The sequence below is a fragment of the Amaranthus tricolor genome, chromosome 10 (assembly GCF_026212465.1).
Source record: "Amaranthus tricolor cultivar Red isolate AtriRed21 chromosome 10, ASM2621246v1, whole genome shotgun sequence".
NCBI lineage: Eukaryota > Viridiplantae > Streptophyta > Magnoliopsida > Caryophyllales > Amaranthaceae > Amaranthus > Amaranthus tricolor.
In genome coordinates, this window is record NC_080056.1 from 19,984,763 (window position 1) to 20,056,851 (window position 72,089).

The 72,089-nt window shown below is 34.9% G+C and overlaps 1 protein-coding gene and 1 pseudogene across 1 annotated transcript; one reads left to right on the top strand and one right to left on the bottom strand.

The window, feature by feature from the left end:
* Positions 1-22,664: 22,664 nt before the first annotated feature.
* On the top strand, positions 22,665-32,569 carry LOC130825387 (major allergen Pru ar 1-like; annotated as a pseudogene).
* Positions 32,570-46,528: 13,959 nt separating this feature from the next.
* On the bottom strand, positions 46,529-49,592 carry LOC130825386 (protein YLS7-like). The gene is made up of 3 exons (XM_057690588.1): positions 49,090-49,592; positions 48,095-48,369; positions 46,529-47,555 (listed from the first exon to the last, which is right to left on the bottom strand). The coding sequence occupies exons 1-3, from the start codon at positions 49,400-49,402 to the stop codon at positions 46,752-46,754; spliced, it is 1,392 nt and encodes a 463-aa protein (XP_057546571.1). The 5' UTR covers positions 49,403-49,592; the 3' UTR covers positions 46,529-46,751.
* Between the last annotated feature and the right edge of the window lie 22,497 nt (positions 49,593-72,089).

The window sequence follows — 72,089 nt, forward strand, 5'->3', positions numbered from 1 at the left end:
TTGGGTATCAACTTGAATTTAATTAGAGTATATGAGTTTAATTATTAATTGGGTTCTTGCTAGTGTTGATGTATTGGTTATTTGGGTTATTTGGTTTCTAGTATGAAATTTAATATTTGGATATTGAAATTTCAAGTTCATAATCTGAACATTCTGTTTTGGCTATTTTGGGGATAGTTTTGATTGTTTTTGGGTTCTTATGTCTTCTTGAGATTTGTAGAGCTTCGAGTCGCAATCACGTAGGCACTTGAATCGCCCCAAGATGAGTTCGTATGAGAGAGTTATGTTCAAAACAGTGACATACCAGCAGGCTGTCAGGAAAATCAATACTGAACCTTCTGTTTTGGGCTATTTTGGTATATTTTTGATTGTTTTTGGGTTCTGGTGTCTATGAGATTTGTAGAGCTTCGAGTCGCGATCACGTAGGCACTTGAATCGCCCCAAGATGAGTTCGTATGAGAGAGTTATGTTCAAAACAGTGACATACCCGCAGGCTGTCATGAAAATCAATACTGAACCTTCTGTTTTGGCTATTTTGGGATAATTTTGATTGTTTTTTGGTTCTGGTGTCTGCATGATATTTGTAGAGCTTTGAGTCGCGATCACGTAGGCACTTGAATCGCCCCAAGATGAGTTCGTATGAGAGAGTTATGATCAAATTACTAACAAGTGTCCTGTTATGGTACTAAAATGGAATTTATTATGTGGGATTAGGAAGTATAAAATAAATTGGAGGTTTAAGGTTATTTATTGAGTAATTGAGATTAACTTAGGTTTATTGTTTTCCCTTTATGGATTGGCATTGTTGGGTTATGGATCTTAATTGAATAATATGAGTGTTTGGTTCAAGTATAAATTTGGGAACATATGAATTGATTGGTATTGTAATTATTGATTGTTATTCATGGCGTAGAAAGGTAATCTACAAGCAAACTACTATCCTATCTTTTAAATTTAATTCAAGTATTTCAAAGTTCAAGTTATGTTTTATAAGGTCTGTTGTTACTGGTATTGATATTTGAGCAAAATCGTATAATTTTTGGTGTTCGAAACTTTGGACTTTAACTTTGTTTTGACCTTACTTCTAGTTCTTGGTCAAAATTATGTTTTGTATGTTCACAATTTTATAAATATGAGCTTTTCAATAGTGTATTATGAAAATGAGGTATGATTGTTGATTTCAAAGAAAATCAATTGAATTATTGTTTTGTTTTATATTGAAATGTACGACATTGAAAAATGTCCGTTTTTGGGAATTGGCAACGGATATTTATATCCGGATTATTGTGAAATCCTATAGCTTGATAATAGGTAATGGTTATTCGAATCGGTCTCGAGCCCCCGATCCCGTTTCGTTCTTGCAAGAACCGTATTTTCGGTGATGACGATCACCCGTGTTCTCAGGATTTAGATCAAGCCTACTTTCTGACGGTCCATATATTCCCACGTTTTAAGTGTTGTTAAATTATTGATTTAATAAGAGTTTTGAATAAATACGTTTGGTACATAAAGTTTTGTTTGTTTTGCAAATGATATCATATTTGTCATTTGCCGTATTGTTTCGCTATTGACTTGTAAAGTAATAGCCGCATTTTGATTTACGCTATTAACTTGTAAAGTTATAGCCGTGTTTTGATCCGTTATGAACTAAAGGTTCATAGCCGTATTTATGTCGATACCAAATAGTCTTTTGAAAGACTTTTTGATTTGGATAAAATAATGTTTATAAATGATTACCAAGTGAACAAGGAATTTGATTTGGAAATGTTTGTTAATGACTTGTATACAAATGTAGTAGTTTGTTGGATTACTCAACAATGCAATTGTTAACCGTTTTTTTTATAGGGTCTATCTCTTACAGGGGGTAGATCCACTTTCAGGTTGCCATCTTGAGTGCAGATGGATGTGCTGCTCATTTATGTGTCATGTGTTGCGATAGCGAGGACATCATTTTCGAAAGGTCAACTTATAATGATATTTTGACAAATCATGTCTTTTAAATAAAAAAATAGATATTCTATAATGTATTAACTTAGTTTATAACTGGGTTGTAAGTAATTGTATTACAGTTATGTAAAGTTTTTAAATACTCTGATATTAATTGCTGTGGCTATCGAGCCACAGGTCGGATTCAGCCTAGACTTTTATAAGTCTTCCGCTGTGCTTTGTGTAGACAATATTATTATATTGTTTACGCTGGTTTGGGCTGTTTCACCACTCCTACCTTAAATAATCATTACCTTATGCAAAATTACTTGGTTCACAACCTAATTATCACAAACTTCGCAGCTTTGATTGCTTATGCTACCCTTGGCTAAAACCCTACACCATACATGAGCTTGATCCTAAATCCAAACCATGTATCTTTATCGGGTATTTTCCTACTCAAAGTGTTGATTGTTGTTTAGAGATGCACACAAAACGCATCTACACCTCTAGACGTGTCCACTTTATTGAAGACAAATTCCCTTTCCTTGAAATAGCCAAATACCACTATCCTTAAATGATTTAAACGATGAATTCTGTCTCTAGATATTATGTCTCCTATTGCTACACCCTTACCAACTGCAAACCAAACAAGCCCATCACCTTCTACAGTTGCTTATCCTTTCCCCATTCGTCCATCCATCACACCTACAACCCTTATACAAGGAACCAGCCCAAAACTGATATTCGCTTCACTTATGCTAGAAGGCCCAAGAAGAAGTTGCCAGAAGAAGGCTGAAGCTGCCAAAAGATCGCTAAGCTGGAAGGTTGTTTTTAGTTTTGGGGTAGAGGGTAATAAAGTAGATCTAGAGAAAAGTTGTTATTAGTTTATTATCCTTGTTGCCTTGTTGAAGGTATACTTAAGTTAGTTTGTTATGAATTTTTCTATTAATAAAGGATGGGGGTAAAGGAGAAGGTATCCAGTGATTAATTAACAAGTTGTTATTTGGAGAGCACCTTCCTCTTAAAAGAAGGCTTCCATTGTATTGTTGAGTATTCTGCGTAATATTAGTAATACATTTCCTATTGCCCATAAATCAAACCCACAGCTCCAGTATTACTGTGAGACATCTAATCCCTAGCAAATTGGTATCAGAGCAGTAACGTTCCAAACTCGAGAAATAGATGGCCCGTTTAAATCACGGACAACGGCTGGACTTGTTGGAGCAAGAGGTGGCTGGACTGCCGGCGCGCGTGGCTCAGGAGATAAACACGACATTAGCAGCATTCAAAACAGATCTCAATTCCCAGCTGGCTGCTGGTCAGGAGAAAATCCGATTAGATCTTTGCTTTTCATTGATGAACGGTTCACCCTCTACATGGGATAATCCATTTTCATCTCAGCCTCAACTGGATAATGGAGAAGGTGGCTACCAAGGGGGGCAATCGCATTGGAAATTAAGAAAACTCGACCTACCTCTGTTTGACGGTACAAACCCGGATGGTTGGATTCTCAGAGCTAAGCGTTTTTTTTCATTTTTATCGGCTGGGGGAAGAGTATAAATTGGAGGCAGCCATTGTTGCACTGGACGGAGATGCCTTGCTATGGTATCAATGGGAACGCCGCTGCCAATCGGTGCTTTCGTGGGACGCGTTGAAGAAATTAGTTCTCCGGCATTTCAGAACAACCGCCATCAGCACGTTACACGAGCAATGGCTTGCTCATGAGCAGATTGGAACGGTGACGGATTACCAACGACGTTTCATTGAGCTCTTAGCTCCGATAGAAGGTTTCCCAGAAGAAATCGCGAAAGGGCAATATATCAAAGGATTAACGGAAGAGATCCAAATTGAGGTTCGGATCTTAGATCCGAATTGAGGTTTGGATCTTAGATCCGATTACTTTGGACCAAGCTATGGAGCTGTCCATGCAAATTGAGGAAAAGTGGAGAATAGGCCCAAGGCGCACACAAATTTCTAATTTGCATACGTGGCGTACCCCTTACCCAAACCCACGTGCCTACCCAAATTCAGCAACCCAAAACAATTTCCCTTCACAACTACAAAAATTCCGGTGAGATAAGGCGGCTCTCCGAGAAGGAACTTCAACAGAAGAGGGAGCTAGGGTTATGTTTTCGTTGTGATGAGAAGTGGTCGATTAATCACCGATGTCAGGGGCGTGGGTTGAGCGTCTTACTCACAGAAGAGGAGGAGGAGGTGACGAAAGTGGGTGAGTTCTCTGTGGCGGAGATAAGTCCGGGCGAAACCAATACAACCTACCCAAACCTAAACCTGACCCCAGAAGTCTCCCTGAGTTCCGTAATGGGACTAACTAGTCCCAAAACGATGCGTCTGGCCGAGATAATGAATGAGAGAACCGTAGTGGTGATGGTTGACCCTGGAGCAACCCATAATTTTGTCTCCGAGGTCACGATCGAGAAGCTTGGTCTTCACCCAATCGAATCCAGAAGTTTCGGGGTAACCTTAGGCACTGGTGAAACGGTACAAGGGGAAGGGGTGTGTACAGGTGTCGTGCTAGAACTTCAGGGAATCAAGATCGTTGAAGATTTCCTGATTCTTCCTTTGGGCAGCTCGGATGTAATCCTGGGCATTCAATGGTTGGAGAAATTGGGCACCATCATAACCAACTGGAAAACACAGACATTGAATTTCCAGTTAGATGATACAACGATCACTTTGAAAGGTGACCCTCTTTTGGGTCGTACGGGAATTTCTCTTAAAGCCATGATCAAAACTTTGCAGAAGGAAGGGCAGGGGTATCTACTGGAATTGAATCAGTTGGAGGGAGAAGGGGAAGCTGAGCCAACCATCCCTAAAGCTTTCATTTCATTGATACAAGAATTTCAACACGTGTTTCACCTACCTGAGGGGTTACCTCTATAACGACGTATTGAACACGCCATAGTACTGCGTAGTGGGGCTAATCCAGTTAGCGTTAGACCCTATAAATACCCGCAAACTCTGAAGGATGAGATTGAGAAGCTGGTTGCGGATATGCTTAGGGCAGGGGTGATTCAAACTTCAACCAGTGCTTACTCTAGCCCGGTTTTATTGGTGAAAAAGAAAGATGGTTCTTGGCGTATTTGCGTAGATTACAGGGCCCTAAACAAAGAAACAGTTCCGGATAAATTTCCAATACCCGTCATTGATGAACTACTTGATGAATTGGGTGGATCGGCAATTTTCACCAAACTGGATTTAAAATCTGGTTACCACCAGATTCGAGTGAAGTCTGAGGATATTTATAAGACAGCCTTCCATACCCATGAGGGTCATTACGAGTTCCTGGTAACGCCCTTTGGGCTAATCAACACTCCGGCTACATTTCAGTCCCTTATGAACGAAGTATTCAAGCCTTTCCTGCGTAAATTCGTATTAGTGTTTTTCAATGATATCCTGGTCTATAGTCCTTGCATTAAGACTCACAAGGGGCATTTACACAAAGTTCTGCAGGTTTTTTCCGACCACCAGCTCTATGCCAATTTCAAAAAATGTGAAGTGGGGAAGGAAAGGGTGGCCTATCTTGGTCATGTTATTTCAACAGCAGGAGTGGAAGTTGACTCTTCCAAGATATAGGCTATGTTGGATTGGCCTCCACCTGCGAACTTGAAGCAGCTCAGGGGCTTCCTTGGCTTAACAGGATACTATCGCAAGTTTATCCGGGGCTATGCTCAAATTGCTCTTCCCTTGACTGATCAACTACGCAAGGAGAATTTCGGGTGGACTGATGCCGCCACTTCAGCCTTTAATACCCTAAAAACGGCCATGGTAAATGCTCTTATCTTGGCAGCACCTGATTTTTCTCTTTCCTTTGTGGTTGAAACAGATGCTTTCGGGCATGGTTTAGAAGATGCCTTACTACAAGCTGAGCATCCAATTGCATACTACAACAAGATTTTGGGCATTCGAAATAGGGGTAAACCCATATACGAAAAAGAGCTGATGGCCATTGTTTTTGCAGTGGAAAAATAGAGGCACTATTTGTTGGGTCGTCACTTCGTTGTACGCACAGATCAATGGAGTCTTAAGTTCCTCTTGGAACAGAGAGAGGTGGGTCAAGCATACCAAAGATAGGTTAGTAAGCTACTGGGGTATACCTTTGACATTCACTACAAGCCGGGTCCTACAAACAAAGTGGCAGATGCTCTGTCACGCCAACAAAGCCCTGAGCTTACATATAGTACTCTGGTAGCTTCGTGTGGGTTACAATGGGATTATGTACAGGCTTTCATCGCAAAGGATGCTGCGTTGCAACGATTAGTGTCTCAGTTTCAAAAGGGAGAAGGGACACCAAAGTGGTTTTCTCTGGAACATGGTGTTTTGAAATATAAGGGGAGGATAGTGATCCCAAAACATTGTGAGCTAACCTTTAAGTTGCTCAAAGAGTACCATGACTCCCTGGTGGGAGGGCACGCTGGTGACCCCAATACTTACCAGCGTTTGGCCGAGAAAAGGTCTTGGTTCGGGATGAGAAAGGACGTGACAAAGTATGTGCAGCACTGTCACGTCTGTCAACAAAACAAGCTATCCACCTTGTCTCCTTTAGGACTCCTCCAACCATTACCAATTCCAGATAGGGTCTGGGAGGACATATCTATGGACTTTATTGAGAAACTACCAAAGTCCTTAGGGTGGGATACTATATTCGTGGTAGTGGACAGACTAACCAAGTATAGGCAATTCATTCCACTCAAACATCCTTTTACTGCTCAAGGCGTCGCGCAAAAATTCATATCTATGGTAGTGAAGTTACATGGAGTACCCAGTTCCATTGTATCAGATCGGGACAAGGTTTTTCTGAGCATCTTTTGGTTGGAGTTGTTCAAACTACAAGGCACTCAACTTATGCGTAGCACGGCTTACCACCCCCAAACAGATGGCCAAAAGGAGGTTGTCAATAAGAGAGTGAAATCTTATTTGAGATGCTTTGTGAATGGTAAACCTCACACATGGGCTTGTTGGTTACTCTGGGCTAAATACTGGTATAATACTTCCTTCCTTACCGCCACCAATTACACTCCTTTCAAGGCCTTATATGGCTGAGATCCCCCTCATTTGATTAAATTCTCTGCTGGCAGCACAACTGCGTCGTCAGTGGAAACACAATTGCAATAACGCGATGTAATTTTGAATGATTTGAAGTTTCACTTGGTACAAGGCCAAGTATACATGCAACACCATGAGAATAAGAGGAGACGTGAGGGAAATTTTCAGGAAGGGGATCTAGTTTACTTGAAGCTACAACCGTATCGGCAGTAGTCCTTGGTGAAGCGTTCCAAAGAGAAGCTTTCCCCTCGTTTCTTTGGACCTTATCTTGTGATACAGCGGAATGGCAAAGTTGCCTATAAGTTGCAACATCCCCCAGGGTCAAAAATTCACCCCGTTTTTCATATTTCTCAGCTCAAGAGGGCTTTAGGGGCAGGGCATAAACCTACCAGTCTTCCTGCACAATTATCTACTGATTTGGTGTTAGTGGTGGAACCTTGGGCAGTGCTTGGGGTGCGTAATTCTCAGGCCAACATGGAAGTATTGATTCACTGGAAGGGCTTGCAGGACTTTGAAGGTACTTGGTAGTATTTTGAGGAAGTCAATATCAGATTCCCTAGCTTCCACCGTGAGGACAAGGTGAAACTTTGGGTGGGGGGTATTGCAAGGAACCAGCCCAAAACTGATATTCGCTTCACTTATGCTAGAAGGCCCAAGAAGAAGTTGCCAGAAGAAGGCTGAAGCTGCCAAAAGATCGCTGAGCTGGAAGGTTGTTTTCAGTTTTGGGGTAGAGGGTAATAAAGTAAATCTACAGAAAAGTTGTTATTAGTTTGTTATCCTGGCTGCCTTGTTGAAGGTATACTTAAGTTAGTTTGTTATGAATTTTGCTATTTAATAGAGGATGGGGGAAAAGGGGAAGGTATTCAGTGATCAATTAACAAGTTGTTATTTGGAGAGCACCTTCCTCTCAAAAGAAGGCCTCCACTGTATTGTTGAGTATTCTGCGTAATATTAGTAATAAATTTCCTACTGCCCATAAATCAAACCCACAGCTCCAGTATTACTGTGAGACATCTAATCCCTAGCACCTCAATACACCATGTATTAACCCAACTACTAATTCCACTGTCTCGTCACATGTTGTTCCTTCCATAACAGCTGCTGCCTCCCACACTTTTCCTGTCCAAAATTCATCTATTCATCCTATAACCACACGTCTAAAATTGTGGTATCTCCAAACCCATCACTAAACTTAACCTTAGTGCTTCTATATCCTCTGATGACCTTCCCAAGAATATAACTCAAGCTTTAAAAAATTTCGTATGGCGCAAAGCTATGGAGCATGAAATAGAAGCTCTCACAAATAATTCTACTTGGGATCTAGTTCCTACTAACTCCTCTTAAAACCTAGTTGGGTGTAAGTGGGTGTTTAGGATTAAAAGAAAATCAACATGGAACTATTACTCAACATAATGCTCGTCTTGTTGCACGAGGCTTTCATCAACGTTCGGGTCTTGATTATGGTGACACCTTCAGTCCAATAGTCAAACCTGTAACCATTTGTCTGATCCTCTATTGCTCTGACCAACAAATGGTCTTTACGCCAATTGGACATTAACAATGCCTTTTTACAAGGCACTCTTCAAGAAGCTGTCTATACTATTCAACCACCAGGCTTTGTCGATCCCAATAAACCAACCCATATTTGAAAACTTCACAAAGCCCTCTATGACTTAAAATAAGCCCCTCGTGATTGGTATAATGAGCATAAAACACATCTTCTCTATGAAATTGCTCAACACCATATCTGATTATCTTCATTCAAAACACTACAATCATATATCTTCTTGTGTATGTTGATATCATCATCAACGGGGATTGTAGGGATGCTAGACTCTAACTCTCAATGTAGGAAGGTTATATAAAAGGTTTGGTGTTAGAGAACTAAACTAATGACAAGAAACGAAATGTGATGAAAACAATAAATAGACTAAGCGGGGATCGATTAACTACACCTTAGAAACTTACTCTCAAGTGTTCGTAGTTTAAAAGGAGGAAACTCAATCACTCGTTGGCGTCGCGTCGAAACGCAAGATAACGAGAGGAAGTTGGTAACCCAACAAGTCACACGAACGACCTATAATTGCCTTATGTCTCACAAGGAGTGGCAGGACAGGATTCATATCGAATTTCATAGACCAAAAAATGTGATTCTCAACTCGACCTCTATTCAAATAACACGATTTCGATTTTCGTGGGTTTCGCTAATTAACACCCATAAAAAAACTACTCACACATATTTGAGTTAAATAAATCAATAACAATGAAGAAAGTAATTAAATCAAACATCATTAATGAAAAGCAATAAACAGTTAAACTAGAAACCAAGAGAAAGTAAGACTTACAATGTGATAGAAGGAATGAATGTTGAAACCCAAAAGCAATAGATGAAAGTGATAAATGAAGCTTTAAATCTTTTCTAGAGTTTGAAAAATTATACAATAAAGAGTACTAAAACTTAAGATGAACTCTCGAAGAGAGTCATCCCATATACAATCTGAAAATAGGGTTTATATAGAGCTAAAAGGGATGGACAAAAAAATTCCCCAAAAGACCTACAAAATTGGGTATAAAAAATATCTGCTTCTCGTGGGAACGCGGCCCAGCAGTCTGTCGCAGCAGCCACACGCAATTGGCCCGAATAAGTTCTGCCTTGCGGTCGAATCTCAATCCCTTCGACCGCATGCAGCGTCATTCGCTAATTCCAGCAGCCTTTTAATGTAGCAGCATTTGGCTTCCACCGAATTAACCATATTGGAGTTGACCACATTTTATGAATGCTGCCTAACATTCTTTTGTAGATGCGCGCCTAACTTTGTACTATGATTTTGTCATGTTGCCTAACTTTTATATATATATATATATATATATATATATATATATATATATATATATATATATATATATATATATATATATATATATATATATATATATATATATATATATATATATATATATATATATATATATATATATATAGCCTCTGCGAATGTCTCGAAATGCTCCAAACTTTAACGAGGCCTCTGCAAATGTCTCGAAATTTGAGTCGAAGTCTCGAACACATGTAATTTGACCTCAATTTCTTAGAAAACACCTAAAATCATCACAAAACAACCCGAAGACAATAACAAGGTAAAATCACGCGTAATGTGTTTAATATCAATTAAAAATCGCGAGACTCAACACTAAAATGGGGTTGAAAACGTGCCCGAAAACAAGCACATCAAATACCTATAAACTAAATCCAACATGGATGAGTCCAAACCCGTAGCCACTCCTCTTCCTACTCAGCCTTCACGCAGTATTCATGGTGCTTTTATTGACAACCCCACTGAATATCGTGCTCTTCTTGGCAGTCAATATCTTAGCCTTACCCGTCTCGACATTTCCTTCACTGTTAACAAACTTGCCAAATATATACAACGTCCTACTCATGATCACCTTAAATTGCTCCATTGTTTGCTTCGGTATCTCAATGGTGCATTAAACATAGGTCTTATTATTCATGGCAAGTCTCCACCCTCTCTTCATGCCAACTACGATGGTGATTGAGCACGTGATAAAGACGACTACATCTCCTTATAGTAGAGTATAGATGAAAGTCTAAAATTTAAATATACCCAGCTAATAGCTATTAATACCAAACATTACCAATTAATGAATTATACCATACAAAGGACTTTATTTTAAAAATGTATTTTAAATATAGTATTGATATTATTATAGTAGAGTATATAATGTTATTTAAAATCATATTATACTAATTATTTCTAAGTAAAATGACCATTGGCAAGCTTCTTAGTATCTTGTCATTTGTAATTATTTGATTGGGAGATAAATCTAAATAGACAATAATCTTTCCATATTAGAATAATAACTTAATGGCATGTTAAAAAAAGAATGTTTCAAATATATTATATATCATTAATCATTAATTTGCATGAATAATTTGTATATTTTTTATTTCAAATACTAATATGTGAACTAAATTAATTTCAAAAATAATATTTATTAAGTATGTCTAATTAATTGTACAAAGTCATTTAATTATTATCACAAAAAAAAGTCATTTAAGTATGTGCCTAATTAAAAGAATTAGCTCTAGATTAATAATAAAAATAATAAAAATAAATAATAATAATAATAATAATAATAATAATAATAATAATAATAATAATAATAATAATAATAATAATAATAATAATAATAATAATAGTAATAGTAATATAAAAATAAAAATAAAAGAAATAAAAAAAAAATAATATAAATTATAATAAAAATAAAAATAAAAATATTAATAATAATAATAATAATAATAATAATAATAATAATAATAATAATAATAATAATAACAATAATAATAATAATAATAATAATAATAATAATAATATTATTATTATTATTATTTTTATTATTATTATTATTGTTAGTTTTTAAAAAAAAAAAAATTTTAATACATCACGTGACTTGCACGTGATGGTCAACGTCAGTTTCAACGGTCAAACACTAAGAAACCGTTAATAGGTAGTCTTTCGCAAAGAATACTTTAAATAATGGAGTTTTTTGCAAAAAAATTTACAAAAGGTAGTTTTTTGCAAAGAAGGGTATAGAAAAGGTAGTTTTAAATAATTTTCTCATATATATATATATATATATATATATATATATATATATATGTGAATTTATAATTGAACAAAATAAAAAAGAATTACACTAAATTGAAAATGTAACATTCAATAACTTAGAGTGTACAAATAACTAAAAAATAAAGTTTGCTTGTCCATTAAATAAAAAATTTAGGATTTGATCATAGTTTTTAGGGTCATTATTCTCATATGATTAGGTTCGTCATTTTAATAGTCCAATATGAATTCACTTTATTTTATTTTTAGTTTATCTTAACTTTCTATATATTATTCAAATATACACTAATTACAATAAAAATATTAACCAATTAATTTTAGCAAGTTTTAATAACTTTTCTAAATAATTATATTAGTATTACTCCAATCTAAAAGCAATACTATATGACAAGTCTTTAAATAAAATTATAAATTTCTTAGCTTTAAAATTATTATATTAGTATTACTCTAGCCTAATAGAAGCACCAAATCAATCAAAATAAATTTGCGTGACTTTTTGTCAATATTAGTTATTGATAAATAATTATTAAAAATAAAAAAGAAATTTTGATATACTAGTTTTGTAAGATATTTTCTGTAAATAAAAAAGATTTTTTAAATCAAATATTTGATTGTCACCGGTAATATTAGGTATATGTGGTTTTTCTCATATGCTTAACTTATTTACTTACACAAATATTTATAATATACCCAATTATTTGATAATTTATAACTATCTTAGCTTTAAAATTAAACTGATAAGGATTATTATAATAGTGGATCAGGTATTCGACCCATAGTTTTTAAAAAAATTCTCTTTTTGACCCAATATTTAGTGATATCCTAATAAAGGCACCAAATCAATCAAAACAAATGTGCGTGACTTTTTATCAATATTAGTTATAAATAATAAATGATTATTAAAATAAAAAGAAATTTTGATATATTAGGTTTGTGAGATATTTTCTGTAAATCAAAAACATTTTGTAAATCAAATATCTAATTATTACCGGCAATATTAGGTATATGTAGTTTTTTCTCATATGTTGAATTTATTTACTTACACAAAAATTTACATTATACCCGATTGTTTGAAAATTGTTCTATCATATCAAAAAAATTGGTACTTAATAAGGTCGATCAAAATATTCATTATCTTTTAGTTGTTTAAAATTTTTCAAATTACAACCTAATCTATCCAATATTTTAAAGGATATTTTTAACACATGGTCATCAAACTTCATAAGTTCAATTTACAAGTCGTAAATAATCATGAATTACATTTGAACACAAATTTTCATAAATTTTAGATTTTACAAAAACTGTGCATATTGCACGGGTATCTATCTGGTAGCTATTAATACCAAATATTACCATTTAATGAATTATATGATGATCTACAATACTCATATAAGATAATTTAGAATCTTATAATCTATAATTTATTTATTTTTTTAATATTGGAGTGTACATTTATTTGTTTTTTTTTTTGTTTTATCATTCATCAATTTAATAATTTATTTATAATCTTTAATTTAAAATATACTCAAGCAAAATCAAGTTTGATTGTTAATATTAATAATTTGAATTATTGATTAGTTATAGTGCATATCCAAATAGGGCACCCAAAAGAAATGAAAGGAGTATACTTTTTGGATATTAGTTATTAATTTTGAAGTAATTAATTTTGGAATTTCCTATACTCTTCCTTTTGTAGTAAAGCATAAAAGGGGTATTAGTTGTAAAATATTTTAAGCTTCTACAATGATTAAATTAGGAGTGCGTATGTAATTTTGATCATTTGGAAAGTCTTTTTTTTTTTTTTTTTTTTTTTTTTTTTGGTTTAATTTCATTTGCATAAGTATTAAAGCATTGAAATAAAATTAGGTATTATTATTAATTGAAGCAAGTTTCAGTTTCCTCAAATAAATTTCTTGATTTGATTCTCCTTTTTCTTATACTTATAATCTAAAGTAATATGTTTCTTTCATCGAATAAAGATCAATTAGGAGTATTCGATATATATTCCTCTCATGTAATCATGTTAACTTCATGGAAATTCTAATTACTAATATTAATATATCAAAATTATATTTGTAACGACTATATATAATAGAAAACTCAATTGAAAAACTAACTTCAGCTTTGGTGAAGAATAAAGCTCATAATTAACATGGACTGAATTTAATTATATAACTTGGTCCGTAGACTTTTGTCTTTCAAGTGCCAGTCTTCATTAACTTCTTACTTAGAAACTTTCAAAAGAATAATAAACACAAACGTGTAGATCACGATATAGCTTGATATTAACTTCACCTTTGGTGTAAGAATAAACCGATTCTTTTCCCAAAATATTGTAATTTATGAAAATAATTCCCACTTTACATCAAAGTGAAAAATAATTCTCTATCTACCGTCCACGTCAGACAGATTTTTCAAAAACAAAAATATTCAGAGCAAACCGTAGATGGCGATTTGGTAATTTTACCAAACCGCTATCTGAGATAGCGGTTTGCTTTATTTTATAATTTAAAAAAAGCAACAAAAATGCTGAAAATGTAGGGCACAAGTTTTGATCCCACACCCTCATAGCTTAGCAACTTAAGTGCTAATCACTAAAGCAAAGGAACTTCTATGAAGGAATAATACCTACGCACTAATTTAACTTTGTATTTTGAGATGAGGTAAATCTCAAAACTATTACACGAAGCAAAAATAATTATACTAAAGTAAACTGTCATTTAAGATGGCGGTTTGGTGTTTTCATAACCAACTAAAACCGCCACCTTAGATGGCGGTTTAGTAATATTGTTGTCAAGGAACCAATTCAACCAAAAGCTTAAGCTTATGGTTGAAGCCCCAGGATATGTTATATACTCTAACACGCTCCCTCACACGAGAGCCCTTTGGGCTAGAAGTGTGGATGCAACACATGTTCTCCTCATACATGGTGCTCAATATTCCACTCTGAATGAGGGGTGGTTGAGATTCGAACCCGTGACCTTTTGTCACATTGGCTTCTGATACCATGTCAAGGAACCAACTCAACCAAAAGCTTAAGCTAATGGTTGAAGCCCCAGGATATGTTATATACTCTAACACGCCCCCTCACACGAGAGCCCTTTGGCTAGAAGTGTGGATGCAACACATGTTCTCCTCATACATGGTGCTCAATATTCCACTTTGAATGAGGGGTGGTTGAGATTCGAACCCGTGACCTTTTGTCACATTGGCTTCTGATACCATGTCAAGGAACCAACTCAACCAAAAGCTTAAGCTGATGGATGAGGCTCCAGGATATGTTATATACTCTAACAATTGTAACTTTTCTTAAAAGTACTGTTTTAAATAAAACGCCAAGTGAGGTAGCGTTTTATATTAGATGTTACACCAAAACCGCTGTTTTAAGTGGCGGTTCTAGCAAAAGAAAGGAAAAAAAAAATTTCTCTCACCAGTCCTACGTGGACGGTAGATAGGGAATTATTTTTCCCTTTAATATAAAGTGGAAGTTATTTTTCTAAATTAAAATATTTTAGAAAAAGATTCCAATAAACCTCATTCATCAACTTGGATTTACCAACTTTTAATACGGAAAAATCAATTTCATTGGCAATCCCATATTAAGTGTGATTAGACTTTAAAGTAAACAAGCACAGATTTCCCAAGACTGCTCTCGTTGGCTTATTTTTTGTAACGAATAGGCGTTGTAAGTAAATGAGCTTTTAAATGAAATTAATAAATAGATATATATTTGCAATCTTATTTATATTGATCGACTTCAGGTACGCCAATAGAACTTTACCCAAATTAACTCCAATCACTTAATTAATCACAATCGTCTTGTTCAGTCTGAAACGACCCAAATCTAATGATATACCTAAAGCTTCATAAGTAAAGCGAACAATACTCAATATCTCGGCTTTGAAAACGACTGAAATTATCTTGTAAATGACTTTGTTTAATTTATAAAAGCTTGTTTAGAAATAAAATTGCTAATTCAATAACTTTTTTGTATTAAAATAATACTCCCTCTTATTTAGCTAAAAAGTCCTATTAGACTTTTTACGAATTTTAAGATAGGTTAAAACTGGACCCTATGAATAGGAAAGAGAGTGATGTAATTGGTTTTTAATGAATTGATTAAGAGATTAATAATTCCATCCAAAATTTGAAGATACTTGTATGTTTTTACAAATGGTGAATATTTTTCACCTCCAAAAGTCTTTAATTTTGTTTTTCAATTCATAACGAAAATTACATGGTTTGGGTCCATAATCGAAAATACACACTTCCTACAAATACATTACATAATTAGTCTGACTAATAAAGAAAATTACATAGTTCGACTACTTAATCTCAGATAGCCTTCTCAATTCTTCAACAAGTTCGGTGTAGTTGCAGTCTTTGTTGATCATATGGGTGCGGATTTTTTTTCCAATCATTGACTTCAGATTTTTCACATTACTAAAAAATCGATGCATTAATATTTTCATAAATTGCCACGAAATTGTAAACAACCAAATTTTCATTTTATAATAAAATCATCACAGTACCATCCCATTTTATTTCAAAAAACCAAAAATAAATATCCAAAAAAAACAGAAATCAACTTAAACAAATCAAAAACTAGAATACGCAAACAACGCCAAAAATGATAATGCAAGCTAAACACAAATCAGAATATATAAACAGGCACCAAAAATAAAAGTGCAAGTTAAACAAAATATCAACTAAAACAAATCAGAAACCAAAGTCATCAAATGTTAGTGCCATTAATGACAATGTAAAACATAATTTCAAACCAAGTTCATTAGATACCAAGTCATCAGCCTCATTAATTACACATCCAAATTAAAATGGCTCCCTTTAAAAATCTTTCCAACCAACAAAGAGCTCAAATAATGCAAAAACTATTGTGCACATTAAACAAAAGGAAAAATCGGTGCAAGCTACAATTAATGCACTTACAACAGAATTTTTGAAGTGTGAAGGAAAACAATCACGAGATTATGGAAAGAAGTTCAAAAGCAAAGGGTAAACAACAACACACTCATCAACCTCAACAACAAGAGGGTTGGAAGACAAGCACCAAACAAGATTTAATTTGAAGAGAAAAAGTTCAAATCCATCAAATTTGAACTAAAAGGCACTCAACACTCAGTAGCAAAGCAAATGGAGGTATCATAGTCTACTGTTTGTAGGTGAAAGAAAGACAAAGTAATTAGAAAGCACACAAATGCAATAAAACCCACACTGAATGATAACAACAAACTACACAGGTTAAGTTTTGCATCATCTAAGTTGCAATATGATGAACAAAATGATTCTTTCAAGTTTAAGCCACACACTAACATTGTTCATAAAAAGCATTTCTATCTAACTCGGGAATCGAAGACTTATTACCTAGCACCGGGTAAAGTAGAACCACATAGAGAATGCCAGTCCAAAAGATTCATCCCAAAAATAATGTTCATGTGTGCTGTTGCAAATCCAAATTTTTTAACTAATGGTGATGTGTTTTTTAATGGTCAGATAGGGATATGAACTTTTATTACTCAAGAGCTCAATGAACAGAAAGAGGGGGGAATTGGAGACCAAGCCAATACAATCAATAACCAAAGAGCATATGAGATCAATGCTAATAACTAATGTCCTACCCACCATTAAAGCTAAGTGGCCACACGGAATGTCAAAGCACATTTTTATTCAACTGGATAATACAAAGCCACACATAGCACACAATAACAGACACTAGTGGAAAAAAACGTATTTGCTGCTTATTATTTGCTGCGGTTATTGTATATACGCAGCAATAAATAGGAAAAAGAATAAGCAAAAAAAAAAGCCAAACAATAGCTGCGGTTTTTGGACATAACCGCAGCAAATAATCAATTGCAAGCTTAATTGTTGCGGTTAAGCTTGTGACCGCAGCAAATAACCGTTACTCAATTACCTTAATTGCTGCGGTTAATGTGGGGCTCGCAGCAAATACGTTTAAAGCAGTTGAAAATTGTGTCAGCAGCATTAATTGCTGCGGTTTATCTGTTTGACCGCAGCAAATAGCATTCCTTGCTCTTTATATTTTCATAAAATAAAACCCTTAAGCTTCTGTTTCATTACCGCAGCATTAATTGCTGATTTCTTGCTTGAATTCTGCTGATTTCTTGAGGGTAGATCCGCATCTTCTTCTTCCTCTCGCTAAAACTCAAAAGCAACAACTACATCCGTATGTCCTTCCCTTCTTCTTGTGCCATTTTTTTTTGAGTTCCGATTTACATGTTTAATGATGTCTTGCCTTCTCCTCTGCCTTAGTTCTTGAAGAACCCAGCAACAAACAACGAATCTACCCTCAAGAAACTCAAATCAAGTGCAGCAGCCATGGCCGCCTTCTTCACCTCGATTCTCTGAACAACACAATAACAATATTCCTTCTTGCTGGGGCGTTGGGTTCTTCCTTTGATTTTCGAAGAAATAAGGGGTAGTTGGGTTCCCTTTGATTGCTGGGGCGTGAATTTGAAGCAAACAATCAACTTCTTGTTCTTCCTTTGAAATAGACGCCCAATTCTTCCTGCAAATTATGGTAATTGTTTTATCTATTCAATTCTTTTGTAAAGCGTAAATTTCAACCTAATTTTACTGAAATTTTGGGTTTTAGTGATTGATATTAGTTACTGAACGTTCGATTGCGAACCTTTGTGGTTATCCGATGTGCCCCAATTTGTTGCCAAAATACCCTAGAAAAGGGCAGTACCGGATTTCAATGAAAGAGCATAAGGTTTATGATCTTCATGAGACATATTTGTATTGTTGTACTAGTTGTTTGATTATCGGAAAGAATCATCTACAGCTAAATGTTCCTCACCTACAAATACACACACATCATATGCCATGGAGCTGAAAGAAAAAGTTATCCATCTGTACATTTATTACTAGTACATGCCTATAGTAGTATCCCGAAATATGCATTCTTGTTTAGGAATTAGGATTCTGAGTAATTAACAAAGAGTTTTTGGGTTTGATTATCCTAATTCCCCCTCCTTGAGGCTTGTGGAATGTGGATTTATTGTTGGGTACTACTTTGTGGCAACCTTCTGTGTAAATATGCACAGTAGGCCATAGTTGTTGATTCCCTCACAAGCTCGTGGAGGTTGTGTTCTCTGATACTAGTGATTTACATAAATAAATATTCTGTCAATCTAAATTCTTTCAGCTAGGTTTTCTTCTAGCATATTATTTAGCTGAGCTGGTGCAACAGTATGCTGCTAAAGCTAAAGGGATTAACCTTTCTTCATGGGCCTTTATCAGATGGACCTGTACATTAGCATACTGAGGAAAACCTGACAGCCAAGTGTGTTACTTTTGGGAATCTTCCCAAATCTGGTGTGAGTACAGGTACATGATGGAATTGGTGTTATTTGTCTAAGATGTTTATCTTGAACTTAAAAACTTGTCTTATTGGCTATGCTTGAAAGGGAGCACTACCTATGCATGAATAGAGATGCTAATCTGAACAGTTTTCGAAGGCCTCAAAACATTGTCACTTGACTCTAAAGCTTTAAATTTGTCTGCTTGTTGATGCATTGTTTGTATAAAAAAATCTCTGTAGTTTTATGCTCCGAACTGATTTTCCTGATAAGATAATATTTTTTGTGTAGGAACTGATTATGATACTGGGGCTCAACCCAAGCATATTGGTTCCAAGGGGAGGGAGTTTTTGAAAGTTACAATGGTGTTCGATAGGTACCTACCAAACCATCCTGCAGTGTCTCCAACATGGAAGTAAGTTACATCTTTCAATTTATGATGAATATATGAATCACTCAAATTTCATTATGATGAATCCTCTGAATCATTTTCGGAAACTAACAAATTATTAAGTCGTCTTTCTAGTACTAATCATGCAAAACTATTAGTTGATGGAATCCATTCACGAATTCTATATAGTTTTAGGTAACTGGACTTGCTTCATGTCTTTGCTTGGGGAGATTAGACACGATAACTTGGGATATGCCTCTAACTTGAGGTGTCAATACATGCTCAAACGTTGTAGACGCTAGTACGGTACAGCGTCTAATTTGTATGTTTTAAGGGTCTAAACTGGAAAGTTCTTAACTTGCTGTTGTGGCAACTGGAAACTCGGTTACGATTGTTATAGATGACAAAGTCTAGTATAGTGCATAATTATTTATTGTGAACTACTCCTCACTTTATGAGTAATCCTTGCAAATTTTACTTTACTACTAACTTTCAGTTTCTTCCTTAACTTTGATGAATCTTATTCCCAAGTGATTTTGGACTTACAGGAACTTGAAAGATTTGTGTCTTGGAGGTCTTTGGGGAAGATCTATGGGTGCTGTCACAAGGTATACATGCTACCTTTTCTGTGTTCATCCCTAAAATCCCTCCTGTCAAGTGTTCCACTTTCCACTCCAGTTTTTAATCATTTTTTTTCCTCTGTAGGTCTCAATGCAGATGAGTGTTGATGGGCTTAAAGAGATTGACCAAAGGATTCTTGATTTTCTGCAGCAGTCTTCAAGTTTAACTGGGATCACTGTTATTTTTTATACTTTAATTAGTGGATTCTTGATTGTAATTAGTGGAATCACTTTAGATGTTCAAACTAAGTATAGATTATTTTTTATACAATGTATATATATATATATATATATATATATATATATATATATATATATATATATATATATATATATATATATATATATATATATATATATATATATATATATATATATATATATATATATATATATATATATATATATATATATATATATATATATATATATATATATATATATATATATATGTACGTACATAATATTATATTATATATATATACGAGCGAGAGTTTATTATTACTATTCCATTATTATAATGTTGATTAATGTGATATCACTGTTATTAGTATTATTATTACATTATTATAAGGATAAAACATAAAAAGAAAAAAAAAATAGAGTATTTGCTGCGGTTTGGCCAAAAACCGCAGCAAATAAGGGGGGTTATTTGCTGCGGTTTTACACATGACCGCAGCAAATAACCCCCCTTATTTGCTGCGGTTTTTGCCCATGACCGCAGCAAATAATGCTCTTATTTGCTGCGGTTGTTAATCGCAGCATTTAAAGTAGGACATTTTCTGCTACCACAATTGCTGGGGGCCAAAACCGCAGCAAATAATGGCAAAAAAACCTCAGCAAATGATGTTTTTTCCACTAGTGAGAGAGTTTGTGGAGGAGGCAATGCAAGATGATTTTTTTTTATAGAACTGGTATAATAACCACCAAATTCTCTTGACATGAATGTACTAGACCTAGGATTGTTTAGATCAATTCAGGCTTTGCAATATCAGAAAGCAACCTACAATGCACCACAATTACTAATGGCTGTGAGTAATGCATTTGACAATTTAAGTCCTCAATGTTTAAGATTTGTGTTCATAACATTACAAGCATGCATGATTGAGATCATGAAAAGGTAAGGGGGTATTGACTATCATATCCCACATATGAACAAAACCAAAGCAGGTAGGGAAGGGACTTTGCTTGACTATCTAAATGTGGACAAACAGTTAGTTGTTGATTCTCTTCAACATTTATTCACAAAAATCAGTTCATAGACAATGAATCAATTGGTGGAAATGACAGAGTATGCAGGGGTATTGAAGAAGGTCAAGTTAATGTCACTAACAACATAACCACCACAGCAAGTCAAATGCATGAACAAAAAATCCAACAGCAAGAATGAACCACAACAGCAAGAAGAATAATAGAGAGGAAGTTTCTTGGGAGCAACAACGATGAACAAAACAACCATAAACAAAGGATTGAACGTCATTTTGAGAAGAACAGGACCAGATCAAGCATAACAGTCAACAACCTTTTGGGAGGAACAACAACAACGAACACCAACATAGCAAGTACGAAAATGAACAGCAAGCAACACAGCAAAACAACAAAATAGAAAAGGAAAACACTTACCATGTCAACATAGCAAATCATGATTTTTTGGACAAATTTTGAGATCTTGAAAATTGGATGTTTCAGATTAAACAACAAGTAAAAAAATTTTATGTTGTTTAAAATGAAACATTTGTACTCATGCTTACAACTACGAAAAAAAGTGGTTGTGTTTCAATAAACCCTCAGAAAATTTTCATTTTTGTGAAATCATTGAGCAAAAAACGAACATCTAAGCGCTTTAAGTCTTGGAAAACCATCCAAACCCCATATTTTGTTCATTTTTTAGTGGCAAAAAAATGCTCTTACTTAAAGATCATTGAGCATGTGAAAATCATGCATAAAAAAAACCCTAAAACGAAAAATCATCACAAGTCAAAACGCAACCACAAGAACAGAAACATACTTGAAAATGGGCCAAGTTTGTCGAGCCAATCTTCATCCTCACAATCAGTATTAGAAAAATAAGTATCAATAGAAGAATATTTACGATCAGGCCACATATCAACCTCAGGAGTGTAAATGGGTTCACCCTCAGACTCTAGTTCTCCACCCCACTTTGGATCTGTTTCAACTGAAGAGCATTCATCATCATAGGAGTCAAAAAAACTCATCAAAGAGGGGTAAATTAGTTATGTTTAATGAGGGCATAAATGTAAATATGTTAAGTCAAGTAAAGACATAAGGGTAAAAAGTACATACTAAAAATATAAATGAGACATTTAAAGTGACTTGACCCTAAAAGAAAATAGGACAGATAAGCTGAATAGGAGAGAGTATACATTACCCACAAACTGTCATTGAATGTGTTCCAAATTTGACTTTATAGACCTCATTAAGGGACTGAGAAGGGAAAAGCTTGTTATTGTCCTTTTCAAATCCTCCTTTTGCATTTAGAGACATTATTAACAATGGATTAAAAATGTAAATACCATTAATTTTCTAACCTTTTTTCTAGAAAAACAAGAAATTTCAAAAGTAAAGACAAACAAAGTAGACTCAAAATTGGCAGCTAATAAAGTATCAGTACACATACTGATTTCACACACCAGCTTAACCCAAATGGTGGAAGTTTATTTTTCTATAAATACCAAAGTAAGATTTCATAATTATTGTATGAAACATACCATAAACTCTAATTAACATTATAATCTCGATCTTTATAAAATTAATACATACTCTATTAATTATTTAGTAGAAATGGGTGTCTACACATTCAATGTCTTAGATGAAACAAGCATTGCTGCTCCGGCAAGGTTGTTCAAGGCTCTGTGCATTGATAATTATAACATTTTCCCAAAGGTGTTACCTGATGTCATCAATAGTATTCACTTTCTTGAAGCTGATTCCACTGTTGTTGGCTGTGTCAAACAATATAACTTTGCTCAAGGTTAGTTCACTCTTTTCCCTTTATTTTTCATTTATTAGGAATTTTTAGTCAAATATTGAATATCAAGTTGCTTATACAAATAAATAGAAAAACTTGCATGTAATTTTCTATCATAAAAATATATAGTCCAGCATCACGTCTTGTATTGAATAGATTAAAAGAATTTTATGAACAAAAAGGATTTATTTAAAAAATCACCGGCCTTTGCCAATCCTTTAGAATCACCTCTTTTAATAAATTTATATAATTTTAGCGCATATATAAATTTTATATACACAAATTCTTGTGAAAAACGATTTTTTTTTAGAGACTAATTTTAATTGGGCCAGCTCGTTATATATTTTTAAAAATATTATAAGTAGGCATTAAGAATGATGTAAGTAGACATTTAAGATAATAAAAGTAGGCATTAAGTATACAATAAGTAAGCATTAAGGATAATGTAAGTATACATTAAGAATACGATAAGTAAGAATTAATCTTTAATGGGCTGGGTTTGAGATACTTCTCTCAAACAGACGATCTCCCAAGAGACTAGCTGTTTTATATAATCCCTACCATCCCTCTAGATGTTTCATTTGAAATTGCACTTTTGTCAATGTATTAATTTATTTTATAACATCTTAATTAAACTTTTCATAATATAATATTTTTTTTTTGGGATAATGAAATTTTAACATTAGACAAAAACAGTACAATGTACAAACTGATTGCCAATCTATTGCATCAGTATAAAGAAGGTGTTCCACCTTCTAGGAAGAGTTTCTCCAACTTATTTTTAAAAACTAATATTAATATGAATACAGTTTATATTGAGACGAATTAAAAAATATTTCACTTGATTTATTTTTACATATATGTTAAAAAAAAAATAAAAGTAATTTGATAAATAATGTCAAAAATCTTTATGGGAAAATTAGCAGGGATATATTAGGTAGTATTCCACTGATAGAACATGCTTATACTTTTGATAATGCATTTTTCAGAAATTCCACACAAGTATGCGAAAGGCAAGATTAATGAGCTTGATAAGAATAATTTTGAAGGTGATATGTTAGGCGACGTATTAGAATGTGATAAGCCAAAGAATTACTTGCTTGCCTATTAATTTGAGAGAGAATTACATATATAAAGTATGGCCATCCTACTCTGCTAGACCTAAACAAAATAAGTCAATATTTACCATAATTAACGTAGCTAATTGTCTTCCTAAGAAGATGCACAAGATCACTAATTATACTCCTGGAATATATGCACGAGATATATGGCCTAATATTCCTAATATCCCCCTCAAGGTGGAGGATCGTAGATACCCAACTTGGAAAGTAGAGTGTCAAATTGAGCCTTCCCAAGAGCCTTAGTGAAGATATCAGCTAATTGAGAAGAAGTGGGAACATAAGAAGGTGATATTAAACCATCCCTAATGGCATCTCGAACAAAATGGCAATCAACCTCTATATGTTTCATGCGCTCATGAAAGACTGGATTACGAGCAATGTGCAAAGCCGATTGACTATCACAAAGAGAGGAATAGCCTTAGGGTGATGAACCCCGAGACTTAATAATAAAGCCTTCAACCATTTTAGCTCACAAGTAATAGCAGCCATAGAGCGATACTCAGCCTCGGCGGAAGAACGAGAAACAGTTTGTTGTTTTTTAGTCTTCCAAGAAATAGGAGATTGTCCTAAGAACACAAGCCAACCAGTAAGAGAGCAACGAGTAAGAGGTTAAGCTACCCAATCTGAATCGCACCAACCCACCAAGGTGAGGTCACTATCAGAACGCAGTAGAATGCCTTGACCGAGGGTACCCTTTAGATATCGAAAAACTCGTAAAGCTGCTTCCCAGTGTTCCAAACGTGGTTTTTGCATAAATTGAGAAAGAATATGAACACAATAAGCCAAGTCAGGGCGAGTCACAGTCAAGTATATCAAACGACCGATAAGACGACGATACTGCTCAGGATCATGGAAAAACGGGCCGGTGACATGACCAAGACGATAATTTTGCTCAATAGGAGACGGACTGGGTTTAGCACCAAGTAAGCCAACCTCCGAAGTAAAATCTAAAGTGTATTTCCGTTGACACAAGAACAATACTATTGGACTGCGAGCTGCTTCAATCCCCAGAAAATATTTGAGAGATCCCAAGTCTTTCATTTTGAAGCAGTCACTAAGATAGGATTTAAAGAGATGGAGAGCAGCAAAATCGTTGGCAGAAATAATGAGATCATCCACATATACCAGGACATTAATCTGAACAATCCCAACAGTGTATGTAAAAAGAGAATAATCAGAATAGGATTGTAAGAAACCATACTTTTTCATAGCAGAAACAAGTTTAGCGAACCAGCACCGTGGAGCTTGCTTCAAGCCATATAAAGGTTTGTGCAAACGACAAACAAGAGTAGGGTCCGATGAGTGAAAACCAGGAGGTAATTTCATATACACCTCCTCATGAAGATCACCATGAAGAAATGCATTGTGAACATCCATTTGATGCAACTCCCAGTTCTTAGAAGCGGCAACCGCTAGAAATGCTCGAATAGTGGTCATTTTGGCTACCGGAGCGAAAGTGTCATTGTAGTCTAGCCCTGCTTGTTGATGATTACCAAGCACCACTAAACGAGATTTGAGACGTTCAACCTCTCCAGTAGAAAAATACTTAGTCTTATAGACCCACTGACTACCAAGGGCACGTTTTCCAGGAGGAAGAGGAACAAGAGACCACGTGGCATTATCTTCAAGAACTTTGATCTCTTCTTGCATAGATCGTTGCCACTCAACATAATGCATAGCTTCTTTATAGGATTTGGGATCATGAGCCTTAACAATAGCTGCAAGGAAATGTTGATAATTCACAGAAAATTTGTCACAATGAATGTAATGTGCTATAGGGTAGGATGTACCTGAGGAGGAATTAGAATTGGAGGAGGAGGAGAAGTGTACATTAGGAATCTTTTGCCGTAAACCCCTACCCAAAGAAACATGAGAAGTGTCATCATTATGTGTAGAAAAACTGGAATTAGAAGCATGCTCATCTTGTTGAACGTGAGCAGAATCTGGCGGCCCAAAAGAAGGAGATTCAGGTGGATCATGTGGCCCAGAAGACATGGAGGATGTTTGATGATGATTTGTGGGGTCCAAGGGATCGTATCTTTCTTGGGTGGGCTGTAACAAGGTGGTGGGTTGCGTGTTTTGAGGGGAAGAAATGGGCTGAGAATGTTGTGTGGGTGAAGGCATGGACTCGTCATGCGCAGCTTCATCACCAAAGTCAGTCACAATAACATCATTGAAATCATCATGGACAACTTCATCATGAAAATTATGGGGATCAATATTAACATCCTGAGAAGCATAAGGAAAAATATCCTCGAAAACCTTCACATCTCGCGAGATAAAAAAAATTCTTTGAGTCTAAATCATACAACCTCCACCCCTTCTTCCCAAAAGGATAGCCAACAAAAAGACATTTCCGACTCCGACTAACAAACTTATCACCCCCTGTGTGTTGGTTATGAGCGAAGCACAAGCAACCAAAAACCCGTAGAGCATCAAATGATGGGGGTTTGTGAAACAAAATTTCGAACGGAGTTTTATTTCGTAAAATGGGAGTAGGGGTATGATTGATCAAATGAGCAGCTGCTAGCACACATTCACCCCAAAAATAAATGGGCAATTGAGCTTGAAAACGTAGAGCACATGCTACACACAAGATATGTTTATGTTTCCGTTCAACTTGGCCATTTTGTTGAGGGGTACCAATGCAAGAAGTTTGGAACAAAATCCCAGTGGCATTAAAATAATCATGTAAGCAGTTAAACTCAGTGCCATTATCACTTTGAACAATGTTAATAGTTTGGGAAAATTGACGTTCAACCATAGCTACAAAAGTCATAAAAATGGAAAACGCCTCTACTTTATCATCCATTCAATAAACCCAAATAGCTCTTGAAAGATCATCCACTATAGTCAAAAAATATCTAGCTCTGCTAGACGAAACATGTCTATACGAGCCCCACAAATCACAATGTATCTTTTCAAAAATACGAGAAGCCTTATTAGTACTTAAAGGAAAACTATCTCGAGAATGTTTAGCACGAAAACAAACTTCACAACCTTTTGCTAAATGACTTTTATTACTACAAATATGAGGAAGCAACTTAACCACTTTTTCAGAAGGATGGCCAAGACGTCGATGTCACAACTCCAAGTTTGAGGAAGCCTCAACAACAGATATGAACCCAGGACGGCTGAAATAGTACAATCCATCCTTCCTAACTCCCGTTTTAATCAGCTTCCTCGTGTGGTCCTGGATATCACAAGCAATAGAAGCAAGGTGAACAAAAACATGTAAATTATCAATAAGTTGCGTAACAGAAATTAGGTTGCAATCCATAGATGGAACAAAGAGAACACCATGCAGCACGATATTGTCCAACAAATAAACTGAACCAACCAAAGTAGCAAGAACATGTTCACCATTGGGTAAGCCAACTGGGCACTCGGTGGTACTAGTATCAAATAACCAAGAAAGAGTACCAGTGACATGATGCGTAGCACCAGTGTCAGTTATCCAAGCAGAAGAATCAAACTTACCACTAAATCTATTTGCAGTTATGTGAGTGTTACCAAGTAAACCGGAAATAGAAAGTGTTTTCCACTGTTTTGGAGTGAAAGCTTGGGCAATAGAAGAGGAAAAATCAGCAGCAACAGCGGAAGAAGGTGAGGCAGCAGTAGCATAAGCCCGAGGCTGGCCACGGCCAGCACCTGCAAAATTGTCAGAAGGCTGTCCAGCAGGGGCGTGGGAAGAAGGCCGTTGAAATTCAAAGCAGCGATGCTCGGGGTGACCCTTCTTCTTACAAAAACCACAAATAAGATCCGACCAACAACTCGAAGTTTCATGACCACTTCGGGTACATTTACCACATACAACATTACGACCACGACCAGAAGAAGATGAAGAAGAGCGAGGCAAAGTGAATGAAGCCGAGCCACGCCTCCTGTTATGCGAGGAGCCATAACGCACAGCGAAGCCAACGGCTTCGTAAGGAACCGCATCAGGGTTGGCAGAAGAAGAACGAACACGTTCCTCCTGGACTGCCAAGTGATAGGCTCGATCGAGACTGGGCGGTGGATCAAGAGAAAATATATACGTTCGAAGTGAACCATAAAATTCAGAATACAAGCCCATTAAAAATCATGAAACCGAGAATAGTTACGGCGAGCCTCATGTAATTGACCAGCGACACAGTTAGAACAACAATTGCAAGAAATTATAGGTTCATGCTTCTCAAGTTCTTGCCAAAGAGAGTGTAACGTACCGAAATAGGAAGACACAGACATAGAACGAGTTTGCTCACATTTGGCAATAGATTGACGGAGTTGATGAATCCTTGGGCCATTTGTTTGAGAAAAATGATGTTGAAGATGATCCTAAAACGGCTTGGCTTCACGAAATTTTGAAAGATTTGCCTTCAAAGTCGGATCTATGGTATTTGTAATCCAAGAAATTAACATGGCATTGAGAGCGGTCCAGTCGGATTTGGTGCAAGGAGGATAGGGCTCCGTGATTGTACCGTCTAGAAATTCAAACTTCCGGCGAGATTCGAGAGCCGTTTGAATATCGGCCGCCCAAGCATCACAATTATCCAAAGTCAAACGAGTAGGAGTGATAAAATCATCGGGTCGATCTTGAGGCCCTAAATAATATGGTGAATTGGGTGCAATTTTTAAAGATGGTGATGGAGAAGATAGATCCCCCATAATCGAATGAACAAAGAAGAAGAAGAGCAAAAGGGTTACTGATTTGCAGAAGAGCAGAAGGGGAAGGAAAAAAATGGCGTTCTGTATTCTTGTGTAAAACGAGATAAGGGTTCGTAAAAAAAAGTATTTAGATTTGCAGAGAGAGGAACAAGAAGGTCTTGTATGGCTGTACAGAATGTCGAAAATCATAAAGAAAACAAAGGTTTTAATTTTGAGACATGTAGCATGATACCATGATAAGCCAAAGAATTACTTGCTTGCCCATTAATTTGAGAGAGAATCACATATATAGAGTACGACCATCCTACTCTGCTAGACCTAAACAAAGTAAGTCAATATTATCATAATTAACGTAGCTAATTGTCCTCCTAAGAATATGCACAAGATCACTAAATATACTCCTGGAATATATGCACGAGATATATGGCCTAATGTTCCTAATAGAATGTGTTGTTTATGAAGTTAAAATTGAATCGAATGATTCTGAAAGTCATTATAAGATGGTGAGTCATTTTCACACAAAAGGAGATGTCATTGTCGGTGAAACCGATGACATAGTCAAGGGAGACATTGACAGCTTGATAATGACTTACAAAGCCGTGGAAGAGTTCCTTATCAAGAATCCTCAAATTTATGCTTAAAAATACTATCAACAACTGAAAGAATGTTCTACTTTAAATAAGAACTGTCATATTTACATCACTTGTAGTTTCTCTTGATAAATTAAGGTGTGTACTCAACAAAGAATTATGTGAGTTAATTCCCAGTTTATTACTTAATACAAAGTTGTGTACTTGTGTTGAATTTACTTGATTTGGTTATGGCATGTTAAATATATTTGACTTTTTACTCTATAACACGTGAAATTATTAATATTCTTTTTTATTTTTTTACATTAAAATTTGAAGTTAATTCGAGAATACTACCATCAATCCCCTCAAATTTTATCCGGCTTTGTGCAACAATAAGTTAAAATTACACTCACTAAAAGATACTTTGAAATATATTGATCAGTAGTATTTTTACAAAAGAATTGATGCAATATATTTTAATGACTAAATATATCGCCATGACCTAAGAAATTTAGAGGGTTCAAATTGTAAACAATCTTATTTTTACAAAATAGAGATCAATGCTATTTTGGATTATCATGTGATTGCAAATATTATAATAAACATCACATAATTAAGTAGTTAATGTGATTTAAGCCATCATTTCATTATAATACTCCATAATTAGTTGTAAATTGAAGCCACCAACTACAGTAATCTTTGATTATATCGAGAACGGAATTGCTACTTTGCGCGCAAGGGTAAATCCAGGGTTAAAAATCTCCTATTTTCGACATTTTAAAGTAATTTAAGAAATTTTGAGGAAATTTTGACAGAATTTTATTTGTAAAATGAAGAATCAAAATGTGAGAAATAGTTTTCTATACTCCACTTCTTAAGTTTGGTCTTAAATGATCACTTATAATGATCAGGGTGAATAAAATTTGATTTAAATCAAAATCAAATCGGACCAAACAATAATTTTAATATTTAATCTTGTTTACAGTCTAAATAATCTGATTTTTTGTTTTTCTGAATATATGCGGATAACCATGCAAAGACAGGTTTTAGCAGTGTGTTAGTGACAAATGAATGCATATGAAATTACAATGTGATAGTATTAGCCGCTACCTGCTGCATTAAGCTGCTTTTTATGTAAGTAACTTAGATCTACTTGTAGATGAATCAATTACCGGAGAGTACCTAAACACAAACGTTACAACTAGTTTGTTTGTTTTTATGTTTTATTATTCTTTTACACCCTCCTATTCATCCAATGTGTTTAATTGAACTTTTTATCATTTTTTAGCTCATCAAATCAGACCATGTGTGAAAAAACAGTGTGGTGCTTTTAAATTTTAATAAATGTAAAATGGGTAAAGCAGGTGTAAAGGTGTGAACAAATTAAGTTTAGTAAGACTAAATTAATAAGTTAACATACTCAAAATTGAATGAGATATTTAGGATGATTCGACCAAAATAAAACACTTACGGCCCATTTGGTTTGTGGTATTAAATGGTGGTAATGAGAATAATTTATAGTGTAAAATTTCATCAAAAGTTTCGTATCATTCCAATGGTAATGAAATTTTGATCACAAAAAAGTTTTTTTGTTTACAAATTTTCATTACCACTTTATACCACCTCTCCAAACGATAATGCATCGGAATGAATTTCATCAAGAAAATAAGATGTTTACAAGCATAACCATCAAAGTAACCAAAAGATTTTTCAACTAAAATTATACTAGTTTTTCATTCTTATTACTACTGTTTATTACCACCTACCAAATAGGTCGTTAGGTGAATAGAGGGAGTGTTATTCAGTATTAACAATAATCTTTTCCATAAATAAGGTTGGTTGGGATAATAATTCTCATTCTATGCATGTAATGGCCCGGTTCAAGAGACTCGGGCAATCATATGAAAACATGATCCCGGTTCATATAGCGGACACAAAAGAACCATCTCTACTTGAATCGTCAGTGTCCCATCGATAAAGGAATATAACTAAGATAGAAAACAAACTCAAGCGAAAAGAAATAAAACAACAAGTCAGCGGAAGTCTGTTACATACAACTCAAGAGCCTAAAGGCCTCTAAACCAACTAATTGAAATAGCGGAAGCGAAAAGAAAACTACACAATCGCCTGGTACTTAAATACAGAATTTATTGCTACTCATAATCTAATTCAAAAGATAATAGCAGTCTTGATAATTACGGGTTCTAAACTGAGATCTCACTCCAGGCCCCACCTGCAATCAACCTACTAGTCGTCGTAAGACAACACACAGTAGGTTCCAAAGAAACAAACCAATACACGTCAGAGACATCATACAATTATCAATCAGGTTGAATACAAGCAAAATGTTCATCCTACCATGCATAGGCTCTAATACATTTATTATTAATAAAACCCAACTTGTAATGTTGCCCGTCCTGTTCGGGTCGTTCAAGTATAAACCATTCATCATTAGATAATTCTAACTTGTAACGTTGCCCCTCCTGTTCGGGTCGTTCAAGTATAAATTAGAATATTTTTGGAGGAATACACTTGGGAGAGCTAATCCCAAGGCAACCACCGACCTAAGACGTTGCCCGTCTTGTTCGGGTCGTCAAAGGCTAAAGTATGCATACCCCCATGGTGACCGTAATGATCCAAAACTGCCATGGGAACAATAAGTATAATAATCCAAACCAATTCATTAACCCCTTTGGGTAACACAATATAACCAAACGTCAACCCCTTTGGGTGACAAACACATAAATTCTCAATTTCAAAATTAATTTCTTTCAAATTATTTGAGGTGTCTAATCCTTATGTGATTTACAATGCCTCGATTAGAAGTGAAACAACACTACTTGCACAACCACATAAACAGTATGGTCTAAGTGTGTACCTTTAAGCGCTGCAACAACAAAGTTCAAGCACGATAGAAAGTTCGCCCTCTTATGAATCGAGGTCCTAAATACCACACACACAAAACGATCACGTATTAGGACGTGTTTACACATTTAATCCACTCCATACGCCAAAATATCACTAAGACTAGATGATTTTTAATTGTTTATATCCAATTCTCAAAGGTTCCAAATTTCACATTCTGACCAGAAACTTTAACGGCCATTTCGGAAAGATTAGAAAATGCAAACGAAAAATCCGACTTCGGCATTGCGTTCGGAACGCGTCAATTATCTTGGGTACCAATTTTTGTAATTTCTAACATCCATTTACTATTTTTAATTATTTTAAGCGTTCAACGAGTTTTTAACGCAACGGTGCACAAAACAACGGAAAACAACTAACGTTTCCGGGTCGGCACCTTTAACGAGGCAGATCAGCTGCTGCCCCAATACATATACATATATATTTTTTTAAATTCATCATTATTATTATTTTATATATACATTATCACCCCCTTTTCTTTTAAATCTCATGACCAAAATAATTCTAGCAAGAACACATTCACAAAATCTTTCAAGAGACTTGAAATTTCATAAATTATGATAACTAAATTAAATACTTAATTCTCTTAACAAATTAAATTTTATAGAGAATTATAAATCCAAATTACCCTTTAAAAAAAATATCAAGACACACACACACACACACACACACACACACACACACACACACACACACACACACACACACACACACACACACACACACACACACACACACACACACACACATATATATATATATATACACACACATATATATATATATATATATATATATATATATATATATATATATATATATATATATATACATATATATATATATATATATATATATATATATATATATATATATACATACATATATATATATATATATATACATATATATATATATATATATATATATATATATACATATATATATATATATATATATATATATATATATATACATATATATATATATACATATATATATATATATATACATATATATATATATATACATATATATATATATATATATATATATATATATATATATATATATACATATATATATATCTACATATATATATATATATATATATATATATATATATATATATATATACATATATATATATATATACATATATATATATATACATATATATATATATATACATATATATATATATATATATATATATATATATATATATATATACATATATATATACATATATATATATATATATATATATATATATATATATATATATATATATATATATATATACATATATATACATATATATATATATATATATATATATATATATATATACATATATATATATATATATATATATACATATATATATATATATATATACATATATATATATATATATATATATATATATATATATATATATATATATATATATATATATATATATATATATATATATAACACAATCTTTCTAACAAATCAAATTTTGCTAAAGGATTATTAAACGCTTAGATGACTACATAACTTAATCCATACCAATTTAATTTGTACTAACAAATTGAAATTTAGTTAGAGAAATTTAAACAATAAAAAAATTTATTTGAATATCTACAAAACTCAATTCTTATAACAAATTTAAACTTTGTTAAAGAATATAAATCAAGAACATAACTTAATCCTTTTAACAAAATAAGGTTTATTAAAGGATTGTTACAGAAAATTACATAAAAATATACTCAATCCTCCTCAAAGTCATAGGATATCATCATACATAAAATATAATTCATCTTAGAAAACCTTGTATATAAAATCTACAATTAGCAATTCTATTAAACTTACCCCTTTGATCAAAAGGTTGAATGACAAAAACAAGAGAACAATTTTTTTTTTTGTTCGGAATGACGAAAACAAGAGCACAAGGAAGAGAAAGATTTTTCTGATTTTTTTCTTTGTTCACTTGAGGTTTTGAAATGTGAGGAATAGAAACGATGTTTTGGATTAATAGGGAAATTAAGGACCAACCTAATTAATCCTAATTACACCATTATGAGAGGAGTTACAAGACTCCTCCCATACCCTCCAAAACCGGCAGCCCCTTCACCTCCCTTCCATTATAATTTTTTTAAAAATTAATTAAGTAATTATTATACTTTTGTTAAAACCGCAAAGAAACGTCACGCGATAACATCGTACGCGATAAAACTTGTTACCGTTAAAATTAAACTTACTTTATTTCTTATAATTAACTATATAAAATGGTATAATTTAATATTCTTTATTTTTTTATGTTCTACTTATTTCTAAACCCGATAAATTACGGAGTGTTACAATGCAGTAGGGAAAAGTAATTTCCAATGTGTTGTCCACATAGAACAGTTGCCTTTTTAAACGCCACTTTAGATGGCGGTTTACAATAAAAGGAAAAACGGTTCTTCACGTGGCGGTTATGTTTTGATGTAAAAATTAATTTATTTTTTTATTTTATAGGTATAGGTAAAACGCCACCTGAGATGGTGGTTTTATGTGACCACAGGTTTTTGCTTTTTGCCTAAACCGCCATCTCTGGTGGCGGTTTTGTGTGAGTGATTTTTTTGCCTAAGGAAAATGAAGAAGTATGTAAAATGAGGATAGAGTCGTAGCAAATGAGGAATTAGGGCATCATATTACGGATTTTTCATCTGGTTCGTCGCCAACTACAATGACAAGACTAAACAGTTTCACTTTTCAGTAAGGCGACGAGAAAGTTGGTCGTTGGTTCGTCGCTGCATGCAATGACAAGACCAGTCAGTTTGACTTTTCAAGCGGGCGACCAGCTTGTCGGTCGCTGGTTCGTCGCCAACACCTCGATAATGAAAACCTTTGCGTGCTGCAGTGGGAAAAAATCGGCTGCAGTATTATTATTATTACTACCGTTGTTGTTGTTATTATTATTATTATTATTATTATTATTATTATTATTATTATTATTATTATTATTATTATTATTATTATTATTATTATTATTATTATTATTATTATTATTATTATCATCATCATCATTATTATTACTGTTATTGTTATTATTATTATTATTATCGATAAAATCATAATAATAATAATTATTATTAACACTGTTTTTATTTATTATTAGTATTGTTATTATAATTATTTTTGATATATATTTATTATTTTGTTGTTGTTGTTATTATTATTATTACAACAAAATATTAATAATTCAGAGGATTATTATAAAATTGTATTAAATATTACAAAATATTAAATAATTACATATAAATAATTAAATTAATCTTCATCACTAAAATAGTCGTCGTTCTCAAAATCTTCATCTTCGGATTGTTCGTTTTCTGACAGTACAAGATCCACATCTTCTTCAGTATCTTCGTCATTATCATGCACCTGTTGAACAATTTCGCCAGATGGATCAAGAAGCGGTGTTTGGGAAACATCTTCAATTTCAATACGGTCCCTATTTTCTTCTTGGAAAGCAACATCTTTGGATTCCTGTTCTACTTCTTTGTCAAATTTATTTTATTTGACTTTGCAAACCACTCTCCAGTCTTTTAAATTTTGTCTTGTACTTGGATATGGAAGATAATATACTTGACATGCTTGACTTGCCAACACAAATGGATCATATAAACGTTACGAGCGACCTTGATGAATGTCAAATAATTTATATCGTTTATGAATATTTGTTTCGCGGCTATTTCCAGTAGTAGTTGGGTCATACCAATGACATTTGAACAACGTTACTCTTTTGATAGGCATCCCCGGGTATTCAACCTCCACAATTTCAAGCAATTGCCCATAAAAATCTTCTTAGTCACGACTGTTGTCAGCAGCTTTGACGCACACTCCACTATTGTCTGCTAATTTATTTGATGCATGAAGTACTATATGGAATCTATATCCGTTTGTGTAATAGACATTGTAACTCCGAGCATGTGTAAGTGGTCCTTCAGTGATCTGCTTCAAAATGTCACTATTCACTCGGTTATCGAATGATCCTTGTCTTGCCCGTCAGATAAATGGAAATAACTTTTTGAATTTAATTAACGTAATACTGACATACATACATAATAATTAACGTAATAGATGAACAACATACTGCATTTCTGAACGCATTTGTAAAATTCTCTTGCACAAACGCTTCAATCCTCTGACTTGACCAATTCGATTGATGTCTTTGAATTGAACTTTTAAACTCAGATACAAATACATCCACCTTTGGAAAGTTCATTAACACGTATCTATGTGCAATCTCGTAATCTCTTTCATCCAAAATATATGTTTTTCCTTTTCCATGAAATCTTATTGGATGACTGAAGATTGTGAATACACCAGTTACAATATTGTTGTAACTTCCATCATCATTCCTAGGAAGGTCTCTGACCCTGCATCGCACATGTGGCTCAAAATAATGTTAAACAAAATGCGATGCTTCCTCGGTTTAATATGCGTTGCATATCGACGCTTCAACATGAGCTTTATTTTTCACATTCAGTTTCAAATGTCTAAGGTACCTATACGGAAAAATTAGTTCACCGGTAGAATAATGAAAAAATTAATTACATATGATTTATATACCTCTCAAATGGATACATCCATCTGTATTGGACCGGTCCTGCATTCCTAGCCTCATATGCCAAATGGGTAGGAAGGTGTTCTATGATATCAAAGAATGTGGGCGGAAAGATAGTCTCTAGTTTGCAGATGATAACCGGAATATCTGCTTCCATCTTCCTCAAATCCTCCATACATAGCTTTATGGTTATCAAACTAATAAAATATAAGCTCAATTCGGTAAGAGCTTCCCAAACCTTCACCGGTAGCAATTCTCTGAATGCAATTGGAATTAAGCGTTGCATGAAAACATGACAGTCGTGACTTTTCATGCCGAACAATTGAGGCTTTGCCATGTTAATATTCCTTGCCATATTGGACACATAACCATCGGGAAATCTAATACTCTTCAACCATTGAAGCAAAGCACATGTCTGTTGTCCATTTAATGTATAGGAAGCTTTAGGAATAGACGTACCTGTATATAATCTTAATAACATGTTACATGAATTATTATTATTAATTATCAATTCTATAAAGGTTTGAGAATACATGAACCTATAGGATGCAATTCTTAACGTATACCAAGTTCACGCAGATCGTGTCTACCCTTGATGTGATCCTTTGTTTTACTTGGCACACACAACAAAGTGTTGAAAATGTTATCAAAAACATTCTTCTCTACAAAAAACCAAACTGATCTAATTCATCAAGCAATTCATGTCCAGTCCGAATAATAGGTGGATCTCTTTTCCCAACAATGCCTGATCTGAAATCTGTTCTATTTCTCCTATAGAGATGACTTCTATCTAAAAACCTTCTATGACAGTCAAACCAACAGACCTTCTTGCTATGCGTAAGGTAGAAGGCTTGTGAATCATCCATGTAGTAAGGGCAAGCATATCGGCCCGCAGTACTCCACCCGGACAACATCGAATAAGCTAGAAAGTCATTGATCATCCACATTAAAGCTGCTCGTAGTTGGAAATTCTCCTTTCTTGACACATCAAATGTACAAATGCCCTCATCCCACAACATATTCAGCTCTTGTATTAGTGGTTAAAGATATAAGTCAATGTTGTGCTTTGGATAACTCGGCCCAGGGACAATCACGGTCAAGAACATATACGGCTTCTTCATGCACATCCATGGCGGAAGATTGTATGGTGTTAAAATGACAGGCCACGATGAATACTGTTGACTGGAACTTCCAAAGGGGTTAAAACCATCTGTACACAGACCAAGCAACACATTTCGAGTCTCCATTGCAAAGTCTGGATGCATGTCATTAAATGTCAACCACGCTTCAGCATCGGACGGATGTATCATCTCTCCATATTTAGTGCGGTGCTCTGCATGCCACCTCATATGCCTAGCTGCTGCCTCTGAAGCATACAATCTTTGTAATCTGGGGCCCAGGGGAAATAATGAAATTGCTTCCACGAAACCTTATCGCCTTTACTGTTTCTTCTCCTTCTAGAAGTTTCACAAATATAACAGCAAGTTGCATTCGCATTATTCCCCCAATATATCATACATCCGTTAGGACAACAATCTATCTTGTCAACGGGTAATCCAAGGGCAGCTATTTGTTTTTTCGTTTCATAGAAGTTGTTTACCATCGTATTCTGTTCTGGTAACATTTCGTTCACAATAGCACAAATATCGTCGTAACACCTCTCAGTGAGACGATGGTCTGTCTTCAGGTTTGTAAGTCGACCAATAATAGACATCTTGGTGTGATTTTTACAACCTTCAAATAAAGGAATATTTATAGAATTTAACATTTTAAAGAACTGTCGACACTGAGGGTTTGGATATTCGTCAACGTGTACCGGTGGTTCATTATCTACTGACACTACATCATACTGGGAGGGAAGAAACTGATGGTAAGTGTCTGGAAATACACTAGCTACTGCATCATGCACCATCTGTGAGTATGGATTTGGATTGTTTGACGATTGCTCTCCCACTACCGCTACAACATCAGATGTTGTTCCTATCTTTGTATTTTGATGACATTCCCACTCATAGTAATTTTCAACATACCCCCTTCTCATTAGATGTTCTCTTATTTCATCAGCTTCCTTATAACAACAATTTTTACACTTTTTACAAGGACATCTAATCTCAGAACTCAAGCTTTTTGTACGAGCAAAATCTAAAAACTCTTCCAACCCTCTCATAAATCTTAAACTAAACTTTCCATTTTTTCGTCGGTTGTACATCCAATTTTTTTCTTGCCTAAAATTCATTTTTAACACCTATATATAATATAATGACAAAATTATTCAACTGATTAGTAAAGTAAGTTAATGAAAATAACAATATATGATAATAATATAATTATTCTAATAAAAATTATTAAAACAAACTAATGTCAATAAAAATAAATAATAAAATAATAAAAAATATAACAAACTCAAGTAAATAACAAAGGAAATAAAATATGTACTAATCAAATAATAAAATTAAATCAAATTAATGACAATAGAAATTAAATACAAATAATAAAAATAAATAAAAACAACTCATATAAAGATTAAAAAACAAGCTACATAATAGAATAAGAAAATCACTAACCTCTTCTAATTCTTTAGTTTCCGAAATATACGATGCACAACAATTCTACAGCCTATTTAAAGAAAACATGGCGACAACACGGCGATTACAAACCCATCGCCACTTTTAAATTCAAATTCAAAAACATGGTGACCAAAGGGCTACCAACAGAACTGTCGCCTTCATTTAAAAAAAAATAAAACCAAATTCACGGTTTTTTTTGTGACCAAGGGGCGACAAACTACACCCGTCACCATGCATCAAAATAAAAATAAAAAAGTACCGTCTTTCTTGGCGACGAAATTCCGACGAGACAATCCGTCACCAGGTAGAAAAATAAAAAAAAGAAAAGGAAAAATGGCTGTTGGCGACCTGCTAGCGACGACCTTTCCAGTCGCTATCGAACTTTCTCAATTGGCGACCAAACGTTCTCTCGCCTTGTCCTCGCCATGGACGACCAACTCTTCCCCTTGCAATTTTTCCATCGCTAATTCAAGAGTTTTTTGTAGTGATATATATATATATATATATATATATATATATATATATATATATATATATATATATATATATATATATATATATTTATATATATATATATGTGTGTGTGTGTGTGTGTGTGTGTCTATATATATATATATATATATATATATATATATATATATATATATATATATATATATATATATATATATATATATATATATATATATATATGTATATGTATATATATATATGTATATATATATATATATATATGTATATATATATATATATATATATGTATATATATATATATATATATATATATATATATATATATATATATATATATGTATATATATATTATAAAATAAAAACGTAACAAATACTTACAGCATCTATATTTTCGAATCCAACCTCCTTCACGGATTTTAAAATATCGTCCATGTATTTCAGAGTGTAGTACCCGCAATCAACGGAATTAGAAGGTTGTCGAAAGCACTAATAGAAAATAGATGTTAGTGCCAAAAAAGCTTAAAAACATATAAAATCTCAACTTAACACGTAATTTCTAGCATATGACTATGATTTTCAATACTAACCACTTCAACACAATAATATATACCAAATAGTATTGTGTGCCAAGTTTCGTGCAAAACAAACCAAGTTTGAGCTACTTTATGCGCGAAAGTGTCAAAAAAGCTTAAAAACGCATAAAATCGCAACTTATCACGTAATTTCTAGCATATGACTATGATTTACAATTCTGACTACTTCAACACAATAATATATACCAAATAGATTTGTGTGCCAAGTTTCGTGCAAAACAAACCAAGTTTGGGCTACTTTATACGCAAAAGTGTCAAAAACACTTAAAAACCCATAAAATTGCAACTTAACACGTAATGTCTAGCATATGACTATGAATTACAATTCTAACCACTTCAACACAATAATATATACCAAATAGTGTTGTGTGCCAAGTTTCGAGCAAAACAAACCAAGTTTGAGCTACTTTTCGCACAAAAGTGCCAAAAACACTTAAAAACCAATGGGCAATAAAAACCATCTCCCCCAATCCTAACTTGATGTTCAACCGCAATACTATAAAATTCTAATACCCCATTAATAAATTCCGATGACTCAATGCTTCCATACATCCAAGAACGATCTTTTGTCATGCTAATTAGTGTGATTAATTAATTCAAAACAAAATTAATACACAGCTTTTAACATATATACTTAACCACAAATTTAGTAATATTCATTCATTTAACCCTAATTTACAATAATTAACCTTCATAATCTATAAATTGTTCAAAAAATATGTACATTCTAATAACAACATTGTTTTAACCCTAATTAACCCTAATAATAATACAACTTTTTAAAAATTGTTCAAATTATGTTTATTCTAATGACCATTAATAAAATTCATACTAACAACTAAAACTAACATCATATAAAAACAATAAAAATAAAATCACATTCATAAATTTGAACAACTAATTAATTAACATTCTTATTAATATTCATGCATATAAAACAAAATAATTAACATACTAATAATATAAACTTGGACAAATGTAATATTAACAATTAATACATTCTAAATAAAATCACATTTAAATTAAACTATAAATAATAAACAACATCATTTAACCCTAAAAATTTTAAAAACAATGAAAATTGGTATCAAAAGAAATTACCTTGTGTATCTAGATGAAGAATAGCTACAATGTGACCTACAATGAAACAAGAAAAACAACATTAGTAATTGTAACCATTTTTCAAAAGAAAAAATAAAATAAAAAATAAAAACCAAATAAAATCGAAATACCTTGAACTCTTTCGTGGGTTCTTAAAGCAAATGAAGAAGCAGAAGAAGAATGTAGACAATAGGAAGAAGAAGCAAATTTTTTTCGTGGGTTTAAAGCAAATTTTTTTCGTGGGTTATTTGAAGACAATAGGAACAGTGGAGGAAGAAGAAGAAATGCACGAAGATGTCGAAATTTTGTGGGTTTGAAAAAAAATTGAAGCTTGAAGAAGAAAAAGAAGCTTGAACAATGGAGGGAAACTATTCGTGCGTGGGTTTTTCGTGTGTTTATGAAACAATATACTATAGTTTTATGAAGAATGGAACATTAAAAGGTGGTTTTTAAATTCATTAAACAGACTATCTGCTGCGGGCGTAGTAGAAACCACAGCAATTGATTGTCTTATGTGTTGCAGGATCACAAAGAACCGCAGCGTTTGAGTTCTTCAATGCTTATTTGCTGCGGGCAACGAAGAAACCGCAGCATTTAATAGGTTTTTTTTCTAAACTATTTTTCCTATTTATTGCTATGTATATAAAAAAACGCAGCAAATGACACGCAGCAGATACGTTTTTTCCACTAGTGAAATAATACAAATACAAAAGATGCTACAGATTTAATTTTCTTCATCGGAATCAATATAATATTAATGACGACGAGATGGAGACGAAACATGCTCGTAGCCGACTTTAGGGACAAGATGGCTACGAGATGGAGACGAAAAATGCATGTAGCCAAGATTCAGGACAGGATGGAGACTGAAAGGAGACGGAAATGCCCGTAGCCAACCTTGGTGACGGGACTCTCCCATCCCGTAGCCAAGATCGGCGACAGAATGTCTCCATCTCAGTATTTCTTTTGAAGCGTTAAGGAAAATATAAGTAGGCATTAAGAATACAATAAGTGAACATTAAGGTTAAATGGGATGGGCTTGAGAGATGTCTCTCAAAGAGACTGGCTGTTACGAATAAGTTTTCACGTTCTACTATACTTAAAGTTTATATAAAATAATAACATGCTCTAATTCTAATAAATAATTCAATATTACTCTAATTGCTCTTACTTTAGATTTTAGGTGAGACTGTAGTGAATGGGCTATGGCAATGGTGAAAAAACAAACACAAATACAAAGTGCAAAGAAAACACCAAAAATAGAGCACAACAATGGAGATGAGAAAACACAAGAAATATAAGGTATCTATGGATACCTCCCCCTCAAAACAAGTATCTTATCATTAATATAATCAACAATACATTAATGACTTACCTTTCAAATCCTTGAGAACACTCTCTCAAGATAAAGATCGAACCTTTAACTCAATCTCACACAAACATGCACATACAAGAATAAGGAACTCTTATGGTGTGAACCCTAGCTTTCAATCTTGTATGTGCCTCTCTAATACCCTAATGATGTTCTAAGACTGCTTATATAGCCCTAAAACATATCAGACAAACCTAGGACAAAAGGGCTTAAAGCCCACAAAATCCCGAAACAAAACAGTAGGTCGCTGAACTTGTGCACTGGGCCTCGCTCGACCAAGCGGGCTATGCTCGACCAGGCAAGTGGATGGTTTGAAGCTACTGCCTTGCTGCTACATTAAGGCTCGACCGAGCCAATCATGCTCAACCACTCGAGCAGTCTTCAAACCCTCCCAATCTTCGTGCCTTACCTTCATTAAGACACCCTTGATCATCCACCTTGATCCCTTCATGAAGTGATCCAAATCTCAATCCTCCATAGCAAATGTTCCTCACATCTTCACTCTCTAGAGTGCAAGATAAGGCATGGCCAATCAAGTGATCAAACCCATCACCAAGGTCATGAGAATTGGCTCTTGATTCAACAGAGACATTTTAGCATTATATTAACGTTTTTTTAACGTTGTAGAGTAGCATTATATTAACTTAGTTGCGATCAATTCAGCAGAATGATATCTAGCATGGCGGTCGATTAGCAAGAGTAAAGCGGGCTACCGCCCAGGGCCACGAATTTTTTAGGGCTCAAAGAACATATTTTTATGTATATAAGTGATATTTTTGACGGAGTAAGTAATATTAATTTGAATTAAATTTAGATATAAGTTACATTGTTTGCTAAATAATATGAGTACTTAGTAGTTTTTTTATAAAGTAGTTTAAATATCAAAAAAAAAAAAGAATATCGCGATCAATACAAATGTTTTTGTGGTCAATGCAGCCTTAAACTCTTAGGAGCTCTATTTCTTCTTTTGCTCTGGGGCCTAAAAATAAATAAGACGGCTCTAACTCTAGCATTGTTATTAATTTTTCACTTACTAGTATATTTCTTAGAACCCCTAAAAATATAGGACATAATTGCTCTTGTTGTTCTGCATGATATTCTCATTCATACGAATCCACGTGTTCTCTTGTCAATGTCGAGAAATGCGCGAGAGAGGTCCACGTGGCAAAGAATGTTCTGTTTTACAGTCATTGAATGGGAAGTTTTTGGTCAAACCACATAAATTTAGTTCCAACAATAATATGTTGGCGAGAATGTCTCCACATATGCCGGCCACAAATTCTGGGGTGACGGTATCTTTAAAAGATTATCTCTAATTGTACTAATCTATTATATATTTTTTAAAATATTATAAGTAGACATTAAAAGTGATGTAAGTATAGATTTAAAATATTAAAAGTAGACATTAAGATTACGGTAAGTAAGCATTGAGGATAATATATGTAGGCATTAAAAATACGGTAAGTAGACATTAATTTTTAATGGGCTGAACTTGACATACGTCTCTCAAAAAGATGGTCTCTAAAGATACTAGTGTATTCAAGTAGTACCTTATTGACTAACACTACATGTGATATAATCACGTTGTGCTTATGCCAATCTTTCAATGGGCAACTTCAGATTCAAACAAATGGATAGAAAAAATAATTTTAGAGTAATGCGTAAGTTGTCCAGTGAAAAATCAAAAACCAAATTAAACTCAGTCGAATTATACATTTGCTTTATGATTTTTCTAATTTGGATTAAGTTTGATCGTAAAACTAAACTAAACTGAGTTATGATGTGCTCATGGTTAAGAGCACTTGTCATAAGAAAAGTTAAATAATTGAACTTTAAATTGTATTAATTAGTAATTAATTAATCATGAAATGAAATCATTAAAGAGGTTCAACAATAAAAAACAAAATAAAAGCAAACGATGAACACAAGTGTTTATTAGATATCTCCCCCTCAAATATAGTTTATTATATTGAATTCAACAATTACAAGTATAATAAACCTCCCCTTATCTTGAGATCAATTCTCTTAAGATCACATTATGCTAATTTTATGTAAAATACTCTCAAGTTTCAACAAAAATTAACTCTCTAAACAATATGCATTTTTGGTGCCTTTGTTCTTATGAATGAATATCCTATTTATAGTGAGAAATATTATATTTTAAAACCTCTTTTTAATAATGCACCATAAACTCACATGTAACACCCCATTAAACATCACAATTAAGCATTACATTTAACATAGAACTAGCCTGGTAGAATATAATGCATAATCAATACACAAAACAATAGAAAAAGGCCCGTTAGAGTCCCTTTGAATGACCTGCTCGAACGAGACATATGGTACTCGAATGATCAGGATGTACCTGCTGCCTTCTGATCAATTTTGACCATGCTGCTCGAACGAGCAGCCTCTGCTGCCCTACTATTTTGTTTTCACACATTATCTCGATTGAGCACTTCACTTCATAGTTCCTCACTTTATAGAAACTTCAAACGTTTCATGTTAAACACCTCATTGATCGCTCCTAATCTTAAATCATTCACATACAACACATTTTTATCAACCCTCTCCAAAACATTTAAATTGGGTTTGATTTGAATGCATTGAACTTTGAAGTATATGGCATTTCGAAATTTCATATATATATATATATATATATATATATATATATATATATATATATATATATATATATATATATATATATATATTATATATATATATATATATGTATGTATATATATATATATATATATATATATATATATATATTATATATATATATATATATATATATATATATATATATATATATATATATATATATATATATATGTATATATATGTATATATATGTATGTATATATATATATATATATATATATATATATATATATATATATATATATATATATATATATATATATATATATATATATATATATATATATATATATATAAATATATATATATATATATATATATATATATATATATAAATATATATATATATATATATATATAAATATATATATGTATATATATATATATATAATATATATATATATATATATATATATATATATATATATATATATATATATATTATATATATATATATGTATGTATATATGTATATATATATATATATATATATATATATATATATATATATATATATATATATATATATATATTATATATATACATATATATATTTATATATATATATATATATATATATATATATATATATGTTTGAGATTTAGTTGATTGTTTCAATATTTATATTTGGTAGAGGAAATTTTGTGTGATTTTGTAAAAATTCAGTTTGCGTTTCGATTGAAAAAAAAAATTAAATTTAGTTTGATTTGATTTGATTGAATCAAAACAAAACCAAAAAGGATCTTATGCCAATTAAGATAAGTGTTGAACCCATCCTATACTAATATAAACATCGAATATGTTGCATTAGCCATGACCCAAAAACGGATCTTATGGCAATTAATATATATGCTTTCTTAGGCCATGACTCAAATCATTCGAATATAAACATCGAAGTTGATTATGTACACATGCTAAGATATGTGTTAAACCCATCTTATACTAATATATTGCATTAGCCAATTAAGTACATGTAATATAATTTTCATTGCTGAACATTCAGAGTATTGAGAATTACAAGCTTTCTGAATTTCGTGGCATCAGTAAAATTGATTATAACAGAGTTGCTACAAAAATAAATCCAATGGTAAAAACATACAAATGACATCAATTACAGGTTAAATTAACTAGCTAGCAGAGTGTTGGGTGACCTCGAATTCTCGTCTAATGATTTCTAACATAATTTCATTCCAAGTATCAACCGCACCCGGCATACACCAATGCAAGCAATCTTGTGGTGGTGGACGTCCATCTGGACCCCTCTTTGTTATTTTATTCGGGTCAGGGCTCCGATATGGACCCGGATGACCATCATGACGGTACTTGAAAGCTTCTGTAATATCCATCAATTTCATTTTTGATTTGTTAGTTATTTTCTTACTAGCCTTGTAGAATCCTGTTGCTTGTTTGTCGTACATCTGATTTGTGTACTCGTATTCGACTATTTTATCCAATGGCCTGACTTTCCCTGTACATGATCCACCTGTATTCCATGCACCGTTCTCATAATGATCAGGTGAATAACTCGTAACAATGGTTAACCCAGAGTAGTTAGGATGAGTAGCCATAGCAGTTAAGGTAGTCTCAGTTGATAGTTCAAAGGCTTCAGTGGTGGTTATGTTTAGTGGACGATTGTCAGGTGGGGTCCACAACTGCCCTCCAACAATCTCGTCTTTCAAGAAATACACAGATCGTTTAGGGAACCAATGACCATTCGAAAAGACAACCACATGGGATTTTGAGGCGTATTCCATGAAGCTATCATCTGGAACATCAAGGTGCATTTTGATTATGTCCTCAGGAAGATCCCCGAAAGGCTCTGTCGTGTGATGTACAAGCCATGCTGACCAAAATCGAAGTATTGTTATTGATTTGGATCTGAAAACCCAGCGTTGCATACGCTTGTTTCCTTTATTAATCGGTGTTTCAACCTGAAAAAATTATAAAAAATCTTATGTTGGTACATACAAGCAAGTTTCCTCTATCCATGTGAGTTTGCCCCCTCATCCGTCTAATTTAAAAGCTTTATACGCTGAATAGAGCAAATCAGCTAAGCGAAAGGGGCTTAATCAAAGATAAACTGTTACCAACGTTACATCATATATGCTAATAATCCATCTAATGTTTGGACTCTTGTTTTGTTATCGGGGTAAGGATCAAGAATCTCCATGAGAGAGGAAAGGAAAAATTAATCCTTTGTGTAAGTTGTGAGAATCGAACTCTTGGTTCTACAATGGTAAGGTTGCATAACTCTCGCCCACAAACTCCATCCCCAAAAATCTATTTATAAAACTAAACTAAACTTAAAACCAATGGCCTTTTTGGCACTTCAACGTCCTTTTCTTTTCATGACTAAATTACAAAGCATCTTATAGTTAAAATATCACTTTCATGTCCACATTCAAGGACAAATCTAAAGAAGTTTCCAAAAAGGATGAATATAATAGTGATTAAAGCTTAGAAAATACACCTGCCATAGTATACACAGAAGCGACTCCATTTGATTACGAGCCACAGAATCACCGACAAAAGTAATAGTCTTTCCGCTCATCAACTCGAAGAACTTGGAAGCGTTAAATCTAGGTAGTTGGCAATTATATGGTTTCCATCTCCAATTCTCGTACTCTTTGTCAGGCCTCCCATTTCCTTGACAATTTTGGTTCTGAGTGAGGACAGGGCAACTGTTGTTCGTGTACAATGGTCCCAATGAATCGTAGTACCATTCCCCACTGTACAGATCACATTCTGAAATTGATGTATAGTATTCAGCAACTTGCACTTAAACTAAGGACAAACTTAGAAAACTCAACTTTTGGATAAACATCTACATTGTCAAGACTCAACAGTGTGTGGTTTCTAGTCTAATCGGGCCGTCTAATGGTCAGATATGATCCGCTCTTAGAGTTAGTTTGCAGGCTTGGATTTGTGTTTCTCGAGCCACACTTTAGGGACTTGTCCAGATCGACACATTCAGGCTAGGCGATGGGCCATTCAAAGTTGATTACTCTACCGTTAGTCAACAATGCCATGAACAACAATGTTACGGCGTTAATTCCAAAATATTAGCGTCGGCTATATGAACCAATATTATCAGTTTCAATGGATCGAAGGATGATCATACAAGTATTTGGGTCTACAACGAATTTGATTAATATGGTATATCAACAAAGTTCCTCATTTTGATTTTCATGTTAAATAAAAATCAGGGCATTTGATTATGTGTATAGTCGGATTCTTCCGGTAATTGGGTACAGAAATGTCTCGCAAAGAACAAAAAAGAAAGGAAAAGAGTCTAAGGACAACAAAATCACCAGTGGCACGTAAAGATAGTACAGTTGAGAGTTGACTATTAAGTTATTTATACCAATGAAAGAATAATGACTTAACTAGAATTATAAGGAAACATGAAAATCATATGAATAAGAACAGAAAACTAATTTAGAAGGTGTTGTTATAAAGAATAACCTGAACTGTCATCGTTTGAATTCTGATCATTTTGAACCACTTCACCTACTTCTACCATCGACTCATCATCACTATCAAATTTGTCGACCTGCAAGCTCTGCTGAGGAACAATCGAGCGAGAAACTCCGGTAGGTTCTTCAACCCCATAAAGATAGTTAGAAATAACAGAGGAACTGGGGCGCGACAATATCAAGACCCAAGAATCCCATGTTATGAATACTGTAATTAGCACAACTGAAATCGCGATAGAAGAGACGACCTTTCTCCTATAGTTTAAAGCAGCAGAATGATCTCTAGACCAAGCTGTAGCCATGGCTGCATATACTTGTGTTTCTTAACACCACCAACCATTTATACATTATTTCAGCTCAACTAGAAGTATGTAACATGCCTTACTTAGCCGCACATGGAAATTATGCCGCCATCCTAATCATAAATATGACTGGTTCTAACACAGACAGCTAAATTAATTTAGCAGCCAAATAAAGACAACCCACCAGTTCAAGAGAATATACGTGTACAGCGTGGAATATATTTAATTAACCAATCATAAAAAGAATATAACACCAATAATCAATATGGAGCAGTCTATTAGGATAAGAAAACTTATTCTATTTGTGGCCTTAATATTTTTAAATTACATATTTTATTATAAATCGAACAAAATTAATTGCCGCTTTCTAAAGTTTGTATTTTTCAAATAAAATTCACAACCGACGGATGATTTTTAGCTTGATAAGTAAGAAATAACTCGGCTGATGGATGGATTATAATGAGGAAATAATGAAAAAATAATAATACTACTACAATAATCATAGAACTGCAATCATTTACAAGAACCTTCCTTGATCAAGGCATCCAATTCACGCAATTGATAGGTCAATTCACATAATCTGGACTCTCTGTGACAACATAAACGAGCCTAAAAACCCCACACAAAGATTCAGACAAAGAAAGGCCCTGTCTTCCACCTATGTCAACAACAGTACTTTATAAGTATTTCTAAGTGAGATTAGGAAGCATCATAGACTACTCTAAAAGTCGTAGTGGGCCATTTCGGGCTTGAACACAGGGCGGCACAGAACAAGGCATGAGTTAAGTGGGCTCAGTTTTGATCACTCTCCAAGGCTACAACTCTCTAGTGGTGACTTCAAGCACAAGCTCGTTCCACGTATCGACTGGGCCTGGCATACACCAATGTAAGCAATCCTGTGATGGTGTTTTCCCATCTGGACCTCGCTGTGTGATTTTATTCGGGTCAGGGCTCCTGTATGGACCCGGATGACCATCTGGCCTATAAGAAAAAGGTTCGGTAATGTCCATCAACTTTAATTTTGAACCGTTTGTCTGCTTCTTAATAGCCTGGTAAAAACCTGACACCTGTTTCTCGTGCATGGTTTTAGTAAACCCATTTTCCACAACTGACCTAGCAAGGTGGGCCCCACTTTTCCCGTGCATGAACCTCCTGTGTTCCAAGCACCACCGTCATAATGATCGGGTGAGTAAGCCTGAAGAATGTTAAGTCCAGAAAAAGTGGGATGTGTAACCATGGCAGTCAAACTTGTATCGACAGAAATTGCAAAGGCTTCAACGTTATTTAGCGTTATTGGCACATTTTGGGGTGGAGGCCATAACTGGGTTCCTAGTATCTCATTTTTTAACATGTATATTGATCGTTTTGCAAACCAATGTATTGAGCATATGTGAAGGATATTCCTTGATATTCTAGATAATCATTTGTTTCCTTATTTTGGGTAATTGCCTTCCTAATCCGAGTGTTACCATAATTAAGTTCCTCGGGTTAGCTTGTACTATATATTTCGGTTTGAGATAATAAATCGACGAGTTTTTCCGTGTGTTTCAATTTTGTCATGGTATCAGAGCCAAGTTAAACCCTAATTTTTTTTTTCTCTCAAGAATTTTTTTTTCCACAAAAATGGACCGTGAAACTCCTCCACCGCCGCCCTCTTCTTCTTCTTCTTTCCCCAAAATTGAATCTCATTCGCCATTCTACCTTGGTCCTCATGATCGGCCCGGCGATTACATTACCTCTCAACGTCTCAACCTTGATAATTTCAATGATTGGGCTCATGCTATTCGGATTTCGTTATCATTCCGATGCAAATACGGTTTTTTGGATGGCACCATACAAAGTTTCCAGCCGCCTGCTACCATGGAAGACTGGGTTACCATACACTGTATGCTTGTCTCATGGTTGATGAACACCATAGATCCCGAGGTAAAATCCATGCTATCTCATTATGATAATGCTAAGAAACTTTGGGATGATTTACATGAGCGTTTTTGTTTGGTTAATGGTCCTCGAATACAGCAATTAAAATCTTAAATCAATCGTTGTGAACAAACAAAACTCATGCCGGTTGCGGTTTATTACAGTAAATTATCAATTTTGTGGGATGAACTTGATAAATTGGAGCCTCTTATTGTGTGTGAATGCGGTAATTGCACTTGTGATTTAGGCAAAAAACTAATTGCTAGACGCGATGGTGATCGTCTTCAACAGTTTTTACTCGGATTGTATACTAAGTACTACTCTTCCATTCGCTCTACTCTGCTAAATCGTGACCCATTGCCATCCCTTAATCGTGCTTTTCAATCTATTGCACAAGAAGAGCGCGTTCGTGACCTTCATCACAGTAAGGACGAACACCAGTCTCCTTCGTCTGTTCTTGGCTTTGCTATTCGTACAGGGGCAGGAAGGGGACGTGGTGTCTCATCGAAAAAGCATGGTAGACTGTCGTGTGATAAGTGTAAGAAATTGGGTCATGATACTTCTAGTTGTTGGAGTGACAAAACATGTAATCATTGCAAGAAGAAGGGCCATGTGGAGTCACGTTGCTTCGAGCTACATGGGTACCCCGTTAATGGAGGTCAGGGGGGCAGCTTCCGGCTTCTGCTTCTGGTCGCGGCCGTGGACATCCTCGAGCAAATGCTGCTGCTTCTGGATTAATTGGCAAGTCTGCTCCTCTCCCCTCGCATCAATTGTTCACCAGTGAACAATGGAAGGTCTTAACAAGTTTAATGGGTAATTCAAAAATTTCAGAACATCGTTTGAGTGGTAAGTTTGATTCCACCTCTTGGATTATTGACACCGGAGCAACAAATCATGTTACTGGAGATATTTCTTGGTCATTCGACACTAAAACTTTTAATTGTCCTGTTGGATTGCCCAATGGTGACACTGTTACTGCTTCCTTAATCGGTTCTGTTCGCCTGTCGGATAAGCTCACTCTCACAGGCGTTTTATTTGTTCCTAATTTGAGTTGTAATTTGCTGTCTGTATCACAACTTAATGACGATCTTAATTCTATTGTTCAATTTGATAATCAAATATGTGTCATACAGGACCCAACGAAGGCGCTGATTGGGACAGAAACTAGGAGAGACGGATTATACTATTTTAGCAATACGGATTTTGTTCATCAAGTGGCTGCAATTGAAGCTTCGTCCTTGGAATTATGGCATCGTCGTTTGGGTCATCCTTCCGAGAAAGTAATAAAGCTGCTTCCTCATTTTGGTAATACTAAAGAAATTTTAAATAAGGGGTGTGAAGCTTGTATGCGTGCTAAGCACTCTAGAGATAGATTTCCTTTGAGTAATAATAGAGCTTCCAGAATTTTTGAAAAAGTGCATTGTGATTTGTGGGTGCCGTATAGACATGTCTCTTCTTGTAAGGCTCGTTATTTTCTGACAATTGTTGATGATTATTCTAGAGCAGTTTGGATTTATTTACTACATGATAAAATGGAAGTATTTAAAATGTTTATGATGTTTGTTGCAATGGTTGATCGTCAGTTTAATCAAAAAATTAAAATTGTTCAGAGTGATAATGGTAATGAATTCAATTTTTTGTTTTTTTTTAATGCCACTGGAATTGTTTTTCAACATTCTTGTGTGGGTACGCCTCAACAAAATGGAAGAGTGGAGCGTAAACACAAACACATTTTATCTGTTGCTCGTGCTTTGAGATTTCAGGCCAAACTACCTATTCATTTTTGGGGGGAATGTGTTCTTGCCGCTGCTCATTCGATCAATCGCACTCCAACTCCAATTCTACAAAACAAAACACCCTTTGAAATTCTTTATAACAAACCCCCATCCTTTGATGCCATACGTACTTTTGGGTGTTTATGTTTTGCGCATAATCTGAAAACTAATGGAGATAAATTTGCTAGTCGTAGTCGAAAGTGTGTGTTTATGGGTTATCCTTTCGGTATGAAAGGTTGGAGAGTGTATGACCTTGATTCAAAGGTTTTCTTTGTTTCCCGCGATGTGAAGTTTGTTGAGGATGTGTTTCCCTTTGGATCCCCGGAAGATGTAAACACTGCTTCTAACATTTTTGATTCGCCTATTCCTGTTCATGACGATTTTCTGGATTTTGAGACTGTTGAGGGTTTTGATGAGGACAATCTGCAGTCTGCTCTTTCTCCTTCGTAGCAGCCCCGTTCGCATCAGCCAGCTACTAATGTTACTAATTCCACGGACGTTGGCGATGGGATGCCTCTGCACAGTGCACCTTCTTCTCCTCCAGCTGTTGTTTCCGTGGGTACAGATCAGGAGCAACAGCAGACCGAGAGCGCTGCTTCCTTACCTCCAGCATCTGCAGCAGCCCCTCCGGAGCCTTTGGGTCGTGGTTTTCGGAAAAAGTATCCCTCAGTTTTGCTTCGTGATTTTGTTGATCCATCTGGAAAATCTCTTGACACTAATTCCGTTATTGCTAATAATCCGTCTCTTTCAAACTCTCGGTCTAATCAAGCTACTTCAGGTACTCCTTACCCCCTGGCACATTATATACATTGTCATAATTATTCTGCGAATTATAGGCAGTTTATTGCAGCTCTTCTGACTAACAAAGACCCAACTTCTTTTAAAGAGGCTATGAAATCCTTGGATTGGCAAAACTCTATGCAGAATGAAATACAGGCTTTGGAAGACAATGGCACTTGGACTTTGGAGCCTCTACCTCCGGGTAAGCGTGCGCTTGGTTGCCAGTGGGTCTACAAAACAAAGTTCAAGTCCAATGGTGCAGTTGAACGTCTGAAGTCTCGTTTAGTTGTTTTGGGCAACCATCAGCGCATCGGCATTGACTATCATGAGACTTTTGCTCCTGTTGCTAAGATGACTACAGTTCGAGCTTTCCTTGCTATTGCGGCTTCTAAGAATTGGGAACTACATCAAATGGATGTTCACAATGCCTTTCTTCATGGTGATCTTGACGAGGAGATTTAAATGAAATTACCTCCTGGTTTTGAGACCTCTGATCCCTCCTTGGTATGTCGTCTACGCAAGTCTTTGTACGATTTGAAACAAGCCCCTCGTTGTTGGTTTGCTAAGTTGGTCTCTGCCTTGAAAGGGTATGGTTTCTTACAATCCTACTCTGATTACTCTCTTTTCACTTATACTAAAGGCGTCGTTCAAATAAATGTCTTAGTATATGTTAATGATCTCATAATTTCTGGTAATAATTCCGCTACGACTGGTGTTTTCAAAGCATATCTTAGTGATTGTTTTAAAATGAAAGATTTGGGTTGCTTGAAATATTTTCTTGGTATTGAAGTTGCTAGAAGTTCTCAAGGTCTGTTTCTTTGTCAACGTAAGTATACGTTGGATATTATTTCTGAGGCCGGTTTACTTGGGGCAAAGCCTTGTGGTGTTCCTATGGAGCAAAACCACAAACTTGGTCTCGCTACAGGAGATCGTCTATCGGATCCAGCATCTTACAGACGACTTGTGGGTCGTCTGATTTATCTTACAGTTACTCGTCCAGATTTAGCATACTCGGTGCATATTTTGTCTCAGTTTATGCAGGAGCCTCAGATTGAACATTGGGAGGCTGCCTTTCGTGTGATTCGGTATTTGAAGGGTACTCCTGGACAAGGAATTTTGTTGCGGGCAGACAGTGAGCTTACCCTACAGGGATGGTGTGACTCTGACTGGGCGGCTTGTCCTCTCACTCGTCGTTCTTTGACTGGTTGGCTTGTGTTTCTTGGCCATTCTCCCATTTCATGGAAGACCAAGAAACAACATACGGTGTCTAGATCCTCTGCAGAAGCCGAATACAGGGCTATGGTCGCCATTACTTGTGAGTTGAAATGGTTGAAAGGTTGGTTGTTGAGCTCAGGTGTGCATCATCCCAAGGCTATTCCCCTTTTTTGTGATAGTGAGTCCGCTTTACATATAGCTCAAAATTCGGTTTTTCATGAGCGTACGAAGCACATTGAGGTTGATTGTCACTTTGTACGGGATGCTATTTCCGAGGGTTTAATTCAACCATCTCATGTTCCCACTTCTTCTCAATTGGCGGATATTTTTACTAAAGCTCTCGGGAAGTTCCAATTTGAGTCTCTTGCGTCCAAGTTGGGCATTTTTGAACCCCATGCTCCAACTTGAGGGGGGGGGGGTATTGAGCATATGTGAAGGATATTCCTTGATATTCTAGATAAACATTTGTTTCCTTATTTTGGGTAATTGCCTTCCTAATCCGAGTGTTACCATAATTAAGTTCCTCGGGTTAGCTTGTACTATATATTTCGGTTTGAGATAATAAATCGACGAGTTTTTCCGTGTGTTTCAATTTTGTCACAATGACCAGAGGAAAGAACAACTACATCAAATTTCGGGATGTGTTGCACAAAAGCTTCATCTGGGACATCAAGGTGGAGCTTAGAAATTCCCTGTGGAATGTCACCAATGTGATCTGAAACTTCAGCGATGCATATGACGGTTTCCTCGATTTTTGGGTACTTCAACCTACAACAATGGTGAAATGAATTATCAAGCAAGACATAACCACAATATTAACCATGTAGACTCTGGTTAATCGTTTCGTACCACAAAAACTGAAAATCGTGATATTGAGAAAGATAGACTGCTAAACCTAATTTTTCCAGGTATTTGACGTTTTTCATTTCAATTTTTTATTGGATTTAGACATCTTGACTAAAATCTTTTAAGGGGCTTTCAGAATTGCAATTCAGTTTTAAGAGGGCTTTTGACGGGTAGTGTCGGTTTCACATATTACTTCACAATTACAACATAAAATGTTTATCTTTACAAAAGAAAATATATCAACAAAGGGATAGAGAATGGATTCGTACAATTGCACGACAAGTTAGCATTGACGTTTGCAATATACCTGCCACAGTAAGCACAGCAGAGATTCCATCTGGTTTCTTGCAACAGAATCACCAACAGAAGCAATTGTCTTTTCCCTCATCACTTCCAAAAATTTGGTTGCATTAAATCTTGGAAGATCACACTGAGCTGGCCTCCCATCTCCAGTTCTCATATTCCTTGTCAGGCCTCCCATTTCCTTGCCAATTTTGCTTCTGAGTTATAACAGGGCATGAATTGCTTGTGTACAATGGCCCAGCAGAATCATAGAGCCATTCACCGTGGTACAAGTCACACTCTATTAGAATTGATTTTCGGTTTAATTGTCTTGCCTTTCCATTGCTTTATTGATTGATTAATATAGGTTACAAGAAAATATTCTAGATTACAATCAAGATATTATGATAACAATTAAGGCCTAAATATATGGTAAATCTCTTAGGAAAAAGGAAACAAATTAATATTCCCAAAATTTCCTTAACACCCTCCCTCAAGGTGGAGCATCCGGAGAAAAGATGCCCAACATGGATAATAAATCATCAAACTGTGACTTGCCAAGCTCTTTTGTGACGACATCAGCAAGCTGTGTATGTGTGGGAACATAAGAAGGATCGATCAAACCTGTAGATACTGCATCACGAACAAAGTGACAATCGACTTCAATATGTTTCGTCCTTTCGTGAAAAACTGGATTTCGAGCAATATGTAAAGCAAACTGACTGTCACAGAACAATTTGATGGCTTTGGGGTGTTGGACACCCAAACTGAGCAATAGACCTTTCAACCATTGTAATTCACAAGTTATAGCAGCCATAGATCGATATTCGGCTTTCGCAGAACTACGAGAGACAGTATTTTGCTTCTTAGTCTTCCATGAAATAGGTGAATGACCAAGAAAAACCATCCAGCCTGTTAAAGATCGGCGAGTAAGAGGACAGGCTGCCCAATCAGAGTCACACCAGCCCTGCAAGTCAAGATCACTATCCGATCTCAATAAAATTCCTTGGCCTAGAGTACCCTTCAAGTAGCGTACCACACGTAAGGCCGCCTCCCAATGTTCAGCGCGAGGTTGATGCATAAATTGAGACAAGATATGTACGGAGTAAGCGAGATCTGGTCTTGTAACTGCCAAATAGATCAATCTACCAACAAGCCGTCTATAGGATTCAGGATCAGACAGAAAATCACCTGTAGCTAAACCAAGTTTATGGTTTTGTTCAATCGGGGTCCCGATAGGCTTAGAGCCTAATAAACCAGTTTCAGACAAAATATCGAGAGTATACTTTCTTTGACAAAGAAAGATACCCGTAGCGCTGCGAGCTACTTCAATACCCAAAAAATATTTCAGACTCCCAAGATCCTTCATATGAAAACAGTCAGACAGATAAGCTTTAAAGGTTTGCAGGGCTGCAGAATCATTCGCAGATAAAATCAGATCATCAACATAAACAAGAACATTTATTTGAATGGAACCACGGGAGTAAGTAAATATGGAATAATCCGAGTAAGACTGAAGGAACCCGTAATCTTTCAATGCAAATACTAACTTTGCAAACCAACACCGAGGAGCCTGTTTTAACCCATATAAAGACTTCCGTAGACGACATACCTGGGTAGGGGATGATGAGGTAAAACTGGGTGGAAGCGTCATGTATACTTCTTCATCAAGATCACCATGAAGGAAGGCATTATGAACGTCCATCTGATGCAACTCCCAGTTTTTAGATGCAGCAATAGCAAGAAAGGCCCGAACAGTAACCATTTTAGCAACTGGAGCAAAAGTTTCATTGTAGTCCATCCCTTCGGTTTGATGATTACCGAAAACAACAAGGCGAGATTTAAAACGTTCAATACTCCCATCGGATTTATATTTGATACGATACACCCATTGACTACCAAGAGCCTTCTTACCTGGAGGGAGATCCTCCATAGTCCACGTGCCATTCTTCTCTAAAGCATGTATTTCATCCTGCATTGAGCGTCTCCATCCTTCATCTTTCATGGCCTCCTTAAACGATCATGGTTCTTTGCCTGAAATTATAGCTGCAAGAAAATTCCGATAACGCAAAGAATGACTGTTACAATTTACATAATGTGCTATAGGATAGGGAGTACCTGAAGGATGCCCATTGGACGGGACAGATGAAGGAGATGGATTTTTCTGTACAATAGTATGGGTAACATAATCCTTATGTCGAACATTAGGAAACTTGTGTCTAAGATCGCGGCCCAAGGTCATTTCGTGGGACTGAGCTATTTGTGAAGAGGCGGACTGATCTGTGGGCTGATCTGGGACAGTGGGCCCAAGTTCATTTCGGTTGGGCTGATATGATGCAGTGGGCTAATCTGTGGGCAGAGGCTGCTGAGGAATTGGGTTAAGTCATGTTTCGGGCTGATTTGTGGGCTGCATGGTAGTTGGGCTTAGGTTTGATTGTGGAATTGAATGTTGTTGAGGTTGGATTTGTGAGTTGGGCGTGAGAGGGAGATCATTTGTGGAATTGGGCTGTGAAAGAGTTGGGCTAGAAGAGGATATACAATCAGAAGTGCAATCAGCAAAATCAAAATCCACATAATTATGGAGTGGAACAATGTGTTCGGGAATGATATTTGTAGTGTTCGGATCAAGAAAGGGGAAGACATCCTCAAAAAATTTCACATCTCGAGAGACAAAAAATTGCTTAGATTCCAGATCAAATAATTTCCACCCTTTTTGACCAAATGGATAACCCATGAAAACACACTTTCGACTACGACTAGCAAACTTATCCCCCTTTGTCTTTTGGTTGTGGGCAAAACAGAGACACCCAAAAGTACGAATTGTATCATAAGAAGGTGATTTATTAAAAAGGATTTCAAAGGGTGATTTATTTTGCAGTAAAGGTATAGGTGTTCGATTAATGAGATGTGCAGTAGTTAAAACACTCTCCCCCCAAAAATAAATAGGTAAGTTTGCTTGAAACCGTAAAGCCCGTGCAACATTTAAAATATGTTTATGTTTTCGTTCAACCCGACCATTCTGTTGTGGTGTCCCAACACAAGAAGTTTGGAATAAAATCCCATTATCATTAAAGTAATCCTGTAAACAATTAAATTCCGTTCCATTTTCACTTTGAACCACTTTAATGTTTTTGAGAAAATTGTCTATTTATTATGGCCACAAAAGACATAAACATACTAAATACTTCTGTTTTATCAATCATCAAATAAAGCCAAATGGCTCTCGAAAAGTCATCAACAATAGTCAAAAAGTATCTTGCATCACAGGAAGATGGGTGTCGATATGCACCCCATAAATCACAATGAACTTTTTCAAATATTTTAGGGCTTTATTGTCACTCAAAATGAAATTATCCCTAGAGTGTTTTGCACGGAAACAAACATCACAAACTTTGTTTAAACTACCCTTACTACTAGAGATAGTGGGAAGAAGCTTCACTACGTTTTCAGAGGGGTGACCCATCCTTTTGTGCCATAAATCCAAAGTAGAGGATACCGCATTCACCAAGATTTGTTGAGCCTGATTAGTTCCCTCAAAGTAGAAAAGTCCATTCCTCCTAATGCTGGTCCCAATCGGCTCCCTCAATTGGTCCTGTATAACACAATTAGTAGGAGTAAATTGTACAGTACATTTTAATCATCAATAATTTGCGAGACCGAAATTAAATTGCAACATAATTCCGGAACAAAAAGCACATGTTTAAGAATTAAATTTGCAGATAAACAGACGGATCCTTCCTTTGTTGCGACCACAGATTTTCCATTAGGATGACCCACCGAGCAAGTGACATTATGAACATCAAACAACCATGAATCGGTACAAGTAACATGTCGGGAAGCTCCCGTATCAATAATCCATAAATTGCAACCAAACTCACCCGTTAATCTATCATCAGATATCTTATTATTACCAATGAAGGAAGCAAGAATCTTCCATTGTTCAGGTGAGAAAACCTGCCCAACCTGTCCATTAGTTGAAGGAAGAGAAGAGGTGATATGGCTGCTGCTGTTGAGAGCGTGAGCCATGGCGGAGCCACCACGACCCTTGCCTGCGTTCTGAGGCGGTTTACCACGACCAGCAGTGCCTGAATTTCTGGGCTGCAGCTTTGAAGATCCCAGTGGCCACCATTCTGGGTAACCATTCAATTCAAAACATCCGGATCGTTCATGACCCGTCTTCCTACAATGTGAGCAAAATAGCGTTGATTTGTCCTGTTTGTCTCGTGGATCTGAAGATACACCGGCTGTACCTGCTGCCCACATCGGCTGCTTAGATTTAGCCCTTCCTGGTGGCGCACGGACGGCGAAACCAACAGCATCAAGAGGCTTGTCCTCCGGTAGAGACCGTGTGAATCGAACCCGTTCATCTTGAACGAGTAATTGATACGCACGATCAAGAGAGGGAAGGGGATCTTGAGACAATATGTTTGCACGAATTTGTGAGAAATTTTCGGGATATAAACCCATTAAAAATTGATGGAGTCTTGTATTGTCTCTTCTTTTCGCATGCTCCTCGCCCGCCGTACAAGAAACGCAGCAAGAACAGGTAATTAGGGGTTCATAATTATTCAATTCTTCCCACAAAGCTATTAATTTCCCAAAGTATTGTGCAATTGACATGGTTTTCGTTTGCTTACAACGAGCAATTGATGATTTAAGCTGCTGAATTCGAGGTCCATTAACAATGGAAAAACGGGATTTAAGAGTATCCCAAAGCCTTTTGGCATCTTTGTATCTAGAAAGTGTGGTTTTGATTTCGGGATCAATGGTGTTCATGAGCCACGAAATAAGCATTGCTTGAAGAGTATCCCAATCATCTTGTGTACAAGGAGATGTGGGAGAAGTAATTTGGCCATTCAAGAAGACAAATTTCCGTCTTGCTTGTATTTGAACATCGTTAGCCCATTCATCATAATTGTCTCCACGGAGTCGAGTCGGAGTGATGAAATCACCGGGCCGATCATGAGGGCCAAGATAATGCGGAGAAAAAGAATCAATTTTTGGTGGAGGCGGTGGTGGTGGTGGCTGATTTCCAGCCATGCTAGGTCGTGTTCTGTTTTTATCTCTTTTTTTTTTAAATATGAATCGTAAAATCCTGAGCGACTGATACCATATTAGAATTGATTTTCGGTTTAACTGTCTTGCCTTTCCATTGCTTTATTGATTGATTAATATAGGTTACAAGAAAATATTCTAGATTACAATCAAGATATTATGATAACAATTAAGGCCTAAATATATGGTAAATCTCTTAGGAAAAAGGAAACAAATTAATATTCCCTAATATCCCTAAAATTTCCTTAACACACTCTGAAATTATTTTTCACCCAAATGCAAGGCAATAACCCTGAATTCAAATGCAAGATAATACAATACAGTAAATTTTTCACCCAAATGATCCGGGAGCCACTAACAATTTTAATTCCATTCTTGTCCCTAAAAAACTAAAAATACCGTGTGAATAGTGTGAAAGATACGGTGCAGTCGACGAAATGAAGATGAAATCTTGGGATATTTTGAAATTGCATTACTAGGATTAGAGATAAAAGATGACTTCTTATAGCTGCAATTGGGAAATTTCGATATGATACTAGGAATGTAGTGGCTGGAAAATATAGGCCCAGTAATTGTTAAAATAATCTAGAAAACTCTAGGATTTTAATTAAATATAAAAATATCTAAACTAAAGAATTAAAAAATAAAAATATCTAAGATAATATAATGGAAGATCCTAGAAAAGTAATTAAAAAATTAAAAATATCTAAGATATTTTAGTAAACTTGCACTATAAATACCCATTGATGTAATCAATTTTTTGTGCAATGAAGAACAACATCCATTCTACATATTCACTCATCTTCCTCTCCAAATAAATCCATTCACTATTTTACCATCTAAATTTTCCTACATTTGGTATCAAAAGGTAATTAAAACCAAGACCTCCAAACAACCTAAACACATTAACCAACGTACTCCACAATAAAATAAATCTCTAACCATAAAATTAAAAAATGACCTCAACCATTAATTACCCCAAGTTAATTGGGTTCCCACATTTAAAGGAGAAAAATATGAACAATAGGCTATGCAAATGAGGTCAATATTTATCTCCCAAGATTTATGGGAATTAGTACAAAAAGGTTACGAGCAACCACCCAAAGATGGCACTAAAGAGTCATCTTGGGATGAAACAAAAATAAAACAATATAAACAAAATAGGATAAGGGATAACTATGCCCTATCTCTATTATATCGTGGAGTCAACGAGGCAATACTTACAACGATCATGCCTGCAAAAACAGCTACGGAGGCTTGGAAGATCCTGGAGACAAAATACAGAGGTTCCGAAGAGGTAATTCTTTTTAAACTCCAATCACTATGAAGAGAATTTGATAATTTATTAATGGCAGAAAATGAAACAATACATTCATTTTTTGACCGAGTCACTAATATAGTTTATCAAATAAGATCAAATGGTGGTAAAATAGAAGATGAAAATGTGATTCGAAAAATATTAAGGAGTCTTTCACAAAAATATAACATTATTGCCACAACAATAGAAGAAGTTAACAAGAAAAATTTATCTCAATTAAGTATATCCGAACTAATGGGATCACTACTTGCACATGAAGATAGATTAAAAAGATTTAACGAAGAACCACTAGTACAAGCTTTTCAAGCTAAATTAAAATATTCTAATAGTGGAAATAAAAATAGTCATTGTAAAAATTATGAAAAAGGACAAACATCAACTAATTGTAACAAAGGGAGAGGAAATTTTAAAAATCAAAGTAATCGATTAAATAATCAAACTGACCTTTATTGTAATTTATGTAAGAAAACTAACCACAATACTAATGATTGTCGGTATAAATATAAGAGGTGTAAAAAACACACTCAGCTCGAAAAAGATTGTTGGTATCGACAAAAAGAAGCAAACTATTCCGAAAATAATAATTTCGGAGAGCAAATATTTTACACTGGATTAAATGCACAAGAAAAAGTAAGTGACATATGGTATATTGATAGTGGTTGTTCAAACCACATGACTGGCAATAAAAATTATTTTGTCACTCTTGACGAAAATGTTAAAACACACATCACACTTGGCGACGGTAAAATAGAAGATGTCGCCGGAAAAGGAACAATCGCCGTTAAAACAAAAAATGGCTCATCAAAATTAATTCATGAAGTTTTTTATGTTCCCGGACTTGCACAAAATTTATTAAGTGTAGGCCAATTAATTAAAAAAGAATATATGGTTAAATTTGACAATAACAAATGTCAAATCTATGATAAAAATAAGTGTAACACCCCGGCCCCTCGAACCGCTGGTGACTACTCTTGGAGACTGTAAACTAGCCCCACAAATCAACACAAGTCTTTCCAGCGCACTTTGGCCTCACTCGTGCGCACCCAGGAAAACTTCCCAGGAGGTCACCCATCCTAAGATTGCTCCCCACCAAGCACGCTTAACTGTGCAGTTCTTAGCAAATGGGCTCTCTAGAAAAGAAGATGCACCTTGTTGATATGAGTAGTCTATCATTTCTTTTTCAAACTAAACTTGGGGTATTACACTCACCCCCACTTAAGAATACAACGTCCTCGTTGGACCGTAACTTCAAGATCTTTTCCCCCGCTAGATGCACTGAACACTATCAGCCACGGTCGCAGGGTTGCTCTGATACCATTTGTAACACCCCGGCCCCTCGGACCGCTGGTGACTACTCTTGGAGACTGTAAACTAGCCCCACAAATCAACACAAATCTTTCCAGCGCACTTTGGCCTCACTCGTGCGCACCCAGGAAAACTTCCCAGGAGGTCACCCATCCTAAGATTGCTGCCCACCAAGCACGCTTAACTGTGCAGTTCTTAGCAAATGGGCTCCCTAAAAAAGAAGATGCATCTTGTTGATATGAGTAGTCTATCATTCCTTTTTCAAACTAAACTTGGGGTATTACAATAAGGGTCAGATAATAACAACGGTTGAAATGGCTCCTAACAAAAATATTCCCATTAAAATTGCCATTTGAAGAAAAATTGGCTTTAAGCTCAATAAATGATGAATCCACCTTATGGCATTTGAGATTCGGGCATCTAAATTTTAACAGTCTAAAACTATTAAAACAAAAAGAAATGGTAATTGGACTACCATCAATAAAAAATGAAAGAAAAATTTGCGAAGGTTGTATATATTACAAGATGCACAAATTGCCATTTCCTACCGCACCTTAGAGGGCCAAGGCTCCTCTAGAGCTTGTCCATGCAGATATCTGGGGTCCTACCAAGAATCCGTCTCTTGGCGGAAAAAGATATTTTCTTTTGTTCGTAGATGACTACTCCCGCATGATGTGGGTATATTTCCTGGAGAAAAAATCAGAAGCTTTTTCCCACTTCATGGAATTCAAAGCCCTCACAGAAAATCAAAGTGGGCATTCTCTTAAGATTCTTAGAACGGATCGTGGCGGAGAATTTACAAGCAACGAATTCAACAACTTCTGTAAGAAGCATGGGATTAAAAGAGAACTTACAGCAAGGCGTACACCTCAATAAAATGGTGTCGCGGAAAGGAAAAACCGCACTATAGCAGAGATGGCCCGCAGCATGATGCAGGGTAAACATCTACCCAAAGGATACTGGGCGGAAGCTGTTCACACGGCAGTATATATCCTCAATAGATCTCCCACAAAAGCAGTTAGGGATTTAACGCCATATGAAGCCTGGCACAAGAGAAAGCCAAGAGTAGAACACCTCAAAGTGTTCGGATGCGTAGCTTATGCCCACATCCCGAAGGAGAATCGGAAAAGCTCGATGAGAAGGGAGAAAAATGCATATTCATTGGATACAGTCACGTAACAAAAGGATATCGCCTTTACAAGCCTGAATCTAAACAATTAATCATCTCTAGAGATGTAATTTTCGACGAAGCATCCGAATGGACGTGGAAAGAAAAAGAAACTGAAGCTCGCGAAGGAGATACTCTCCTAAGAGATCTAAGTGAAGAAGACGAAGCAGACCAACCAACAAACCCATCATCTACGAGTCCAAGTATACCTGAAAGTACAAGATCATTCCCAAGCTCAAGAAGCCAAACATCACGTTCAACTCCTCAACATCAAGAAGCCCGAAGATCAACACGAGATTGGCAACCGCCATCATGGTTACAAGATTACCATTGTGACCAAGCAATGATGTCTCTCTTCTCTAGTGAGCCACAAACATTTCAAGAAGCAAGGATTGGGGCTATGAACGAAGAAATCAAAATGATCGAGAAGAATCACACATGGAAACTTGTAGACAAACCACAAGACAAGGAAGTCATCGGACTCAAGTGGGTCTACAAGGTGAAACATAATGATGATGGCTCCATCAACAAGTACAAAGCAAGGCCTTTAGCAAAGGGATATGCGCAACAACCAGGAATCGACTTCAACGAAACATATGCACCAGTTGTCCGCATGGAGACAATCAGAACAGTCCTGGCATTAGCAGCACAGCATCAGCTACCAGTCTTTCAGCTCAATGTCAAATCAGCATTTCTAAATGGAGAACTTGAAGAAGAAGTGTACGTCGAGCAACCGCAGAGATACGTCATCAAAGGCCAAGAAGACAAAGTATACCGCCTTCGAAAAGCTCTATACGGACTCAAACAAGCACCCCGAGCGTGGAACAGCAACATCGACAATTATCTTCTCCAGCAAGGTTTCATCAAGAGTCCGAGTGAACCTTCATTATACATCAAGACACAAGGTAACAACTTTCTCATTTTATGCCTATACGTGGATGATCTAATCTATACAAGCACACACCCAACGATGATTGAAGAATTTAAAAAGGCTATGATGAAGGAGTACGAGATGACAGACCTTGGTACAATGAAATACTTCCTTGGCATACAAATCAAACAAAGACCAGGAAGAATATTTCTATCACAAGAGATTCCATCTGGTTTCTTGCAACAGAATCACCAACAAAAGCAATTGTCTTTTCCCTCATCACTTCCAAAAAATTTGGTTGCATTAAATCTTGGAAGATCACACTGAGCTGGCCTCCCATCTCAAATTCTCATATTCCTTGTCAGGCCTCCCATTTTCTTGACAATTTTGCTTCTAAGTTATAACAGGGCATGAATTGCTTGTGTACAATGGCCCAGCAGAATCATAGAGCCATTCACCGTGGTACAAGTCACACTCTGAAATTATTTTTCACCCAAATGCAAGTCAATAACCCTGAATTCAAATGCAAGATAATACAATGCAGTAAATTTTTCACCCAAATGATCCGGGAGCCACTAACAATTTTAATTCCATTCTTGTCCCTAAAAAACTAAAAATACCGTGTGAATAGTGTGAAAGATACGGTGTAGTCGAGGAAATGAAGATGAAATCTTGGGATATTTTGAAATTGCATTACTAGGATTAGAGATAAAAGATGACTTCTTATCGCTGCAATTGGGAAATTTCGATATGATACTAGGAATATAGTGGCTGGAAAATATAGGTCAGTAATCACCAATTGGATAACCCAGAAGCCAAACCCAGAATTCTTAAAGATGACCATAAACATTCACCTAAAAGTCTTGCAACCATTCTTGACTTACCCTCTCAAAGATCCTATGACCACTAAATCACCCTTAATGAAGGAATCAACCCCATAAATGTAAGACCAATTCGCTATCCTTATATACAAAAAAATGAGATAGAAAGGATGGTTCAAGATATGCTTAAAGTAGGGATCATTAAGCCGTCTACTAGTCCATTTTCTATCCCAGTTATTTGGTAAAAAAAGAAAGATAGGTCTTATAGATTTTGTGTTGGCTATATGGCCTTGAACAAGGCTACAATACCCGACAAATACCCGATACCAACCATTGAAGAATTGCTAGACAAACTCTATGGTTCCTCGACTTTTACCGAACTCCATCTCAAATTCAGTTATCGCCAAATTCGCATGAAAACCCCAGACTAAATAGAATAGCCTTCAGAACCAAACAGGGGCATTATCTCAAATCTAGTTATCACAAAATCCACGATTGGTCAGGATAAAGTGGCGGCATTTTTGTCTTAGCCTTCACTAAAAACCTCAAAGAACTCGGGATTCCTAGGCCTTATTGGGTATTATAGCAGATTCCTGAAGGGGTATGCCAATACTGGCAAAGTTCTTACAAACCAGCTAAAGAAAGATGCATTTGATTGGGGAGAGTGCAGAAAAGGCATTCCAAACTCTCAGACAAGCCTGAACCCAAGTCCTGGCGATGTCAAACTTCCAACAAGTCTTCATATTGGAAACAAATGCCTTAGGTATGGGCTTGGGGTGGTATTGTTACAAGAAAACCGTCCCATACCCTACGTTAGCAATGTCTTGGGAGTGAGGGCCAGCAACAAGCCAATATATGAAAAAGAATTTATGGTCTTGAAATGGAAACATTAATTGGTATGAAGGAGGTTCTTCATAAAAGCGGACCAAGTCTTAAATTCCTTTTGGAGCCGCGAGAAATAGGATTTGAGTACCAAAAGTGGATGATAAAATTCAAAGGGGTGATTTTTCAATAATGTACAAACCGGGAAAGAACAACACAGTTGCAGATCATGAAGATTCCACGAAGTCTTGGAGTTGGGAGCATTGTTGAGTTCTAATGGGATTGACTAGACTTATTTGGAGGAAGAAGAGCGTAAAGATAAGTCTACGGTTGGCATCCGCCATGCTTTAGAGAGGGATTAGCTTCCCTACCTATTTCACTCTGCTAAAGGGAAAATCATTCTATAACAGAAGGTATGAAGATCATTATTCGCCAGTTAAGGGACATGATAAACTCAAGACCTATTTGAGGATCGCTATGGAGTGGTATTGGGAAGGAATGGGAGGACATACAACATTTTTCAACAAGCTAGAGCTTCATATAGCCAACCCAGGGGACTGCAAGTGGGAACACATAACTATGGACTTTGTCGAAGGCCTACAGAAGTCAGAGGGCTTTGATAAGATTTTGGTAGTGGTGGATCACTTGACTTAGGATGCTCAGTTAGTCCTTCTCAAACACCCATTCACCGCATTGCATTACAGGTATTTGTTAGATTCATCAAGGAAGAAGTTAAACTTCATGGTATTCCAATTTCCACAATTTCTGATCGAGATAAGATATTCATGAGTGGGCACTCAAACGTCACTTGAACACGACAATGCTTTCCATCCCCAAACGGATGGGCAAACAGAGATTGTAAACCCTAAAGTAAACACATCCATCATTACCTAAAATACATAAATTAATTCACAATATATACCTAAAATAATTATGTTATTAAAGTTAGAAAATAATTTCCCATGAAATTATGAGCAAGTTTAGGAAATTAATAAATTAGTCTAAGATGATAATAATTAAAACTATTGCAAAATAAAAGGAACATTATAAAATGGAAACTATAATAACATCATAAATTTAAAATAGAGTAAACATTAATCACGACTTTAATTAGATTTATTGATTATTATAGTACATATATAATAGTCCATTTTAAACTATTCTAAAATGTATTTTAAAAATTACTCCATATATCCCTAATAATTTGCTACTATATTTTTTCAAAGTATAACTTTACCCTGATTTTATATCTTTACTTATATATATTATAAAAAATAATATATGAATAATTATTTTATTAAGACAAATTAAAACAAGATCTCACTTGATTATATGTCTTTTTATATACTAAGAATAAAATACAAATTAAGATCAAATTAATATCGATTGATGATAATTAGCACTTAAAAATCAACTATTGCAAAATGTTATGGATAAATGGAGTAACAAACTATACTTGGCATTGGAAATATATTATTGGTAGTTTACATTTTATTTTATGAAAATATAAGTCAAGATTCAGTGTTCAGTTTTTTTTATTTATATGAATATTAAACACTATTGTCTAACAATTTTACGTATTTTATTGTAATTTATATCATTCAATACTAATTGACTTAAACCTTCATATTGTGTTATATTATGATATAGTTCTATGGAAAATTTAAGTTTATTGTATAAAAATGCACGACTTTGAAGTAAAGATGGTCATGGGGCGGATCTGGAGCAGGTCCAGCTAGACCTGCATTGAACACATTGATTTTTTGTGCCTCCAGACCCAATTTCGGATCCTAACGGTCCAAAATGTTCAGACCTAGATCCGCTCGATCTAATGAGTTTAGGGTCTTTAAAAGGTCCTTAATGTGCCTAAATAAAAAAAGTCTTTTGACTTTTCAAAATTAAGCCTTTTGTAAGTATACATTGTAATCTTAGATTATGCTATGTATTTCTTGATTCCTGATTTTTTAAGTGCTTTTATGATGTATCAAAAACGCAAAAAGTTCCAATCTTCTTTACCCCTTTCTCTTCCACTAACTAAAAAATTAGCATCCTAACCAGAAATTAACAAAAACAAAAGATATTATACCAATTAGCATTACCGTGTGTAAAAAAGCTTAGCATTTTCATATAAGAGATAGTATACCATTTAAAAGCTTCGCAATGTTTGTTGTCATTTCCTTTAAACTAGTCTATATTTCAAGACAACATTGGGTGAATAATAAACACAAATTACAAAATGATTTTACAAATACAAATAAATCTATTACAATGATTAGAAAGATAATGATATTTATGATATTGCAACTTATGATAATGACTTTTCTTATAGCGTTATTTCACCCATAATAGTGCTTGTATTACACTTTGACAACACGCTATAGAGTTACAACAGTTTGCACTACAATATAAGCATTATATTATATAGCAATGTGAAGGAATAAGAATGTTTGTATGATAAGTAATTTCATAAGTATATATATAGAGTTTGCTAGATTCTAAACTCATAAACAGGTAGAAAAAAGAGAAATTTAAAAAGTAGGAATATGATTCTAAAAAATGTGTGTATTAATTAGGCCTAAATCTTGTTTAAAGACGTGAAACAATGCAATAAAGTATCACATACTTGCATTACATTTTCTCCAAGTAACACATCCCTTCATTACATCTCCCTAATAGATTTTTCTTAATTATTATCATGCAATAATTTGCATAACTATTTCTAACTTGAAATATTTGGCTTACAAATATCCAATAGTTAAGCAACATCATCATCATCCTACTCAATGTATCCCGCTCATAAAAAAAACTATGGACAGGGTCTGGGGAGGGAAGGACGGCGGCAACTTATACCCATAAAGGAGAGCGCGGCAACTATGGACAGGGTCTGTGACTTAAATCTTATGTTCAAAAAACTTCTTTACAGGCCAACATTCGGTTCCATATAGCAGAGCAGGTCTGATTGTCACTTGGTAGAATTTTCCTTTTAACTTGCTTGGAAATTTTCTATCACATAGCACCGCGGTGGCTGCTCGCTACTTGAGCCAACTTGCTTATATACGATGATTTAAAGTATTTTATTGCATCTCCAAGGAACAAGAAACAAGAAACAATGACAAAAAGTATTCTATTGCATCTCCAAGAATGCAAATTTCTTCCAATTTACCTTTCTTCTTCAACTTTTTACTATCAAAGGAAAAATTAAAAATATCAAACTGAAAATTGCTTGGTTAGTGGTTCTTTGCATTCTAATTTATTCCGGTTGTAGAGAAACTTCAAAAATAAAACAATTTACATAAAAGAATTTTTTTACAAGTATGCTATTAGTAATAGCAAACAAGTAACAATTTTTTTACTTTTTAGAATTAAATTTCTTTAACAAATAAAATCATCTTGAAGACTTGTTCTTTTGTTTGTGACAACGTACACAACGAAATTTACTTTTGACCACCTTTTCTCTTGTTTGATGTTTCTAACAACGAATAAGGCATGACTACATACATAGACAAGGAGACAATTATTTTGGGAATTTATTTGTAGAATAACTTTTTTTTTTAAAATTTTTTATTATATCAAGCTTAACATTTTAATTTTGTCCCTCTCGATTCCCCACTGCATTGCACAATCCCAAAATGCTGAAGTTATGTTCCGCCATATATACAATATTACTTATATAATTAAGTTTTTGATCAATATTACTTTTATTTTATTTTTCTAATAATCTCATTCGCAACCTTCTACTATTACCATCACACCCTCCCACCATCCACCATCCACAATTACCAAATTCATCCGCCATAATTACTAATTTTATTCCCCACATTGTTGTTGTAACATAAGATAATATCTTAATACATCTGCCTATTCAACAGATTAGTGTGGTCGTAAACTATTGGTTGTAGTTGCTATTGTTCTTCTATTGCTGGCACTGCCGTCAACTAATGTTGTTCATTGTGTTGCTTTTCCTGAGCCTAATATGTATGACATATTAAAGGTTTTATAATTTATTATGAATAATTAAGCAGTGGCAATGCTTTAGCTTTGATTTTTTTTTTTATGTCAAAAGTGAATTATAGTATTGATTGATTTGCAGGAACTAAAGTTAGTTAATATTGACCATGTCTTAACTTCAAGCGATACTAATAGCTTTGTTTTGATCTTGCAGCAGGTTTTAGCGGTTATTGGCAAGGATGAGTTAATATATTGGTGTTCGTTGAAGGGCTATAGGATATTTCTAAATGTTAGAACTCTCAGCGGAAATGTGGCTTCTACTAGAAAATATGAAACCGATACTTCAAAAAGATAGACAATATTTGGGATAGACAAATAACCACTATGAAGGAAATAATAAATATAAAAAAAAAAAACTTTCTTAATGCTAAAACTTTTGACGTGAATAAAACTTAAGTATTCAAAAATGCTATATATTAACGTACAACACTAAGCTTATATATAATGCTGAAAGAAACTAATGAAACAATGATTCACCTTGTTTCTCTAACAGCCATTAAT

What these genes read in the sequence shown, in the direction of transcription:
- LOC130825386 (XM_057690588.1), bottom strand. Translation starts at nt 49,402, where the DNA reads ATGGCTACAGCTTGGTCTAGAGATCATTCTGCTGCTTTAAACTATAGG. An exon ending in TTCAAACGATGACAGTTCAG is followed by an intron (nt 48,370 to 49,089) that starts GTTATTCTTTAT and finishes CATCAATTTCAG; the next exon opens with AATGTGATCTGTACAGTGGG. An exon ending in TTCTGTGTATACTATGGCAG is followed by an intron (nt 47,556 to 48,094) that starts GTGTATTTTCTA and finishes TAATTTTTTCAG; the next exon opens with GTTGAAACACCGATTAATAA.